Below are 72,089 nucleotides of genomic sequence, written 5' to 3'. Positions count from 1 at the left end.
TTCTCAACTTCTTCCACTTCCATTTCCCTATCATTATCACAACAAAAAGTAGAATCGTCATAGCGGGGGTTCGGGGAAGGGAAGGACACATAAGCACAATTAGCCCAATGACCATTTTGACCACCACATCTATCACATATGCTCCACTCATGGGTTCGAGATTGTGCGCACAATCCTCCCCCGGGAGACTTTAAACAATTTTGCCAAAAGTGAGGTCCTCCACAATAGGGACAAGGGTCATCAAAGTATGAACAACTTCCATCCGACCCATTTTCATTACAAGATGCCATTGTTTTTTTTTTTTTTTTAAATTTATTTTAGCAAAAGCAAAAACTGGACAGTTCTGCAAAAACTGGACAGATTTGCAGAAATAAAAACTGGACAGTTTTGCAAAAACTGATCAGTTTTTTTTTTTTTTTTAAAGATAAAATAAAGCAAAGAAAGTTTGGACCAAAGCAAATTAGCTTAAATCCCAAACTAAACCAAATACGCCAAATTGTTCCCCGACAACGGCGCCATTTTTGATAACGTCCAAATCCACCCTATTAATTAGAATGGGCACGGTCGTATGCAAATATAATTTACCCAACTATGAGTCGGGGTCGAATCCCACAGAGAACAATATATAGGCGATTAGGAAAAGTAGGAATTTTCACCAACTACGCTAAAGCCAAACAATGGATGATATTTTGGTTTTGTTTGAGAGAATTATAACTAATGCAAAAATGTAAACTAATCTAGAAAGCAAGTAAAATGATCAATGGCCACAAGCATGGATACAAGGGAAACTACGCTCAAGTAACGATCCAATGTACATCATGATTTACAAATAATGGTGAGCTTATATTACTTAGCCTTGGATAATGACTCTAAATTAGCTTCTTCCGAAGACTAACTAGACTACCTAATTGAATATCCCTAAAGCAATTAGGAGCATTAAGAACACCCGAATATGGCTACAAGTGGTGTCGCCTATTCCTAGGTCGATTTCCATTAGATGAGGGTTAACACCCCAAATTCTTGTTAATTAATCTTTCCCAATCCCGAGTTTGCCTCTTCCAAGTTTAAACCGAAATAAATGGGCAAGTCTTAGGGTTAGCTACTCCCTTAAGAATCATTCAAAATGAGATTAATTAAAGAAACAATAACTCACTTCATTAGGAATAAAATCATTCAACACATAAGCAAAACAAGAGATTCAATCCAAACTTAAACAAGGTATATTTCCATAAACGAAATTCAAGTATTGAAATGAAATACTACACACATAAATATTCAATACATAGCAAGAGTAGAAGAAATGGGTAAAAAATTTCTCATTGATGTCTCCAAATCTTCTCTTCCAAGGTGTTGGTGATGAACCCTAGCCTCCAAGAACTTGTGTGTTGTGCCAAAGATGATATGTTTTTGCCCCCTAGTCTTCCTTTTATGTTTCCCAATTTTTCCAAGTCCAAAAAAATGACAAAATATGCCCCAGATTTTCGTTTTTGCAGTTCTGCCCGTTTTTTGCGAATCTGTCCCATTTTTGCAAAACTGTCCAGTTTTGACAGTTTTGCAAATGTGTCCAATTTGACCTCTTTTTGACTTTATTTTCACTTGGTTTCTTCCGATCACTTATAAATCATATAAAACCTGTAAAATAGATGTAAATGATATTAAATGCACTATTTTCTCAAGCAAACATAGCAAAAATATAAGATTAAAGAAGAGATAAGTTGGTAAAATACTAACTTATCAAACCCCCAAACTTAAACTATTGCTTGTCCTCAAGCAATTCAAAACATACACTCTCTTTCGAAGAAATCGACTCAATAGTACACCAACATCATACCAAGTTAAAAAGTCTACTTTAAGCACAAAAACGTGACTTTGATCGGTACCAACAATTAATTCAAAACATATGAATCACCAACTTCTTCTTAAAAACTTCATTTTCCTTTCAAGTGCTCAAACACCAAGTTAATCAAAGTAGCAATCAAGTCATGACACTAAAGCTTCAAAATTTGCCTCCTTATCACAAAACAACTTTCTTTTGTTCATTCCTCTCAATTGGAAAATGAAACAATTTCACAACTTAAATTCTCATGTGCCCTCACACTCAAGAGAGAATCCCACACTTAGAAAATGTAATTCAAAACACAAATGGGATATTAAATAGAAAGAATTAACTCTCTTCTCTCACAAAGATGTTCAATTGCACAAGTAGTACCATAAGCTTGCCCTTCATGTATTTCTCCACTAATATAGACACACTTGGTTCAAAATCAATTAGGACTTAAAGGGTTGTAATGTAGGCTTTTAGTTAAGGTAGGGACATAATTTGGAAATGGTGACTCAAAAACCTCCCTAAGCACTACAATTTTCAACAATCAAAGCACACTTCCTTTCAAGCTTTTCCACCATTTTTTTTTTTCATTTTTCATTTCGCCAACTAGTCTTCCCTTTATTCACAACTCTTTATTATTCCTTCCTTTATTTTTATTTTTTTTCTTTTTCAAAATAACAAGGAAGTTTCCAAATTTTTTTTTTTTTTTTTACTACTTCATTTTTTTCTTTCACCTTAAAGTAACTCGCACATCACAACTTTTTCCAACTATCACCCTCAAACTTAGGCTTTTAGCCTACGTTTGCACTTTCAACGCACTTAAGGAGGTAGGGTACCAAAAGATGGATCAATGAAGAACAAAAGGTTAAAGCTTGTAACATGGTTGCCAAAGAAAAGGTTAAAGGCTCAAAAGGGGTTGACTAGGGAAAATATGCAAGGGTAGGAAATTTAAGGCAAAACGATCCAAAGAAGGCCTAACATCATTTTTCAAACCAAGTGTAACCTAGAATTTCGCCTTGAAACACATTCCGGGCAAGTTCTAGACCACAAGTAATGTAAAATAACTCACAAAAACCTCACCACACATGGCACATGATAATCCAAGTAGAATATGTATCCAAAACCCAATTGAAACAAATGAACTCAAAGAAAGTCACTTATAGCCTAAAGAGACTAATTAGTGAAAGTAAGAGCCAAAAATTGAGTCTAAAAGTCCCAACAAGAATCCTTCCTTCAATCATTTTTCTTTTTCAAAATTCAAGAATTCATATGCCAAGGTTTAAATATGTTGGTACCAAGCAAGCCAAAAATTAGCCAAGGGGTAAAAAATCACATCCCAACACCATTTTTACTCCTAAACTACCTAACTAAGAACGGAAATAAAATAACAAAAGTGACTAATCCACAACATGCAAAAAGAATAAAATTTTCAAAAATTTGAGCAAGTTCCATTTATAACAAAAACTATCCACAGCTAAACCAACAGTCACAAAATAAGCCCGGCAAGGGCACACAATGAAGCATAACCAAAATATAATGTGTTACCACATGCCACCCCCAACTAAAAATATTGCAGTGTCCTCATTGCACATAATCAAAACAAAACATAAAAATAGATTTATTTATTTTTGTGTGCAACTGGACAGTTTTGCAAAAAACTGGACAGTTCTGCAGAAACTGGACAGTTCTGCAGAAACTGGACAGTTCTGCAGAAACTGGACAGTTTTGCAACTGGACAGTTCTGCAGAAACTGTTCAATTTTGCAAAAAAATGGACAGTTTTGCAAAAACTGTGCAAAACAGTTCTATTAACAGTGCTGCAATTTTCAGGAGCTACTGGTTTGGGGCTGTCCGGAAAACCGACCTGCTCAAAACAACTCCAAAAATTCTTAAACTTTGCAGATTAGTCAAAAACCATAAACTAAACTATTCTAAAAAATAAAATTTCAAAAACGATTTAAATTTTTTAAAACGATGGGTTGCCTCCCACCAAGCGCTTAAGTTAACGTCGCGGCACGACGGTTACCTTTACCGCTTTTCTCGCCATTTGGAGCTTATGAATTGGGCACCCAACTTGGACTCAAGTTTGTGACCACGAGCGGTGGGGGGTGGTAAGTAGATGAACAAGCCAAACGTTAATTTCTTCATTCTGAACTTCTTGGCTTTCAAATGAGGAATGTCATTTTGCCTTCTTACTCTTTCGAATTGCAAGATGTAAGGCACTTGTCTTTCTTTTTCACCATCCAACATGGATGTATGTGGCTCAATTCCCATATCACCATACAAATCCAATGTTGAAAAATGCTTGGAGTGAGACTTCAACCTCCCGATTTGCAAACTTTTTCGGATTTTGACATTCTCATTTTCCCCCAAACTAGAGTCAACTTCCACCATTTTTCTCAAGACAACGGTTGACTCTAATTTCTTTTCTTCTTTGGCATCTCTAATGAAAATAGATTCGTTTGGAGGATTTTCAATTCTTGATTCCTCCTTTTCATGATTGGCCTCCAACATGGGCATTCTCTCCTCATATTGAGCATTTGAGAATTCTTCTTGATTTTGATCAAATGCCCACGGACAATTTTTGTATTCATTCATCAAGTCATTTTGGAGACTAGTTTCCAAGTACTCCTCCAAGGCTTTTTGCTTTTCATTTCCTTCTTTAAGTAGGCATTCCATCATGAGCTTGAACTCTCCATTTTGTCCATTCTCAACTTCTTCCACTTCCATTTCCCTATCATTATCACAACAAAAAGTAGAATCGTCATAGCGGGGGTTCGGGGAAGGGAAGGACACATAAGCACAATTAGCCCAATGACCATTTTGACCACCACATCTATCACATATGCTCCACTCATGGGTTCGAGATTGTGCGCACAATCCTCCCCCGGGAGACTTTAAACAATTTTGCCAAAAGTGAGGTCCTCCACAATAGGGACAAGGGTCATCAAAGTATGAACAACTTCCATCCGACCCATTTTCATTACAAGATGCCATTGTTTTTTTTTTTTTTTAAATTTATTTTAGCAAAAGCAAAAACTGGACAGTTCTGCAAAAACTGGACAGATTTGCAGAAATAAAAACTGGACAGTTTTGCAAAAACTGATCAGTTTTTTTTTTTTTTTTTAAAGATAAAATAAAGCAAAGAAAGTTTGGACCAAAGCAAATTAGCTTAAATCCCAAACTAAACCAAATACGCCAAATTGTTCCCCGACAACGGCGCCATTTTTGATAACGTCCAAATCCACCCTATTAATTAGAATGGGCACGGTCGTATGCAAATATAATTTACCCAACTATGAGTCGGGGTCGAATCCCACAGAGAACAATATATAGGCGATTAGGAAAAGTAGGAATTTTCACCAACTACGCTAAAGCCAAACAATGGATGATATTTTGGTTTTGTTTGAGAGAATTATAACTAATGCAAAAATGTAAACTAATCTAGAAAGCAAGTAAAATGATCAATGGCCACAAGCATGGATACAAGGGAAACTACGCTCAAGTAACGATCCAATGTACATCATGATTTACAAATAATGGTGAGCTTATATTACTTAGCCTTGGATAATGACTCTAAATTAGCTTCTTCCGAAGACTAACTAGACTACCTAATTGAATATCCCTAAAGCAATTAGGAGCATTAAGAACACCCGAATATGGCTACAAGTGGTGTCGCCTATTCCTAGGTCGATTTCCATTAGATGAGGGTTAACACCCCAAATTCTTGTTAATTAATCTTTCCCAATCCCGAGTTTGCCTCTTCCAAGTTTAAACCGAAATAAATGGGCAAGTCTTAGGGTTAGCTACTCCCTTAAGAATCATTCAAAATGAGATTAATTAAAGAAACAATAACTCACTTCATTAGGAATAAAATCATTCAACACATAAGCAAAACAAGAGATTCAATCCAAACTTAAACAAGGTATATTTCCATAAACGAAATTCAAGTATTGAAATGAAATACTACACACATAAATATTCAATACATAGCAAGAGTAGAAGAAATGGGTAAAAAATTTCTCATTGATGTCTCCAAATCTTCTCTTCCAAGGTGTTGGTGATGAACCCTAGCCTCCAAGAACTTGTGTGTTGTGCCAAAGATGATATGTTTTTGCCCCCTAGTCTTCCTTTTATGTTTCCCAATTTTTCCAAGTCCAAAAAAATGACAAAATATGCCCCAGATTTTCGTTTTTGCAGTTCTGCCCGTTTTTTGCGAATCTGTCCCATTTTTGCAAAACTGTCCAGTTTTGACAGTTTTGCAAATGTGTCCAATTTGACCTCTTTTTGACTTTATTTTCACTTGGTTTCTTCCGATCACTTATAAATCATATAAAACCTGTAAAATAGATGTAAATGATATTAAATGCACTATTTTCTCAAGCAAACATAGCAAAAATATAAGATTAAAGAAGAGATAAGTTGGTAAAATACTAACTTATCAGACATCCATCTTGGTTCACCTTCATTATCATCTAACAACATCATTGCTACGATACCACTATAAGTGGGATGCATAACGAAATGGATTGGGGCACGAGTATGTGGTAACATGGATAACATAATCATAGGGCTCAGGATCATTATCAGATTCGAAAAGCACTTAGATGCTAGAACATGGAGATGAGTATAAAAGCATGATAGATACGTGACACCTGAATACGGTTTTTAACTTTAGACATGAGCACACCTGATGTGCGAAACATGAAAGGACATTCCCTTGCATAGCTTACTATCGTATGAAGTCATAATTCTTGTATCTTAAACGTGGAGTGTCAATCTCTAACATGGGCATGATATGGGTACGAAAGGCATGAGTAGAGTACGTCTGGGCATTAGTACCACATAGTACATGAATTACTCTGGAATTGGAACCGTTATACCCTTAAAACCCGCTATTCGCTCTAGAACTTTATCTTATAACATGATTACCTAGTACATGATCTCAACAGCATGACAAAAATCACATTTTACGCATCTTATATTGGCTATATGAAACTGTGATCCTCTAACATAATCTCCTTAAAACCTATCAACTTACGAAACACATAATCTATATCGGCACCTTATCGCATGATCTCCCCCTTAGTTCAAAAGCTGACATTTAAAGCCTGTGGATCTCTCGAGATAGCGATAAGTGGTCATCTAGTGGCTCTGCTAATTTCCTCTAAAATACTGACGACTCATTTCTTCCGCTTACTTCAAGCAAGTCTTACTTACTAGGAAAACTGGATTACTTAAATGAACGGGTTTCTAATGTGCATAGCTGGCATACTAGCTTTGTCAGTCTTGGGAAAAACTCTTTTCTGATAACTCTTACAGACTCTTCTTCTGTAGCTTGCTCTCTTACTGCTTAGATGGTTTTCTTCTTTCACCAATTTTTATACCTCAACTTTAACTTAAACCCTTTGGGTTCTAACACGCCTTCGGTGTATTCAGACAGTTACCCACTTAGTAGTGCTAACTTGACTAAGTGACTCAAGTCGTACTTTTACTAACTCTGCTGAAAATTTCTAATTCACTGTATCTATTCAAACTTACTCACTATGCTTCTGTTAACCCCTTGCTAGTATCATATTCTCTAATTCTTCTCTGAGTACTAAAGTGAAACATAAGGTTATTTCTAACTTTTCCTCCTTATCTGACTCTATTCTGGGGTTGTATACTATCTTTCTGAATTATAGACATGGATCGCACTTAGGGAAATTTCATCTGTCTCAAACAAGGAATTGGAACAACTAACCCCAAAGTCCCTATACACTTTCAAATTCTATCATACTATTGTAACAACTAACCCTAAACTCCCTATACACTTTCAAAATTATATCATACTATACACATCAGGGATAAATACTTAATCACATAACCTAAGAGGGAATTGTCATATCTTTTATCTCATAGTAATATCTGTTTCTTGTAGTAACTTACTAACGTCATACTCTCTAGGTCTGATCTGAATAAGCTTAAATAATTTAAAACTAACCCTACAAAAATTCAATATCGTCTTCTCGTGGTTTTCTTATCTCATCAGTCCCTTCCTAGTCATGTGCATAGATCATATGACAAATATATATATATATATATATATCCTTGAAAAAGTCGAGACTTTCTAATATTACAAGTGGTTGGCTCTTAGGCTATTTACCTGCTCAAAACTACCATGGACAATTTATGCCTGTTGTGGTTAACTTCGTAACATGCTACCTCGTGGGGTCTTAAATATGAACCATCACCCTTATAATATAGCTTCATGGTCAAAGAGTCCAAATAACTTACTCTATGGGGTATATAACCTACGTGTGCTACCATACCGAAATTTGTCTTTCAAATGGTACTAACACCTGATAAGCACACCACACACTATTTGGCAAGTCTTGGGTTTCGAATTTCCTTCTTGCCGCTTACACATTTGATACGTTCAGAATTCGACGGAAAAAGAACGTTACTTACTGCTCTAAACTTCATGGCACGAATTAGAATAATTCCTGATGACTCCATCTGAAAGAAACACATCGATAATGATTAGATTTATATCTTTCTCATCCATTGAGACGTGGCGGATTCGGTAGAATGGGAACCAACACACGAGTCCGAGTGATTTATGAGAACATAGCTCTATTGCACGATCTAGAGTTAAAAGAAGTGAGACAATCCTGAATATCTTGGTGGTAAACTATTTATATGTATGGGGCCCTCACACGTATAAAAGTGACCACACTGGACACGGTTTCATAGACTCCCTAAAGACACTTGAACCTAGGCTCTGATACCAAGCATTGTCACGCCCCGAACCATGACCTGGGCGTAACACGGCACTCGGGCCTTGCTTGCATGTGTCCGAGCGAACCTCATGGATTTCTTGTCAACATGGGCATCAAAACAATATGATCTATATGATGCAATTTAAATGAATCATGAAAATGTAATTTGCAGAATAAAGTCTTGAAATTATCTCATAGCAGGGAATATCATGCAAACATAATAGTCTGCAAACAGGAAAGCATAACTGACTCTGTGAACTAACATCTGTCTATGAAACCTCTAAAACATGTCTGAATACTAACTATCAGGACATGGCCCTGGACTACCGTAAACTGAATACTAATGCAGACTCCATGTTGAACCCCGAGAGGAGTGGGGCTCACCAATAAGCTAATAACTGAAGTGATCCTACTGCGCAGGTATATGCTCCTGAAAATCGGTATCTGCACCGTGAAGTGCAGGCCCCGGGCAAAAGGGACGTTAGTACATGGTGAATAGTACTAGTATGTAAAACCTACTGAAATAAAGAACATGGCACAACATACATATAAGACATGAACTCAAACTGAATGTAACTTGAACATGAGCATGAAACGTGAGTAAAGTCTGAAAACAGTAAATCAATGGAAATACATGTATGTAAAACTGCTCGTAACGTGGGGAACGCTATAGTATAACCAACAAAATGATCTGGTACTTGCGTCCTACCAGCTGAACACTTACACCTTGCCAGTGATATGAGATTTAAGTAATAATAAGCATGTAAGGATCCAAACTGCATAATGAAGGTGTTGCCTCCTTGCTGACAACCCTTATCCTACGGTGGCAACGTAGTTTTAGGCTATCTGAGCCTTCTCGGTTAACTAAGCAATTCCCAAAAACATGACCATGATATAGTTGGCTAAGAAGCCCATGATTTTCGTGAAATAACTTGTAATCATGATTTCACGAAATAACTTGTAATATGATTTTATGAAATATCTTGTAATATGGTTTCATGGGATAACTTGTCATAGTCTTGCAAACATGTTCTTGATTCATGAGTAATAACAATAGTTCATAATTATATATATATAATTGACTTGAAAACATTCTTGTAACTTGCTACATAAAATCATAAAGTTTCATATAAACATAATGAGAACACATGAGGAAGAATTCATGATTCATGGATTAAGCTAGGGTTCCTAATAATCATAATGGAAGATTAGGTATACAATAACGAATATAGATACAAAATTTATGTACATAAATACATAAATACGGGCTACCAATATGCTGGGTTTAATGCCTTAGGATTTGAAGTTCATGGATATCAAGGAACGGAGCATGGGGAAGAATGTAGAGATTCCCACATGTGGATGGAAGTTATATATACCTTAATTGCTCCAAAACTTGAATTAGAGACTTGAGTTTTGGAGAAGATTTCCTAAATCTTGATTCTTGAACCTTCAGATGGGTTTTCTTGAAAGCCCTAGTTTAGGAACAATGATTTCTTGCTTAGATGATTAGAGTAAATATTAGAATTGAGTTGGAAGGGTTTGGATTGACTTACCTTGATGTTTTGGATTGTTTCTAGTGCTTGGAATTGTGAATAATGAAATAAAAAAACTCAAGGCTTGAATTTATATAAAAGTGAGGTGGAAGTTATATGGACGTATTATACGGTCCGTATAAAGTTATACGGTCCGTATAATATGACCATATTTCATCATGGATGAACAGAACGTCGATTTGGAGCGTCATGAAGTACGGACGACTTATACGGTCTGTATAAAATTATATGGGCCGTATAAGTAGTTCGTATAACATGACCAGTGAACGGACTGCTCTGTACCCCTTCAGTAAAATGGTCATAACCTTTTGTACAGATGTCCCCTTGACACCCATAATATACCGTTGAAAAGGTATTTCAAAGGGCTACAACTTTGAAGAAGGACATTTTCACAAATTCGTAACTCAAGTACCCGAAAATAGGACATAAGTACAGACTGTCCTAGACTTAGACGAATTTAGAAGGCCTTAAGAACTTCACTTTTTTGGTTTGACTTCAAAATGACTGTTTATCACCCGAGTTCATCCCAAATAGATTCGTATAGCTAAAATATCACCTTTATACTAGATTCATACATTTATACCTAATTCGGATTTACGGGATGTTACAATATATGTTACATACGTACTGAGTTCATGATATTCAAAGTGATCACCATGGACGAATTATGAAAACTATAACCCTAGAAGATAGTAGTTCTACAACTATTCAAGAAACTAGGGCTAAACTGTATTCTGAGTCAAATTACTAGTAAGCATTTAGAATGAGGCGTAGGGAGAATCACAAATGTTCCCTAATGTAGATAGTTGGCCTCACATACCTGTATATGCTCCAAACTTTGCAAGAAAGGTCTGAACTTTGAAAAGAATCCCAAAAGCCTAAGTCTTGACCCCTTATATGGGTTTTCTTGAAAACCCTAGGTTAAGAATAATGAATTCTTGCTTAATGTTCATAAATACATGTTAGAATCCATTTGAATTAGGTTAGGATTGCTTACCTTAATGTTCTTGGTGATGGAGGAGGAGAGCAGGTCGTTCTAGGGTTCAGGGATTTAAAAATAAGAAAATAAAGCTGAGTTTGCATATTTATACTGTTCACTAAAGTAAACGAAGTATGGGCGCCAAGTACGTCCATACTTTAAAGTACGGGCCGTATCTTGTGGCCTGTATCTAAAGTGTCAAATTCCAGTGAGTAATTAATTTCCCTGGTGAAGTACGGGCACCAGGTACGTCTCGTACATTGCAGTACGGGCCGCACCTTAGGGCTCGTACCTAGAATGTCAAATTTTAGTGAGTAACTATTTTTTCTGTCGAAGAACGGGACAGGAGTACATCCCGTCCTTCCAAGTGCGTCCAGCACTTGGAGTATGACCCGTACTTGACCTGAAATTTTCAGTTTCCAGCTCCAACACTTCTGTCTGATTTTCTAAGTCTAGAATCATGATCAAAGCTTAGTTAAAGGTCTGAGGTGTTACAATATCTCCTCCTTGGGATCATTCGTCCTCGAATGATGGGTTCTGGTAAGGAGTGACTGTTGAGACATATGTACACTAACTGACATGAACACATGAAAATTGAACCGAAAGGGATACTAAACTGGTTAGCTTGCTGAACCAGATAGCTACTAAACTGATTGCATACTGGAAACAGGGAAACCATGAAAGAAAATATGAATGGGAAGATAAATTACCTTCAATGCTTTGTGCTGACTCTTCAAAGAGATGGGGATATCTGGACTTCATGTCCTCTTCTGCTTCCCTCGTAGCCTCCTCAACTTTATGATTCCTCCAAAGGACTTTCACTGAAGCAACTTCTTTCATTCTCAACTTGCGAACCTGACGATCAAGGATCTCCACTGGAACTTCTTCATAGGTCAAACTCTCATTGACTATTATGCTATCAGTCGGGGCAACCACCGAGGGGTCTCCCACACACTTTCTCAACATGGACACATGAAATATTGGATGCAAAGAAATTAGGTCTTGTGGCAACTCAAGCTCATAAACCACTTGACTAACCCTTCGCAGGATTCTGTATGGTCCAATATAGCGGGGACTAAGCTTCCCCTTCTTACCAAACCTCATAACACCCTTTATAGGTGAAACCTTAAGAAATACCCAGCCATTAACTTGAAACTCTAAATCCCTTCGTCTCACATCTGTGTAAGACTTCTGGCGCCTCTGAGTTGTTTTCAACCGCTCCTGAATTAACTTGACTTTCTTCATAGCCTGATACACCAAGTCTGGTCCTAACAACTCTGCTTCACCAACCTCAACCCAACCAATTGGTGATCTACATCTGCGCCCATACAAAGCTTCATACGGTGCCATCCCAATACTAGCATGGTAAATGTTATTATAAGCAAACTCAATAAGAGGCAAGTGATCATCCCAATTACCATTGAAATCAACAACACATGCCCTCAACATATCCTTAAGGGTCTAAATGGTGCGCTCTGCCTGGCCATCTGTATGAGGGTGAAAAGTTGTGCTAAGATTAATCTTAGTACCCAACCCTTTCAGAAAGGATTTCTAAAAATTTGTTGTGAACTGGGCACCATGATCTGAAATAATGGACATCGGAGTACCATGAAGTCTGACAATTTCACGAATATACTACTTGGCATAGTCCTCTGCTGAATCCGTTATCTTAACTAGCAAGAAGTGCGCTGACTTTGTAAGTCTGTCCACAATCACCCAAATCGAATCATGCCTCGTAGCTAAACGAGGTAGACCTGTGATGAAATCCATGGTTATCATCTCCCACTTCCTAACGGGAGTATCAATATTCTGAGCCAAGCCACCAAGCCTCTGGTGTTCGGCTTTCACTTGCTGACAATTTGGACACTTAGCCACAAAATCTACTACATTCTTTTTCATATCGTTCCACCAATAAATATCCTTAAGATCATGATACATTTTCGTGGAACCTGGATGAATGAAATACCTGGAATGGTGAGCTTCTGACATAATCTGCTCTTTGAGCCCATCTACATCTGGAACACATAATCTGCCTCGGTATCTCAAGGTACTGTCATCTTCCCTTTGTTTAAAAGCCTTCGTCTTATGCTTGTGAATCCCCTCTTTAGCTACAACAAATAGGGATCCTTACACTGCTTCTCTTTAACTTCAATGACTAAGGAGAAAAAGGCTCTATTCTGAACAACCACACCACCATCCTCGGAGTCTAAAAGTTGAACTCCAAGACCGGACAAATGGTGAACTTCCTTGGTCATAACTCTCTTATCTGTATCAATGTGAGCTAAACTTCGCATGGAACGCTGACTAAGAGCATCAGCTATAACATTCGCCTTTCCTGGATGATAGAGAATATCCACATCATAGTCCTTAAGCAATTCGAGCCATCTTCTCTACCTAAGATTCAACTCTCTTTGCTTGAAAACATAATTCATGCTTTTATAATTCGTGAAAATATCCACATGCACTCCATACAAGTAGTGACGCCATATCTTAAGTGCAAAAACCACAGCTGACAATTCTAGATCATGAGCCGGATAATTCCTTTCATAAGCCTTAAGCTGTCTAGATGCATAAGCCACAACTTTACCATGATGCATTAGAACACATCCGAGACTAATTCCTAAAGCATCATAGTATACTACAAACCCTTCGGTTCCTTCTGGTAGCGTCAAAACTGGAGCAAAAGTCAATCTCTCCTTCAACTCTTCGAAACTCTGTTCACATGCATCTGACCATTGAAATTTGACCTTCTTCTAAGTCAACCTAGTGAACGGAGCTGAGATAGAGGAAAATACCTCCACGAACCTCCTGGGAACCTCCTATAATAACCTGCCAGACCCAAGAAACTTCTGATACATGATGCTGAGGTGGATCTGGGCCAATTTTTAACAGCGTCAATCTTCTAAAAATCATCTTTCACACCTTCACCTGAAATCACATGGCTTAAGAATGCCACTGACTTGAGCCAAAACTCGCACTTTGAGAATTTTGCATAAAGCTTGCGATCCATGAATGTCTGCAATACTATTTTGAGATGTTCTGCATGATCATCCTCATTACGGGAATACACTAATATGTCATCAATAAATACAATGACGAATAAATCAAGATACGGCTTGAAGACCCTGCTCATAAGGTCCATGAAATCCACTGGTGCATTCGTCAACCCAAACGACATGACAAGAAATTTGAAATGACCGTAGCGAGTTCTGAAAGAGGTCTTAGGAATATTAACCTCCTTAATCTTTATCTAATGGTAGCCTAATCTAAGGTCAATCTTGGAATAACACTGAGCACTATGAAGTTGATTAAATAAGTCGTTTATTCTGGGAAGAGGGTACTTGGTCTTAATGGTGACTTTATTTAATTGGTGATAATATATACACAGACATAAGGATCCCTCTCTCTTTCGGACAAACAAGACCGGTGCGTCCCAAGGTGAGACACTTGGCTTTATAAATCCCTTGTCAAGGAGATCTTGCAATTGAACTTTTAACTCTTTCAATTCTGCTGGGGCCATTCTATACGGTGGAATAGATATCGGCTTAGTGCCGAGAAGTAGACCAATCCTAAAGTTAATCTCTCTATCAGAAGGGACTTCGGGTAGATCCTTTGGAAACACTTCTAGGAAATCACTGACAACGGGTAATGACTGGAGGGTCAGAGGTTGGGCATCTGTATTCCTGACTCGAACTAAGTGGTAAATGTACCCCTTGAAAATCATCTTTTTGGCTCTAAGATAGGAAATAAATCCACCCCTAGGTACTGCTGAATTACCCTTCCATTCTATGAGTCCGTTGGGAAAATCGAAGGTTACTGTTTTGGTTCTACAGCCCACTGAGGAATAACAAGACTCTAACCAATCCATACCTATGATTACATCGAAGTCTACCATCTCTAATTCTATTAAATCTGCGATGGTTTTGCGATGATAGATTAACACTGGACAACCCCTATAAATATGTCTAACTATATTCCCCAACTGGTGTGGCTATTTCAAAGGGTTCATGCAACTTTTCAGGTTTTATCCCAAATTTCATAGGAACATAAGGGGTTCCATAAGATAGAGTGGATTCTGGATCTATAAAAGCAAAAACATCGAAGGTGAAGACTGTTAGCATACCTGTGACAACATCACCACGAGTCTCTGTATCTTGACGTCCTGACAGTGCATACAAACGTATCTGACCTGTAACACCTCGTAAAATCTGTACTAAACCATATTCATGACTTAGGAGGTTAGAAACCCAAGAAGGAAAGCGTTGGAATCGAAAATATGTTTCAGTTTAGAAAATCCAGCATTACGCTACAAGGGACGGACCGTAACATGTGTCACAGACCGTCGTTCAAACCATAACGGGTGTGGTTTGTAAAATCACCGTCTCGTAACTTGGACCAAAGGATGGTTTATCATTACGGACTGTAACACGTGTTACAGCCCGTAACGGGTGTCCGTAACCTAACCTCAAAACTTAAAAGCTCACTGAAATTCTGACAGGCGTTACGGTCTAGTGTTACGGACCGTAACACGATCCGTAACAGTGTCGCTACTGAGATAATTAAAAGACGGAAAATTCAGTTTTTATTTCATAAGTCTCATTCCTCTCAAGCTCTAACACGAAAGCTCTCTCCTCTAAACTTCTCCAAGCATCAAGGTAAGCTCCTTAAGACCATCCTAAGTGAATTCCATCAATTTTCCATGAATTCTAAGTGCGAATTTCATGTTCTTAACATAGGGTTTTCAAGAAAACCTAATTAAAAGGGATTCAAGACTAGGCTTTGGAATTCTTATTCAAAGTTCAGATTTTCATTACGAGTTTGAAGCGTTACTAGGTATGTAAAGTTTCTATCTACGTGTGGGAACATCATTGTTCTTCCCCACGCCATTCTTCCATAAATTATGAAGTTATACGAAAACTAGGGTTATGACCATGATCATGACAACCCTAGGCCCTTGTCCCATGATTATATTATGTATGAAATTTTTAGTAATTCTTCATTGAAGTTTTTGATAATTCTTTATGATTATTGAGAATCTGTCCGTAATCTATGAAAAACCCATGCTTTGCATCCTATGGGTTCCTACATGCAAGTTATGACTATTATGATATTTTCAAGAAATATACTACATGTTTTACAAGTTTCCATGCAATTATATTATATAATTACTCTCATGCCATGATACAAGATACATACATGCTAATACAAGTCATGCTTTCATAAAACCATGTTTACAAGTTATGTCACGAAAATCAAAGGCTTCTTAGCCAACTATATCATGTTCATGTTTTTGGGAGTTACACAAATTACCGAGAAGTCTCAGATAGCCTGAAACTACGTAGCCACCGTAGGATAAGGATCGCTCCGCCCAGTTAAGACGATTCCTTAATTTTCCACTGAATGGATCCATCAGGTACGTTACACCTTATACCCTAGAAAGGTATGGGGGCTCTGCTGGTACGACAACGTACCAGACTCCACGTACCCACGTGGTGATATCATGTTGTCGGTTTATGAAATTCTCTCCCTACTTACCATGTTATATATATATATATATCATGCTCATGACTAGGTTTTAGTTTTAGTTTCATTTCTTATCATGTTATTTCATGTCCCATGTTATTTCATTCAGTTGCTTTACATACCAGTACATTCAATGTGCTGACGTCCCCTTTTATTGCCCGGGGGCCTGCATTTCACGATGCAGGTATGAATTTACAGGACGTAGTATCTGCTCAATAGGACAACATTCATATCAGCTTATTGGTGAGCCCCGTCTCATTCGGGGTTTAGTCAACTCTTTATTTTATGATTAACTATGCATTTAAAGGTATGCTGGGAGCCTTGTTCTAGCACGTATGTTTTCCAGTCAGACTCATGATAGAGGTTTCATAGACTAGACCAGTCAGTTATGTTATGTCAAATATTCAGAGCTGCTTAGCCATCTTTGGCTGCATTTATGGTATTTCCGCATTCATGTTTTAAACAAGTATTTTATAAGTCACTATGACTTCATCTGTTTTCTTAAAGCCTATCATGTTTCATGTTACATTCCACTCATGTATGTCTCATGATAATTCAGCAAGCCATGTGGTTCGCTCGGTCACATACAGTCAGGCACCGACTGCCATGTTATGCCCAGGCCATGGTTCGGGGTGTGACATGACCACTGCTCATATTTCCAGACTTTGTTGCGGACACCCCTGCTGGGCTTGGGAATTCTGATGAGTTGTTGAATTAGTGGACTGAGCACCTCCGGTATTCTGTCTTGCTGATGGGACAATCCGGTAGAAAGTGACCTGGCTGACCATACCCAAAACAACCATCCATGCCCGAACGGTATACTCCCAAATGCTTCTTACTACAAGTGTTGCAAGTAGGGTGTTGGAAACCACAGTCGGTCACACTGGCCTGTGACTGTGAGCTTGTTATTCCAAAGTTTCGGCCCTTCTGATTAAAATTGGACCTCTGAGATGGAGCACTAGCTGTAGAGGAAGCAGGTCCTGATGACCTATTCTTAAAGAACTGATGGTTCCCACCTTCTTGAGATCCTCCCTGATTGAAATTACCAGCAGACTTAGCCCTCTTGTTGAATTCTCTATCTTTCTGCTTCTGCAGGGCTTCTTCTTCCTTCAACCTAGTCTCGTTACCTTGCACAAATACCAGTATTTTGAAAATAGTCATCTTGTCGTTATGAGCAACTGTATTGGCATCCCTATGCAATTCGGGTTTAAGTCCAAGTACAAAACTCCTAACCACGACCGTCATATCAGGAACCATGTGAGGAACATGTCTGGACACTGACACGAACTTGAGATAATAGTCCTGAACAGTCATGTCATTCTGCCTTAGGTTCTCAAACTCAGTAGCCTTTGCTTCCCTGACTTCGATTGGCATGAAATGCTTAATGAACGCGTCTGAAAATTCATCCCACGTAGCATAAGGTACATCCTACCCTCGGTACTGTTCCCATGTCTCATACCAAATATGGGCTATATCTTGCAGCTGGAAAGCTCCAAATTTCGCTGCCTCTGTATCAGTAGCATGCATCACACGAAATACTTTCTGGAGCCCATCAATGAAATTTTGCCCTTCCTCATCCTTCTTTGACCTTGTGAACATTGGTGCTTCATCCGTAGAAACTCCTGAGTCCTAGAACTGTTCGACCCATTACTAGCACCTGAGCTAGGGGTCGTTTCTTGTTGTTGGGCCTGGTTTGCCAAAATCTGAGTGAGCAGCTGAATAGCTCCCCTAACATCCGCGTCCGAAGCATTGGGAGGTGTAACGGTAGCATTAGCTGGGGCGGCTACCTGAGCCTGAGTGTTCTCTTCTGTAGCTGCATTAACGGTAGCTCTCTGGCTAGTAGCTGTATTTCTCTTGTTGTACTTTATTTTCGAAGCCATTTCTGAAATATGTAATTCGCATGAGTTAGAAGAATTCCTAAAGTACTGCTCTAACTGCACGATCTAGAGTATGAAAGAATTGAAACAAGTCCTGAATGTCTTGGTGGTCAACTGTTTATATGTGTAGGGTCCTCACACATATAAAGGCGACCCCACTAGACACGGCTTCATAGACTCCCTAAGACCCTTGAACCTAGTGCTCTGATACCAAGTTTTGTCACGCCCCGAACCATGGCCTGGGGGTAACACGACACTCAGTGCCTAACTGCATGTGACCGCGCGAACCCATAGGCTGGCTGAATCAACATGTGAGAAACATGCAATAATAAGGAAAGAAGATTAACACATGCTAATCTACTAAAAAGTCGGACTGAATTATATTAAACACAGAAATACTGGTTTAAGTCTGAAACATCTGAATAAATAGCCAACAAGGCTAATATATAAAAGACTACTAATATCACACTGACTGAATAATGTCTATGAAGCCTCTAAAAATACTGAAATATACTGTCTAAAACTGGAAATACTGAAAGCAAGATAACGCCCCGGAGGAACTAGGGCTCACCAAGCAGCTGATACGAGTAGTCCTAGCTAGCTAGATCGTCAACCTGTATATCGTTGCCTGCACCAAGCAATAAAAATAGACATCAACACATTTGAATTGTACTAGTATGTAAAGCAATTGAAAGAAGAAATACAAGCACTGAAATTGAAACTGAACTAAACAGGAAGGCAAGGATCTGAAGTACTCCCTGTTCTGAATGAAGAATCACCTGTATAACTGTAAATATAAACTGTGCCGAGGGCCGCAATGAATGTGCAAAAAAACTGTAGCCTCAGGCCCAAGCAATACGTATGCATAAACTGTGGCCTAGGGCACAAAAATACATATATAGGTGTTCAACATTAAACAATTTACAAGAATGAGACTGGCTATAGCTGATAGCATGATAACTGTTTCTAATTATGGAACTTAAGCCGATAACTGATTATACACTGAATGAGACTCATGTGATGTCAATACACAAGTCTATAATGATTACGTACTGAGTTCATAATATTCAAAATGATTACCATGAACGAATTATGAAACTATAACCCTAAGAGATAGCAGTTCTACAATTATTCAAGAAACTAGGGCTAAACTATATTCTGAGTCAAATTACTGATAAGTATGTAGAATGAGGCGTAGGGAGAATCATGAACATTCCCTAACGTATATAGTTGGCCTCACATATCTGTATATGCTTAAAACTTTGCAAGAAAGGTCTGAACTTTGAAAAGAATCCCAAAAGCCTAAGTCTTGAACCCTTATATGAGTTTTCTTGAAAACCCTAGGTTAAGAATAATGAATTCTTGCTTAATAATACATTTTAGAATCCATTTGAAATAGGTTAAGATTGCTTACCTTAGTGTTCTTGGTGATGGAGGAGGAGAGCAGGTCGTTCTAGGGTTCAGGGATTTGAAAATAAGAAAATAAAGCTGAGTCTGTGTATTTATACTGTTCACTGAAGCGAACAAAGTGCGGATGCCAAGCACGTCCCGTACTTTGAAGTACGGGCCGCACCTTGTGGCCCGTACCTGGAATGTCAAATTCCAAAGAGTAGTTAATTTCCCCGATGAAGTACGGGCAGCAGGTACGTCCCGTACTTTGAAGTACGGCCACACCTTGTGGCCTGTACCTGGAATGTCAAATTTCAGTGAGTAACTATTTTTCTCGTCGAAGAACGGGATAAGAGTACGACCCGTACTTGACCTGAAATTTTCAGTTTCTAGCTCCAACACTTCTGTCTGATTTTCTCAGTCTAGAATCATGCTCAAAGCTTAGTTAAAGGTTTGAGGTGTTACAGCAGGCTCCCAGGCAAATAAAAGGGGACGTCCGTACATTCGAATTGTACTGGTATGTAAAGCAACTTAATGAAATAAGCATGACACATGGAAATAATAGAACTGAAACTGTATCTATAAGCTGAACATGAACATAAGTATCATCTTGACATGAGTGTATGTATGTGTGTGTGTGTGTCTATATATATATATATATATATATATATATATATAACATGAGTAAAAACATTTTTAGTTAGGAGAGCGTTAATATAACCGAAAACATAAATCACCACGTGGGTACGTGGAGACTGCTACCAGGCCCGACCAGCAGAGCAATCTTATATCTTGCCAGGGGTATGAGACATAAACATGACATGAAAGGATCCAATCAATAAAACATGAAGGAATCATCCTAACTGGGCAGAGCAATCCTTATCCTACGATGGCAAGTGTAGTTTCAGGCTATCTGAGCCTTCTCGGTAATCTGTGCAACTCCCAAAAATACGAACGTGAAAATAGGTGGCATCTGAGCCTATGATTTTCTTAAACACGATTTGTAGACATGAATTGTGAGTATAATATTACGTGAATATAAAATTACATAATATATTTGTTTGAAAACATGGAGACATGTAGGATTTTCATGAAAATTAGCATAATAGTTTATATCTTGCATGTAAGAACCCATGGAATGCAAACTATGGGTTTTCATGGATTACGGACAGATTCTCAATAACCAAAATGGAATATCAAGAATACAATAACGAATTATCAATAGAAACATGGTATATCATGGCACATGAGCTTAGGGTTATCATAAACATGTCTAGAACCCTAATTTTGGTGAAATTTCGTATAATCATGGAAGAACATGACGTGGGGAAGAACAATGATGTTCACACACGTGGATAGAAACCCTAATACCTTAATCGCTCCAAATACTTGAGAAAAATCTGAATCTTTGAAGACGAATTCCAAAATCTTGAATCTTGAACCTTAAGATGGGTTTTTTTGAAAACCCTAGGTTGTTAACATAGGATTTGGCTTAGAATCAATGTATAATCATTAAAATTTACTTAGGAATATATGAGAGGGACTTACCTTAATATATAAGGATGAGGGGAAGAGAGAAAATTCGTGCTAGGGTTTGAAGAAGTGAAGAATGGAATGAAAAATCAAGAAAAGCACACTTAAAAAGGTTGTAGGGATCGCACGTCAAGGAGGACGTTTTGCGTGCATGTGCACGCATGGGCACGCGCACGCAATAGACCTCGCTTTGTTGCCCGTCTGCGCGAGACATGGCCTTGGGACATCAGTCTGCATGCGTTGCATGCCCGTGGATGAGCACCACTAATAGCTCTTTAGTAAAACGTATATAACTTTTTGTACATAGCTCTGATTGACCTGATCCTTATATGGATGGAAAGGTATTTCAAAACACTTCCTACACCTCCCATCTTGGTTCCGACTTTACTTTGCCCAAGAACTCTTCTTATGGCTTGATTGGGTTTCAAACACCCTTTCTACACTACTTATATTGGGTTCATTATACCCCGTCTTACGAGTCAAATCTTAGCTCGAATGCACGAGGTGTTACAGACCCGAAATATCCCCTAAGCCCAAAATAATGACAAGTCCTAGACAACTTTCTCCTTCTGTTCATTCACCTTTCACTTTCTCCAATATATTTCTTTGGCCAATGATAGGACTACGACGGAACGCAACCTCCTTCGCAAGTTTCGAGGTGACGGAAACTCCGCCGTGGTAGCCGGAGCATCTCTGTTATTCGCTAATGCCATCAACGAATAAGGCGACGTCGTATCTATTCAAACCACACAGATATGACCATGTTTATATTTTTTTTGGTGTTCCTCTAGCCTTTTTGCCGTGGAAGCAATGCCATGGTCTATTCTCCCTCCGGCTGGTTCATGTCGATCTTTGGTCGTTAGATACAGATCTAGCCAAAAAAAAAAAATCCGGCGGTCTTCATTTTTTCTCCACTAATTCTTGCCGGTGTAAATCTGCATAAATAGTGTATAATATGTGTATCATTAGTGTGTACATTATTACACTAATAATACGTTAATTATACATTTATTATACAACAATGATATTTTCTATACATATACGGTAGGGATATATATATATATATATATATATATATATATATATATATATTCTATACGATAATGATACAGTTTCTATACATATACAGTAATGATGCTCATTCTATACAATAATGATACAATTATACGTATGATGCATTCCTATGCATATACAGTAGTGATACATATACAACAATGATATTAGTTGAAAAATGACTAGAATATCTTGAAAATGCTAAAAAAAATGAATTTTAAGATTCTTGGACCACCGGGTGTCAATAGTTTCACTCGGATGGTGATTTATGTCCTTTTTCCCTTAAATTTATCAATCCGATTGTCAATTCTGGCACTTCTCTCTACGCCTGCAACATTACACTCTGTTGTAAGATTAAGATTTATCTACGATTTTATAGATAGTTTATGTTTGTAAGACCTTTTATTATTAAATAAAAGATTAGTTGTAAATTATTGCTTTTGTGAGCTGTGGTAGTTGAACTATCCATCCTAGAATTGGCTATTGCCTTCGTCATAAAACAGCTAGTATTACGTAATGATTTAAAAAAAAAGAGAAACCATTTATCAATTGGGAAGCAAACAATATAATGCGTCAAATCCAAACAGAACAACGCTAGTTATCTCAATTGAGTATGACGTAAATATAGTGATAGTGCATTGAAAAAAATCACACGGTCAGCTAACTCTTAAAAATAATTGCATAACCATCTAAATTGAAAGTTAGGCATGTTACTTGTTATTTACAAGTTAAAAATATAATAACTTGTTATTCCCACATTGCGGGGTTTGAAAAGTTTAAAATATTATAATAATATAATTATTCTCTACAATATCTTGAGCCGAGGGTCTATCGGAAACAACCTTTACACCTCCCAAGGTAGGGGTAAGATCTGCGTACACTCTACCCTCCCAAGACCCCATCATGTGAGAATATACTGGGTATGTTGTTGCTGTTGTCGTCATCGTCTAAAATATCTTTGTATATAAATTAAGCCAATCTCAATTATGTTATCCCCCTACTTGGAGCCTAAAGTTTGTACCAGACTCCCAGCCAATGTTAGGTACAATATAAAGGATGTACCGGACTCCCAGCCAATGTCAGGTACAATGTTTTTTCTAGCCTTTTTTCTCCTTAAGGATAAAAAAAAGTACTACTTCCAGCTATTCTTTTTAATAGAGATTAAGTGGTGCACCTCATTCTCAATGGTGCTAATATTAATTTTCAAAGAACAGAAACAGTTCAAGGGATCTCCTCCTGAATAATGAACAAGGAATCCTTCATTAATCCGAGGAATAGTATGATATTAACATCCAGAGTAGATATTCTAGTAAATACATCTCTGTTTACTTTCTCAGCACTCAAAGCCTTATATAAACAATGGAAATACGTTTAGACGACATCCACCTTCCTCACTTCCTGATACAAAAATCCAGCTACATCCATCTACTGCATCATGTAAGTGCTCCCCACATTTGACCTACAATGGCATTCTTGGATTTGCAAATCTGTTGCCAGGATACACCATAACAAGAAGTTAACATGTTAGCGAGAACATCAATGGAGAATAAAATCAGCTGACTATACAGGAACAGAATAGACTGATGGGGACAAAGACGAATTCAAAAGTTTTCCTACAGGCCCTGTAAAAGATTGAACTAAAGAATGAACAAAAATGCCTAAGATTAGCTTCGTGATGCGGTAGATGGATGTAGCTGGATTTTTCAATCTCCCAACTTAGGCGGCGAATTAACCAAAGAATCACTTGACTGCCAAAAGGAGAGAAAAAACAGATAATTGAGTACCATAACATATAATCATTGAATTCACATCCCAAATTAACAAATTCACCAAACATTTTTATTTATGGACTTAGCAAACGATAAAATAAGCTGACTTGAACATCAACATATTAAAAGAAAATAATACTAATAATCATAAGCCAAAAGGTTAAAAAAATACTCATGTACAAGGCTATTCATATAACAGATCATCTCGCATTTGTCCATAACCATAAGGGGTTCCAAACTAAAGCATAAAGAAGCCTAATTTCAAACCATTGTCAGAACTAGAGGGATATATTTAAACTTTTTTCCGAATTATCTTGGCATGTGAACTCCATCCGGTCCATGCTGGAGCTCTCTTAGGGTCGTTTGGTTCCAAACAGAATTATCCAGGGACTAAAAATCCTAGGAATCTAATACCTAATGGCAAGATTTTGGTTCAAAATTTATACCAGTATCAGCTAATACCCATAACCAAACATGGTAAATGTAATCCCAAATTTTATCCTGGATTACAATCCAAACATCCCCTTATTGGCAGTTAGGTTTAAGACCAGGATTCCCTACGATTATAATCCTGGGATTAAAACCAGAACTATAACTTTGGTAACTTATCACACCTTCTATATGCGATAAATTATTCAGATTATAGTCTTTAAATTGAATACCGATTTTAGCTAATACCTCAAACCAAACATGGGATAAATTTAATTCCAAATTTAGAACCGGAATAACTCACCTAATCCCTCTCCAAGAAAACGACCCCTAAAGTAAAAAACAACAAGAAGACAATTTGCTAATGGCAAAATGATTCCAAAATATAACAAAGGGTAAAATTAAGATACTTCCTAAGTTGCAAATTTGAAATTTGTGCGAAATAAATAAATCATTGAACTTACAACAACAACAACATACCCAGTGTAATCCGACAAGTGGGGTCCGGGAGAATAGAGTGTACGCAGACCTTACACCTACCTCAGCAGATAGAAAGGTTGTTTCCGATAAACCCTCGGCTCAAGTTAAGCAGAAAAAAAAATCATTGAACTTAAAGATCAAACATCCGAAAATAGAAGAAATACCTCTTGTCTAGAAAAGTTGAAGGATTTTGAGGAACCAGTAGTAGTAGGAGAACTAGATTCTGAAGCAAACGAATCCGAATGATTTACCACCGTAGGCGCGGGCGTCGGCACCGGAGAATGTGACAATATTTCAACAACATGAATATCCCAAAGTATCCAATCTTGAGTACTAGTCCTATGAGGAATATCACGTGTCACCGAATTTCTCCACGGTGGCAACCCCCCATTACCTCTCAAAAACTGCCCATATCGAGTCCTTAACTGCACTTGTTTCCCTGGAAAATAATTCAAAGTTGTAGAAAATCAAAATTGGTTAGAATTTGGTTACTTTAATTAGTAGGAATAAGTTTTGCCGTTTTGATAACTTTTCCTGTTTTGAGTTAAAAAGGTTTCGTACTACTCCCAATGTCCCAATTTAATGTGGCATGCTTTCCTTTATAGTTTGTCACGAAAAGAATGTCACATTTCTATATTTAGAAACAATTTTAACTTTATGAGATGATTTACCGCCTCACAAATATCTAAGGCTTGTTTTTTACCAGAAATTTCAAAAATATTCTTCTTCTTTTTTTCCGTAAATTTCATGTCATGTCAAATAGTGTCACATAAATTGGGACTGAGGGAGTATTATAATTTATAAATAGGGATGTTGCTAGCTATTTTCATATAATGGAAATTGTAGAGCAAAGTCACAGATTTACATCCTCTGTTTCAATTTATTTGTCACACGACGTTAACAAAAAGTAAGAAGACTTTTGAATCTTGTGTTTTAGACTAAAGATATGTGGGATGTACAAAAATATACTTTGATCTTGTGATCTTAAAGATAAACATGGAAAGTTAATACTAAACAGCTGCCAAAAAAGGAAAAAGGAAAGAGATATTGTTTTTGAAAGAAATTAAAAAGGAAAGTAATACAAACAAATTTAACAGAGGGAGTATTAGAGTTAATGAATAAAATATAGTCATTTACCTTCTCTAATGGGGTTCCCATTCGATTGAAGAATCAAGTCTTTTAGGCAAAATTTCTGACCAGTCATATTTCTGACCATTCGATTGAAGAATCAAGTCTTTTAGGCAAAATTTCTGACCAGTCATACCAAGAAGAAAAGGCTGATTTGAAGCAGTAAGATACTTCCCATAACAACTTTTTATTTTTTCCACAAATTCGACAACCCATTTCGCGTTTTTTGACGCCCCGTTACGATCTAGTGTTACTGATTCTTCATCTTCATCAGCTGTTAAGTATTTATCATGGTGACTTTGTAAACATATGACTTTTGCTTTGTGAAATAGCTCCATTGCTGGTCTGTTTGTAAACGTGTTCGCAAGCGCTCATTACGTAGATAAGTTAACCACTTAAAATATGTCATTTCCTTTAATTACTCGTCTTTTAACCACCCCCACCCCCCCCCCCCCCCCCTCCGTTGCTCAACATTAGCAGATACCACCACTCCATCTATTGTCATATGCAAATGTCTTGTTCTTCTCATTAATTACATCACATTTATAACTTTCTAACTATCATTGTGTGTCTCGATTATGATTTATATCAACTTTGTGTCTTTGTCTAATGTTACTGTAAAAAAAGACTATTAGCGAAAACATTGGAACATCTAAGCTAATGAGATGTCACCATAGACAAAATGACTGAACTGTTGCTAGGGTAACACTTGTTATATTCTGTGAAAGTGGATCCAGATGGAAAATTTGATTGGTTGATGGCTCGCCTATTGCCAAAGGTACACTCAAATTTATGACCTCGATTAGAGTGAAATATTCTCTTCAGTTGCTAACAATTAACAACATGCATCATTGACCGCTTGGTCAGCTCGATATTAACAGAGTTTGTGTATGGTGAACTAGCTGAGGAGGTAAATATGGAGCAACATTAGAGTTTGTTTCTCAGGGCCAGGCTTGGTATGCCATCTAAAATGGTTATTATATGGTAAATAATCCTTCTTGGCATAGTTTCGAAGGTTCAGTTGTTTGGTCCAGTCCAACAGTTTGGGATGACTTGAAGTGAAGCTGATCATTCAGTTTCTTTCATCATGGTTTTCATGACAAATGTATTAAACTCAACTCAAACAGTATTTGTTTAACCACCTTGAGGCCAAAGATTGGGGGAAAAAACAAAGTACCTTATGGGAATTGAGGTAGCATAGTCCAAGAAAAACAATGTCAGCTTACAATGCAACTACACATTGGACATATTAGAAGAAAGAAATCCAGGGGAACCAACAGGAAAACCCTGAATCCTGATAGATTTCAAAAACTGGTTGCAGAACGGAATTATTTCACGATTACATGACCAGATAATTCATTCACGGTAAATGCAATCAGTCAGTTTCTTCAAACTCCATTTAGTGGTTACTGAGACACAGTAATCCACATTCTCAGATATATCGGAAGAGCTCCAGGATAAGAATTGTTGTATGAGGACCAAGATCAGTCACAAATTGTTGGATATTCTCTGGGTATGATCTACTTCTGTATACTGTGTTAGATCTAGTGTAGAAGTAGAACATTGTGCTATGGTCCTACGATATGTGACAGGATTAAAACTACTTCTCCAAGAGCTAACATGCATTGAATTAAAACAGATAAAGTTGATGTGTTACAACTGACAATAAAGTTGTGCTTCATATTACCGCAATTCATTAACCAAATTCAGAAGGAAGCAAGTGAATCGCTTGGGCAATTCAAAGACGTCAGAGCAGATATAACGGTAAGTGTGATTCTTAGAACATATACAATTGACTGAAGCTTGCTATGCCATTTAATTCAGCACAAAATTTTCTTTTACTGATTCCAATAGCTGCAGAAAATTTTGAAAATTTACCTTTCACGCTGCCTGAATCAGAATAGGACCGAGAATTGTTCAGCCTAGATATGAGGTCTACTGCAGCAGTCTGCTTGGCATCCTTCTGTTCGACATATGCTTCTTTCTGGATTTCCTTCATCTACCACGATAGAAGGTTTTATATTCTACAAAATTCACACAAAACAGAAAACAAAACATTAGTAATACTATTGAAGCAGAACAAGGAAAAAGCGTTGTGCGATGGTATGCACTCTTTTAATTAGTTCCACAGGCAACATAGCACGGCGAATCTCTTCTGCTTCCTTCATATACCTTTCAACTGAATTTCAAACATCACGATTCCATATCAGTCATTCTATTACCAAAATTAGATTAGGTGATCTAGTGACAGTTATTTGACTAGATATGCTAGAACAACTTTTTAAGAGCAAAACTGGCTATCTACACCTCCAACTTTTTATTTTGGTACACGGGGATGGAAATGAGAAAGTCCTCCACTTTTTGATGGCTTTTGCCATCAAGACACCCCACTTGGGAGCAACTGAATGGTAGAAACCAGCCAAGTACACTACATCGTGTTCATTCATAAGGCGTCCTACTATTCATGTTGCAGGCAACAATTACTACTGCCTTAACAGATTCTGCAAAAAGTGGATATCTTTTGTTTCCATTGAATCGCAAGACGGTGCAAGCAGAAGCTATTGAAACTTTTGACCGGGCTAATTCACCCAATTTTACCTCCAAAAGAACTGATAAAATTAGGATCATTTCCATGGGTACTTCCGAAGGGAATTACAGAAACTCAAAAAGGGTCATATCAAAACTTACAAGAAAGCTTATTTTGTTCTATTTAAACAAGAAATCTCACTAAATAGTTTTACATTAGAGGGAATATAAAAGAAAGGCAGTAACTTTTTAACCTAAGTATACTCTTAGTTATGCTTTCCCTTTCTGAACTTTCAACTTCCATGCTCAACTTGATACAAAAATGGTCCTAAAGTGAAAATTTAGCTCACCAAATGCAACAACTCAAAATCAAAGTAACCATTTTTACATTTCTCGATCAAATAGCAAAACATCTAATCCTAAAAGAACTTTCATAATTTATTTTTTCTTTTGCTACCCTCAACACAAACCCAGAATGAAGCACAATTTTAAAAACCCCAAGAACTGTTTGACCTGAAAAAGAAGCAAATTAAAGGAAAAAGTAAACCTGAAGATGGTAGAAAAAGGGCACCAATCATATTGAACAAAGTGACGATAATTGTAGCATTTCAAGAACAGCTGAAAAAGGAAGGTTCGTGATTCAATAGTGGCGTTTTCTGATTGAAAGTTTCTACTAAATTGGAAATACTAACTGATTTGGGATCTTAAACTTCGTGAAAGAAAATTAGTCAGAGAAAATAAACCTCTCGGAGTTCTCTAAAAGGGAATTATCGTATTGTCTGTCTTATGGAAGTTTTGTTCAATTTTGTTCTTTTACCGTTAGCAAATGTTTTGTATTTGGCCTTGCCATTAAACATCTTTAGTGGAAAATTGATGGTCTAGTTGTCCAAAATCTTAAAAAATGAAGGTCCAAATTTATCTCTCAAATCTTTGATTATTTCAATATTTTCATGTTTGGTTGGTCAATATTTTTTTAAAACAAGCTTGTAAAAATGACCTTTTCTAGTAAGTACGAACAACAAGTTGCATATGTAACATTTTACATTATACGTAACATTCTACATTAATTGGTTCTTCATCACCCTCTAACATATTCCACTCTTATTCATGTCCTCCACAAGAGAGTGCAACACGCACACTCTGCCACGTAAGCATTTAAGAAAATTCTACTCAGATATAGTCTAGACAGTAATAGGATCCAACAAAAATAAAGTGTGTAGTTGAAAATCAACCATAATCTAGGATATTTAGGCTTCATTGGCTTGCGCTTCATGAAGATCTTAATTTTAATCAATATGTCAGTTGTTTTGTAGGTCTGAATCTTAACTTATTGAGATCTTGACATTTTCTCTATTTTCAGAAAGGTTGTTAGGTTAGTTTCTAGATGTTAGCATTAGATCACATTTACACCTTGGGGTGGGGGGACAATCGCATTTCTTAAAGTATTACAAAAATTAATCATTGTGTCCAGACAAGTTTTCTCGTCCCAACACTCAAAAAATCAAAAGCATCATCACAATCCACAACTAAAATAATTTGAAACAAGAAATCAGAGCCTTTTATCCCCCAAATTGGGGAGTCAACTTGCAAGCTGGCTTCTGAGTTATTATCATTCGAAGTTGCGAGTTTTTTTGTCTTGAATTAAAAATTCTGGATCCCTATTTTATGATTACCATGGAAAGAAAAAAAAAAGAACTTTAAGAGAAAGGGAAGTAAACATCCAGAAAAGTGCTCTGGATTCTGAAGTCTACCTGATAAAATTGTCGGTTTTGGAAATCATAAAAGGTAAATCTACAATATAATTTTGTAAAATATAAACCATCATCTTATTTATGCAGAGATGGACAAAATTCACTGACACAAGGAAAGAAACAAGGAAGTGGAAAGGGATCTGTAGATATTCTCCACCTAAAAGAACAGAATAGGGTTAGCTCAATTTTGTCCCATGAGAAAAAATGAGACCACAATTTTACCTGCTACCAACTTGAGCAATAGGTCTCAACCGTCTCTGCAACTTGTTCCTAACTCAATCCAGTTCGAGTAGAGGAACAATGATGTAAAGAAACTTGTTCAAATTATTTAGGAACAATGTTTACAATCTTTAGCCAATTTTCATGTATTTTGGAACTCCAATGAAGTATGACCGATGCCCTGGTCAAGTAATTAATAAAAATTTCTCCAAATAAAGATACTACTTACTGATAGGATAACAAATACCAACAGCAGCTAGAACAACTCTCATGCCTCGGCCGTCCAGCCAAAAATAGCCGAGCGTTAGATGGTCTGTTTATTTGTTGTGCTCAAAGAGGAGAAAGAAGGGAAATATTATGCAGGAAGAAGAAGAAGATCCCATACTTGACTTAAAAGATGACCAAAGAACACTTTCATAAATCAGTATATATTTTCTAATGGTTATCTTGTGCTAAATCAGTAAATATTCTGATTTAACCACACTTTATAAATATAAAAGGTTAAAACGCTCCAAAAGTAAATCATGTATTAAGATCAACCACTTGCTTCAAGTAAGATCAGAAAGGGAAAAACAAAAAATATTGTTTTGTTCGTATTAAAAGCAATGTGTTTTCCAGCCAATAAGTTTATTACGTACAGCATTTGAGATGCTGATTCAGAACCAAACAACATCTTATCTTTGCTTCTGTGATAATAGTTAACAAATAGGTAACCTTTATATAACGACATGACTCATTAATTCTCAATAGCTCTTTTTGCATCAAGGAACTTACTACCAGACAGGTTTGCACCCCCTGCCCTGCAGCAAATTGAGCCCATAAAAGACAGATAAGCTGATACTGATTATTTTCCTGAAGAAAAAACAGATAAGAACTTGACCACTACGAAAACACATTTGAACCTCAGTAGGTAAAGATATGCAAAATCCAAGAATAGCAATAAAAAATTTAAAATACATCTCCAATGTCTAAATGAGAGATAATTACCTTTGGCCTTAGAATATCCTAAGCGGATTTTTGATGATGAAAATAGCACCACAAACCTTTGGAGACACAAGCCTAAGGTCAGGGTGATCAAGGCTTGAGCCAATAACACAACTTCTTTAGCCTAGCAGTTATTAAAAGGGACTCTGCATGACATGTCTTGTTTTTACTGAGGTATATTGTTTTTACTGTGATCCAAAATTTCACATTAAACTCAGGATCCAGGCAAACAGGCCATAAATCAGAACATGCATGTGTAAATTTGGGTAATGATAGCAGCAGACAACTCACAGCAAACAAAATTGTGTCGTGTACTTTTCATTACCTTTTTTTATCTTTGGTCGAGCGTTAGATGATCTGTTTTACACTTAGTTGCAAGTGAAAACTTTGAAATTTTCAGAAGGGGACCTTTTACTAGGAAGGACATCAACGATTAATGCACCATATCAGAAATAACAGGGATTTGAATGCCAGGAAACTAATCTATGACTTTGTAAAGCTTGCCCAAATTTGTTTACTCAAACATTGTATGTATGCCCAACAATGTCTGTGAACTCATCTCCATTTGTATATATGGAGGTGCTAGAACCATGTATGTCTTCAAAGGGAGTGACCAAAATTAACAATCAAATTTCTCTTAAGCAAATAGTTGCTTGAGTGCAAAGGAGAAGTTTTCCTAATCCGTACCTTAAGACATATAAACCATCTTGTAGATTTTTACCATAATCTAATAGCATAAGTTTGGGGTGTTTCCTTCAGTATATTCTTTACTCGCTAAATCATTTTATCTCTAATTCTCTTTCCGATTAGGTATTTCATTAAACATTTTATCACAGAAGCGATGTATTTTCAATAGCAAAGAAGGAAAAAGATAATTAAGTTTAACTTAACCAATCAAAATAGATTTGTAGCCAACAATTAAAATTCATGCACCACTAATGAGCAAATCAAAAAAACTTGTGACATGCAGGTACAAAATAAACAGGATCTACTCAAAAGAACAGGAAAAAACTAACGAACCCTACCCAAAGAATATCACACTATGATATGCTAATATAGACCTAGCAAATTGTGATAACTAAAAATAAAGTCCAGTAAATGCAGAAGGCTTGCCATAAAAGTCAATACAAAAACTCGTACTTTGAAAGAGATAAAACCATTGGGAAAAAAAAAATTAGAAAAAAATTAATTGTATATGTGAGAAAATATGGGAGAAAATATTATTATTGAATTAGGTATCTACATTATTACATTGAGCCCTATTTATAGACACTACATCCTAATCCTTTTCCATGTAGGATACTATATACAAATCCTATTCCTATTCCTATTCTAACACTCCCCTCAAACTGGTGCATACAAGTCATACGTACTGAGCTTGTTACAGATGTATCTAATACGAGGACGACCGAGTGACTTGGTGAAAATATCAGCAAGCTAATAACTCGACTTCACAAATTTAGTAACAATATCTCTGGAGAGTATCTTTTCCCTGACAAAGTGACAGTCAATCTCAATGTGCTTAGTCCTCTCATGAAATACTGGACTTGATGCGATATGAAGGGCGCTTTGTTATCACACACAAGTTCCATTTGACTGATTTCTCCAAATTTTAATTCTCTGAGCAACTGCTTAATCCAAACTAGCTCACAAGTTGCTACAGCCATTGCTCGATATTCTGATTCAGCACTAGATCGAGCAACGACACTCTGTTTCTTACTCTTCCAGGACACCAAATTACCTCTTATTAACACACAATATCCGGATGTAGAACGTCTATCAGCGGGTGATCCTGCATAATCAGCATCTATATATCCAATGATCTGCTCATGGCCTCGGTCTTCGAAAAGCAATCGTTTACCTGGAGCTGATTTAATATATCGCAGAATGCAGATAACTGCATCCCAGTAACTATCACAAGGAGAATCCATAAACTGACTCACAACACTCATAGGAAACGAAATGTCAAGTCAAGTCACTGTGAGATAATTCAACTTACCTAACCAACCGCCTATATCTTCCGGGATCACAGAGTGGCTCCCCCTGTCCTGGCAGGAGTTTAGCAATCGGATCCATAGGAGTGTCAATGGGTCTACATCCCATCATTCCTATCTCCTCAAGAATGTCTAAGACATACTTGCGTTGCGAAATAACAATACCTGACGTGGATTGGGCAACCTCAGTACCTAGAAAATACTTCAATCTGCCAAGATCTTTAGTCTGGAAGAGATGTTTTAAATTAGTGATGCCATCTTGATCATTGCCAGTTATAACGATATCGTCAACATATACCACCAAATAAATACTCAAATCTGGAGCAGAATGTTGATAAAACACAGAATGATCTCCTTCACAGCAAGTCATGCCAAACTCCTGAATTACTGTGCTGAATTTACAAAACCAGGCTCGAGGAGACTGTTTCACACCATAAAGTGACCGACGCAATCTACACACCAGATTAGACTCCCCCTGCGCAACAAAACCAGCTGTTTGCTCCATATAAACTTCCTCCTCAAGATCACCCAGTAGAAAAGCATTCTTCATGTCCAACTGATAAAGAGGCCAATGGCGGACAGCAACCATGGATAGAAAAAGACGGCCAGATGTTATTTTAGCGACGGGAGAGAAAGTATCACTGTAATCAAGCCCAAATATCTGTGCATACCCCTTCGCAACAAAGCGAGCCTTAAGCCGATCAACTTGGCCGTCCATACCATTGACTGCATAAACCCAACGACAACCAACAGGGAGGAAGAGGAACAAGCTCCCAAAATACCACTCGTGTGTAAAGCAGATATCTCGTCAATCATAGCCTATCACCATCTGGGATGAGAAAGGGCTTCACCTATAGACTCAGAAATGGGGCCAGAGGACAATAATGATACATAGGCATAATGGGATGAAGATAGACCGTGATAACTTAAAAGGGTATAATGTGGGTTAGTATTACGAGTGAACTGTTTACCTTTCTGAAGTGTTGGCTGATCAGAAGGAGACAAGTCCGCAGTAAGTGTCGGGTCCGACGCATGACATGAATCATTTGGACCTGATGTTGGGTCTGATGTTGGACACCGACGATGATGATAAGTCAGAAGTGGTGGCACTGTGACTGGAGATGTAGAAGTAACTGTAGATTCCTCACAGGTCGGTGTAGATAAAACCTGAGGTATAGGTAAGACCTCATAGATATCAGGATGATTAGAAGGAGACCTAAAAAAAGGTTGAGACTCAAAAAATGTGACATCGGCAGACATAAGATATCGACGGAGATCAGGTGAGAAGAAACAATATCCCTTTTGAACCCGAGAATAACCAAGAAAGACACATTTAAGAGAGCGAGGAGCTAATTTATCTTTACCCGGAGCTAGGGACTGATTATATTCAACTTCAGATAAAAGCCTCGGATTTCCTATAGTGTCAGTCTGAGCAACATGAGCATTGTTAGGTGGTTGACCATGCAGAGCACGACATACGTTACCAGTGTGTCCAAACTTATGAAAATAACGACACTGAACATCATTGGGTAGTGGACCATGTAGAGCACGGCATACGTCGCGAGTGTGTCCAAACTTATGACAATGACTACACTTTGTTCGAGATTTTCCAAAACGACCTCCTCCTCGTCGATTATCCATAGAGTGAGATGTTTGATTCTCTATGGTTTGAGATGCGAGAATAGAGGAGTCAACAATTGGTGATGAAACCACTGTGTGATTAGGAGGCGCAGCAAGACAAAGCAAACGAGAAAATAGTTCATCAATTGTAGGAACCGTAGGAGTAGCCAAAATCTGATCACGCACCGAATCAAGGTCAGTAGGAAGTCCAGTAAGTGTAATAACTAGAAACAACATCTGTCTTTGCTCCTGTTGTTTTTCATGTTCGTAGTGACTGGCAGCAACTGCTCAAATTTCTCCATGACTGCCTGTACCTGTCCCAAGACATATCTGATTCCTGTTTCTTTAAGTTGGTCATCTGAGATATCACATCATAAAATCGAGATATGTCATTAGTGTATAAAGCACAAGTCTTTTCCTAAACTGAATAACATGTCTGGAAGCAATGGAACAAGGGCATCAAGTTGGGATCAATAGATCACCACAGAAGACGACATAATTAAGCGACAACATTCTCCCACTGTGCTTTGGCCTTTCCATCTGTCTCACTAGCCTTTTCCTTTTCGTCAACCACAATAGCCTTTTGCGTTAAGTGTCTTGAACACCTTGACCCTTGCACCACAACTCAACCGAGGAAGCCCAAGTTAAATAGTTTGAACTTACCATTAACGGTTTGAAAGTAATCATAGGGCTTGAAGTTCCGATTCCCGTGTTTTTGGAGCCAAAAATATCATATCCAAGAGACATGGCTCAAAACTTCAAGAAAGACATACAAAACAGGGACAAAACTTAGCTGATGGTGCTAAGAAAACAGATATCCAGAAGCTGCCAGAAACCAGCTGCCGGAAAATTTCGCCGGAAAACTAAAAGTGAATGGAAGTCAGAAATAACTGCTGGGGTAGGTGCGGAATTGCAGACACACCAGGCTAGGAAAACAAATTGTCAAAAAAGTGGCCGAAAAAATGCAAATCTGCCAGAAACAGTGCAGCAGTCGCCGGAACCCTAATTCCGGCCATCGGAATCTTCTGCAAACTGATATAAAGTGCTCAGAAGACCTGAGCGACCTCAACTGAAGAGAAACAGATTGGAAAACAGTGCTAGTGTTTCACACTTACAGTTCACGTCCGAAAAATTGTTCCGGTGATAATATTCTATTATGGCTCTGATAACATGTCAGAATATATGGGAGAAAATATTATTATTGAATTAAGTATCTACATTATTACATTGAGCCCTATTTATAGACACTACATCCTAATCCTTTTCCATTTAGGATACTATATACAAATCCTATTGCTATTCCTATTCTAACAGGACACCTTGCCGAATCACTCAACCCGAGTTCACTGAGCTATGGAGGAAATTGCTTTGAAATACTTAGCACACAGATTATTGCGCCGTCTAAGACCCAATGGTTCGCAGGTGCCATTTCAGTAAGAAGAATCAAGCAACATAATGTAAACGACAGAGAGAGGGAAAAAATCCATTTTCCACATTCAACAGCAATAATTAACATCCAAAACTTGTTTCAAAATTTGACCAAAACAGTAGTAAATCTTGACCAATAAAACCTTGCAAAAGTAATTCACCCTATATATCAAACAAACAAGAAAAGAACATGGATCAAAAAAACCAAAAGTATCTTAGGATTAACCACTGAGTCAACCCAAGAAAAGCTTTCTGAAAACAGAGAGAGGCTTCAAGAGAAGAAGCGAGGGATCAAAGTGAGTAGGATTAGTGATTTATGCGTCGGCGAAAGACAATATACACGTGTCAGCAATCAGGAACAAACAGAGACGTGTCAGCAATCAGGAACAAACAGAGACTTACATTTACTGAAATAGCTTTCGTCATACCTTAGACCCACGTTTGTTATGAAGTTAAAATTCTGCTTCTCAAGTTTTGCCAAAAAAAATGGGTTCACTTGTCCCATTTCAAGACCTCAATCTTCAGCTTGAAACCACCAATTTCACATCTACTCCAACCCCAACTCCAAGAATCATCCCCAAGATTGAACCAAACTTGAACCCCTTGATGAGTATATACAAGCGATTCTTCGAACCACCCCTTTTTTTCCAACCCTAGTCCCAATTTCAACAACTCTGGTTCTAGTTCAGCTTTCACCCTACTCCGCAATTACCCACTTCTGATTCAATTCCAACGGAGATTCCACCTGGGTTTGAAGAAACCTATGTTTATTCTGAATTTAAATGAATTTCAGACCAATATAAAGAAGCTTTTGCCGGAAGAATGCAGCATTTCGGAGATGTTGAGGTCGTCGAACACCAGCATTCTCGTGTTGAGGTTGTGGAAGACGCCGATTCTCATGCCATTGTTCCTGTTAACGACGACACCCAAGCTTCAGAAATTGTGATTGCTAGAAAAAGATATCCACAAAGATCATCCGAATTAGTTAGAGTGACAGATCTTGAGCCCGACGATCAACGTTATCTCCGAGACGCTGTTCGGAGAACCCGAATGTTGTTTGATTCTCTGCGTATTCTCTCAAACAACCAGCATTGGGGTCCTCATAGAAGGAGAAGAGGTGATCTGAAGGCTTGTGAAATATTGAGATGTTGAGGTTGTCGAACACCGGGAATCTCGTCTCGAGGTTGCTTTGACATTGTATTTTTGTATAGTCTTTCACTAGCATCTAATACATAGAGAAAATATACATTGTTATCTTGCAAAAAATTATCGATTTTCTGCAGAATCTGGATACATGATAATATACGCATATGCTATAATAACACACACACATATCAACTGACAGACCTGTTATTACCAGCCGGTTAAAAGAGCCCTTGTTGAGCTGTTGTTAACCCCCTCAAAGATTTGGGACTGCCAGATGGTGGACACTTTTCAAGTTCACGCTGCCTGACTCTTTCCATCTTTCCCTTACACCATTCCTCCAGAACTGTAAAGTTCCAGTGTAAAATGAAGGAAAATGTCATTATTGAAGGAACGTGTTTAAAAAACAATCGTACAGAATCATGCTTTTAATTATGCATTGCATTTGACCTAAAAAGGGGGACTATGTTTTCCATCATGGACCTAAATGCATACAATTAACAGAGCAGTACTTCACAGGCAAAGTCTAATATGACAGCAGAAAACGCTGGCAAGAAGTAGATGAGTAAATCTATACTAGATGCATTGCTAGCTCAGAATTCTATTTGCCATTCAAAACACTTATTTTTTAAGTCGATTTCATGTGGGCCATGCTTGTTTCTCAGAATTATTGGTTCTCATCCACACGATGGATGATTCATGCATGCAAGGAGAATATACGAGGTGACTAGTTGACACCCATTAGTCCTGAGTCTTAATGAGAATTAACAGGAGCTAACACCAGAGACAGAATGCAGTCCTAGCACTTCAGACTTGTTACACTCAATTGCAGCGTGTGAACTACTATACAGGTTTAAACACTGTTACATCAATGCTGCATCTCAGATTATGCAAGTACTAATGAACAGGGTAGCCAAACAAAGTTTTCTAGCATCTGTATATATATTTCATGCTGCACAATAAGAAGGATTGCATATATTTTACACCTAAGAGAAGAAAGGGGGAAATGGCCGATGTCTTACCGAAAAAAAAAAAAAACGTAAATGGACTGATGCTGTGATGCTATGAGGGCGGATTCACTAGGAACAGTTGTTTTCTGTTGAATATTATACATGATTTGTGTTGATTTAGAAGAAGTTTGATTTGATTGCTGTAATTTTACCTAGATTAGGTGATGTAAATTTGCCAAAAACGTCCAAATTACCAAAGCAATAATCTATGTACTTAGTATAAATGCCCAGTCAACCTTGAGGATATAATCAAACTTAATAATTCTCTCAATCATTCTTTCCTTATTCTTCCTAGTGTGTCTTGATAGGATACTGGATAAGACAAAGTACTAATTCTTGTATTACCTATATCACAAGTGAATTCTCCTCTTCAGGTCTCCTAGCGCCACTCTCATATTCCTTCTGACACCGACGATAATTATTCACATGATACACCTATCTTTTCGTTAAAACCCCTAATCACAAGTCTAGCCTTATATTTATCAATTGTACCATTAGGTCTCAATTTCTTAAATATCCACTTGCTACTTATAGATTTACAACCTTTAGGCAAATCATACAAGTCCCAAGTGTGATTAGAAACTATAGAGTCTAATTCACTTTTAATGGCCTCTTTCCAAAGTATCGCATCTATTGATCTCATTGCTCCATCATAAGTCTTAGGGTCTTCTATCATTAAGTAGATAGACACCAATTCATCATTTAGAGCATCAATGTAAAAATTCTCAGCCAAGAAGGTAGTGATAAAATCAGGACTAAAGCTACTCTCAAATTCTACGTCTTCTACTCCTTCTAAGTTCATTTTCATGCTCATGGGCAATAACACCAAAAGAAGGTACAATATGAGAATTAACAGACATAGATGTCGAAGCATTATTTGCCCATCACTAGGCACATCATTCAAAGACATAAATCTATATGCAACACTTCTTTTAGCATAACCAATAAACACAGTGTCAAAAGTCTTAGAACCAATATATACCCGTTTAAAATCAAGTTTTTGAATGTAGTAGAGTTCAAACTCGAGGGATGCGCCTATTCTACACATCACATTTTGCGCTCTTACCACGAAGCGAAAGCTCCAGGAGCTTGTCTATTACTAATACATAAGCAAATATATCCAATTCCCAGATACATTACAATTTATCCATAATCTACCGCTTACATGAGCTTCCTACAAATGGAATTTTCAACTAATGGAAGATTAACTTACTACTCCCTCCGTCTCAAAATAGTTGTCGTGTTTTTCATTTACGCATCCCTTAGGAAAGCATTAATAAGGATAGCGTTTTGACTATTTTACCCTCTTAAAGCATTATAAGGGTAGCATTTTGACTATTTTATCCTCTTAAAATATTTCACCATGTGATATCTCCTCAATAAATATTTATTCTATTTGCGCCAACTCCATCATGATGTACTCCCTCTTAAATGATACTAATCTCAAACGGTTATATACAAAAGGCAATCTAGACAAGTTGTATTAAGAAATGCAAAGGAGAAGGACTAAAAGATTAGAAGCAATTAATTACACTTGTTATTTGAATTTTTCAAGCATCACTAAATGTTTAAAAGCACATCGCAGAACTAATTGTTTTGGTATGTGAACTCATAAAATCAACGCATTGATGTAATTAATACAATGAGTAAAATGGGAAAAACTACTTAATTTTATCTTTATTTTTTAAGACGACAAGGATTTTGAGACGGATATTTTTAGTAAGGATGACAAGTTTTTTTAGACGGAGGGAGTACTTATCAACATGTAATGTCAACTCCTATTAGAGCATGTCTTATGAAAAAATTGAATATCATGTACATTCCAAATATGCAATGGGTGTCAATTGCATGGTACTTCTGGACCTTATCTTCCAAGGGGCAATTGAACTAGCGACTCATTAATGTTGTCACGTTGAACAAGTCAATAAAAAAAATTAATAAGGTAATGGAAATTTTATTAATATCGCTACCAAGAAGGTCAAGATGGAGTACAAAAAAGGCAGAATTTACTATTTTAGCTATTGTCTCGACGAGTCCAGAAAACCCAAAAACTATATCAAGTTATCCAGTATATTTCCCCTGCAAAAAAATTATAGATTTTGTAGACATTTAAATTTAATGAAAGATTAGGGTGTGGAGGTAGAGGATTAAGGCAGCAGGCCAGTAGTGAGTAGATTCGCTTATTGCTTTTCCTTACCGGTAGGATTAGTATCAGTTTCGTCATTTTCTTATTTTAGTATTCTAGTATTCCTTATTCTTTTATTACTACTTGTTACAAATCTTTTTCATGCCTTCATAATGCTTATCTATAGTATTTTGCCATGCCTTCTTTTTTTATGACAAATTTTGCCATGCCTTCTTTACTTTCATTGATTTTTGTCTTACCTTTTTTGTCATGCTTTCTCTTGAGCTGAGGGTCTTTCGGAAAGAACCTCTCTACCTCGCAAGGTAGAGGTAAGGTTTGCGTAAACTGGGTATGTTGTTGTTTGTTGTTGTTAAATTTAATGAAAGAAATGTAAACTTATTTTAAGATGGTGGTGTCCGCACGGCTAGCTTGAATGCACCAAAACTTTTTCATTAAATACCTGCTACCTTCCACCATTGAATAAACTATCTACTAAGGTAAGGTTTAGGCAGACGGGAGAAGTCACCTAGTGATATTTTCCTCGGCTGGAAATTGAACCTAAGACCACATGTTTCTTCTCCCACTACAGTCACCACTAGGCCACACCCTTAGATGGCTACTAACTAAATATAACTTGAAAGCATTTGGTCTATTTTTTGAGTAAAATCTTTTTGAAATGGAATAAAAAGAAAGAGGATAATATAAAACAAAACGGAAAGAATGGTATTTAGCAATTATATACAAGTGCATACTCATCACTCATCAAGCAAAGAATCATATACCATCTTTGTTCTAAAAAAGGAAAACCTGAATAATATATCCAAGTCTATGGATGGAAACAGGGAAGGGCATAGTCGAACTCTTAGTTGAGACCCAACAAGGTGGAAGAGCAATTCATTATCGCCAAAGTGGAGCAAATAGGTAGGTGTAATGGTGCACCACCTTAAACTTTTCAATCTTTAAAGTTTACTTCTGGTATGTCATTTATTTTTTAGCAAGGCATCGCGTTATAAATTCGATTATTCTCTTAGTGTCTTCTATTCATTTGTTCATATACAATAATTGATGTTTCTTCCTTTGATTGTTAAGTTAAACATCTAAAGAGAGAAATGTACGTGAAATAAAAACCAAATTTGGAAAATACAATAAACAACTGAAAATGATGAAAAAAGAATATCTTGTACGGGGCAAATTTGGGCCAGATAGAGTGGGGTGTTAGTAGGGGAAAGCATCCCACCCGGCCCCCCTGCCATTGCCATACCTATCCTCCTCTACTGGTGAGGAATACATTTAATCTTTAAACTTGACCTTGTTTGTAAAGGTGATACCTGCGGAACTGTTATTTTTTCTTTCACAAAGATTGATATGAGTCTCAAGACTAGTTCTTTCCCCCAACCACCTTCTCTTCTCGTACGTGACCACTAACCACTAAAGGAAGCAAAGTCCCATGTAATTAAGCCACTAAAAACCCACCATGTAACTTGTCCAATATTTTCAAGGTACTTCGAGTTAAGAAGGATTCTTTGAGCATTTCTTTAAATGAGAAAATTAACAATCAGAACATGCAAAATACCCAACAGCAGAGCTCATGTTGCAACTGACACTTGGACACAAAGAAACTAATAAAATATAGTAATTCGAGGGTATTCTTTCCTCCAGTTGATCCTGTTAGTATTTACCTTAATTATATTACTACCTTCGTCTCAAAACATATTTGTATAGCTGCCTCCACTGGGTGCATATCTAACCTACTTCACTTTTATGTCCATTTCCAAAATAAAACCTCCCCTTGAACGAGGTTGATATTTGTATAAATTAACAATTATATCAAGCTTCTTGACATCTTCTCAACAGAATATTAAATTTTTTCACATTTCAAAACCTCAGTTTTAACCCTTTTTACAACTCGAAAATATTTATTATATTCTAGGGCGTTTGGTAAGCTTATAAGTTGGTTTGACCACTTTATAAGCACTAGCACTTTTCAGCTTATACACTCTTCTAATTTAGAGAAGACTTTTACTACTTTATCACGATGTTTTTGGTAATCACCTAAGTTACCCATCCCAAAAGAAAACCCCTATCCAATTCCATTTCTGTCATTCACCCTTTCCATGTAAAACTTACTTTTAATTTACATTTTTTGTAAATATATTTAAGGACATTTTCAGTCATTTTGATGGATAAAATGCTTATTATCAGTGTCAGCACTTTTAATCAACCACATAACCGCTTATCTATAAAGTTGCTAAACAGTGCTGGGAACTTATATTGAACCTGTGTCGTGTAGCTTGGGTAATGCCTTCAGATGTTAGAAGTCTATTGGAGAGCTGGCAAGGGCAGCAAGTAACAAAGACCCAGAAGCAACTTAGGAGGACCATTCCCTTGTGTATTTTCTGGACTATTTGGAGAGAAAGGAACAGTGCTTGCTTTGAGAATAAAAAGAATCATATTTCTAGAATTAAGAATCTCTGTTTGCTCAATCTGTTTGTATGGTGTAAGAAGAATACTTTAGAGAGCATGGATCAGTATATGGACTTTTTGGATTCTCTTCAAAACTTTTAATCTGTTACTCTTGTAGGGTCTGCTTGTTTCTGATGTAATTTGGTGTACCTTCTTGGTACCTTTCTTTTAATAATACTTTTACCTTATCAAAAAAATTTTTGATCGACAAAACCAAACGAACTCTAAATCTAATAGCTTGTCAAAGTAGTTTATGGCGGTGTCAACTGGCAAACTTCAACTATTTCACCAGATACCAGTACTGTTACTGGGTAACTCTGTACACCAACACTTAGGTGGATAGAAACAAAATCATCTAAAATTTTGTCCCCGCTCTCCTATGGTTTTTATCCACTTTATTGAGCGGGCCACAACCTTGGGTGCCAAAAAAAGCTGTACAACTATTGTGGGACAAGGGAGTACTTCTCAGCAACTGTGCAAAGAGCTCTTTAGACGTGAAACTAAAAAGGAGGGGATCTATCAGGGGAAGAGCACAACTAATTAGAAACAAAATCATGCTCTAAACCATTAAAAAGACAACCATGGAGGGAAAAGGGAATTCTTATCAACCAGCAAGAAAAGAAGTTCAAAACTTCAAATACATTCAACAAATCAGTTAAGATGCATTCAAACTGCATATGTATATTGAGAAAAAACTCAGCAAAGCAATTGGAGTTCCGACCAGCATGTTAGAATTCACAATAGAAAGAGAATGGCACATCCAAAAGTCACCAGAGCTAGATAAATTTAAGACTGCCACAATATTTTAATGACATCAGTCCCAGGGAGATAAAGAATAAAAGCCAAAGGTGGCTAGAGAGAGAAGACTACCAATACCAGTAGCCTGATATTAGCAGAGTCAGCCCTCTTAAAAACATATTGTTGAATGCCATTACATTTTGGAGTTCAACAGGAATAATTGAATTGAATATTTTAATTACCTCAGCAAATGATGTGGCAGAAATGGCTGTACCGCCTCATTTTTAAAATTGGATCAACTACTATATAAGTTAGTCAATCGCAGATGGCCAAGCTTCCCTATCCATTCATCTGCTACACCATAATCAATACCGATCTCCTTTAGAGGGGGAATATTCTCCATCGCAAAGAGCATCAGGTGGGGGAAAGATGCATGGCTGTGATCATAAAGCACAGGCTGTACCATAGCATTGGGGCTTGAACTGTGACTGATATAACATGCCACATTCCTCATTCTAGAAACATCCATCGCAAAATCCAGCGGAGGAATGGAGGGGTATGCTGGTCGCACATAGTTAGGGTATATTAGCGACAAATCTCCCCATTCTGCCCATCTCTCAGGAAAGCGACTTGGATAGACTAAACTATCACCATTCATTGTAAAAATTTGGGCTTGCTCTCGTGTGAGTACAACCCCAGTAAATTCACAGATAAAAGACCCAGCTTGGATCAGCTCCAGTGACCTAACTCCCCAACCAGTCTCTCTAGACCGAAACACTTCACATCTGTTCCTCAAACCTTTCTGGCTCACTCGATTCCGACAAGTTAGAGGACATTGACAGAGTGGTCCACATTCAAACACTAACGGTTTGCCTCTCAACAATATACCATTATAATCATAGGCAAATTGGCCACCATTTCTCATTGCACAAAAACAATTATCCCCACACCCATCAATGCACTCACATCCATTACCACTGCCACATTCTGATAGACATATGGAGGATAAACAGTCTTCACCAGATAATCAAAATAAACCGGATCACGATTATCATCAATATCATTGAAAAGAAACACTGGTACATTTTCTTTTTTCCTTGATATATCAAGACTAACATAACCAGTAGGCCTTGCCACTAAAGGTCTGATCCTAAGATTCTGTGCAAAACGAAGAATAGCACTTCCCATTTCTTCCTGATTCTCTATCCTAACAAGCTTGAATTTATAGACTCCAAATCCAGACTTTCCAGTATTAAAGCAGTATTCAACAATTTTATATAGTCCATCATACACATAAACGTCACCACTAGCATTTCCACTTCCTTCATATTTAAAGCCGCGAATTACCCTTACCTCAACTCCATAGTGCATACTTCTTTCCAACGCCAAATTCCCGTATTCCAGTGTCTGATGCACACATTGCCTTGAATACTTATCTTGTCCACCATGTCCGGCATATATAATCACATCTCCTCCATCTTGATTATCCTCGTATCCACCCGAAACAATTACACTAGTAGCAATTGGCTCCCCGATCGAACTTTGACTCGCAGGTACGTAATCAATACCAGCTTGAGACTGCCCATGTAATCCAACAACACAAAGCTTCATCCTAAAGAAGAACACATCACCAATAAGCACTCCGGGGATCGCCCCCACAATGCGCTTATCGCGATGCATCCACAACCCATGTTCTCTCAATATTTTACAAGCCTTCAGATCACCTCTTCTCCTTCTACGAGGACCCAAATGCTGGTTGTTTGAGAGAATACGCAGAGAATCAAACAGCATTCGGGTTCTCCGAACAACGTCTCGGAGATAACATTGATCTTCAGGCTTAAGATCTGTCACTCTAACTAATTCGGATGATCTTTGTGGATATCTTTTTCTAGCAATCATAATTTCTGAAGCTTGGGTGTCGTTGTTAACAGAAACAATGGCATGTCTCCCACAACCTCAACATGAGAATGCTGGTGTTCGACGACCTTAACATCTCCGAAATGTTGCATTCTTCCGACAAAAGCTTCTTTATATTGGTCAGAAATTCGTTTAAATTCAGAATAAACATAGGTTTCTTCAAACCCAGGCGGAATCTCCGGTGGAATTGAATCAGAAGTGGGTAATTGTGGAGTAGGGGTGAAGGCTGAACTAGAACCGGAGTTCTTGAAATTCGGACTAGGGTTGGAAAAAAAACAGGTGGTTTGAAGATCAGCTTGTGTATACTCATCAAGGGGTTCAAGTTTTGGTTCAATCAGGGGGATGATTCTTGGGGTTGGATTTGGAGAAGATGTGAAATTGGTGGCTTCAAGCTGAAGATTGAGGTCTTGAAATGGCACAAGTGAACCCATTTCTTTTCGCAAAACTGGAGGAAGAATTTTGTAAATGCAAAGAGGTTTTTGTTTGTTGAGAGAGGTGTAAATGCAAAAAGAAGGGACTGAGGTGTGAAGTATAAAGGTTGAAAAAGAAGAAGGAAGGAGAATTCAAAGTAGATTACAATAATCTAATTATGCACCAAATTCTTGGGAAGAAATTTATTAGGGACAAAATTTATTTGTGTTATAAATGAATAAATAAATTTATATTTGTGGACAAAAATGTCCTCGACTCCTTTTTCCCGGCGGAATAAATTGACAACCCCTTAAATTTGCGTAAATTTCATCTAAACACTCAAACTATGCGTTATTTCGATTGAGCACATGAACGCGTGATAAAATATTCTAATGAGTCACTTTCGGCTCAAAATTTGGAAATTATTTTATGCGTGTTCTCAAGCGCTCATTACGTAGATAAGTTAACCACTTGAAATATGTCATTACCTTAACCCCCTGTTTGGATGGTGGTTTCCCGTGGTTCATTAATGTGTGGTTCTCTATGAAACCATGTTTGTTTTCATTGTTCTTAAAATTATGTGGTATGGTGTTATAAACCCGTGGTTCATCCCATGGTTATATAACCATGAAAAGTCCCAATTTTTGTAACCACGAATATGGTGATTTTTCCGTGGTTACATATTTCATTTCTCCATTACACCCCACCCTCCACCATCCACCCCACCCCACTCCCACGCTACCACTCACCCCCGCCCCACCCTCCACCATCCACCCCACCCTACCACTCACCCCCACCTCACCCGCGCCACTCACTCCCACCACACCTTCACCCTACCACCCACCCCACCCACCCCAACCACCACACACTACCCCTCACCACCCCCTAACCCCACCCCACAACCACTCACCCCCACCTACCACCCACTATCCCCACCCTCATCCCCCAACCACCCACTCCTCCACCACCGCCACCCAGTACCCCTCACCACCGCCCACCCCCACCCCCACCTTACCACCCACTACCCCACCTTCATCCCACAACCACCCACCTAACACCACCCACACCTCCACCACTCCCACTCACTACCTACTTATTTTTTAAAGTTCCTGTTTTGTTCTTTACCTGAGTTTTATTGATATATATAAACTAATTTCTAATTAAGAGTTAAGGGTATTTTAGTAAACTTACAAGTTATTATATAGTATCATACAGTCAAAACAAACAATACAAATGTTATTAAACCACAACAAACGATACAGTCTATCCAAACATTGTGTTCATTAATACAGTACAATACAATACAATACCATACTGTACCATACCATATTGTACATTAATGAACCACGTGAAACAACCATCCAAACAGAGGGTAAATTACTCGTCTTTTAACCCCCACTTGTTCAACATTAGCACATACCACCACTCCATCTATTGTCACACGCAAATGTATTGTTCTTCTCATCAATTACATCACATTTATGAATGGTCACTAAACTATCACTTTTTTTCACCAAAGTCACTTAACTATATTTTCTAACACAAAAGTCACATAACTATCACTTTTTTTTTTTTTTTTTACAAAAGTCACTTAACTGTGTTTTTTAACACAAAAGTCACATAACTATCACTTTTTTTCACCAAAGTCATTTAACTATGTTTTCTAACACAAAAGTCACACCTACAGAAAAATTCTACTTCCGATGAGTAATATTTTTATATTCTTTTTTATTTTTAATCTAATAAATACAATCTCAATTAAAAAGAATCGACCCGATCCAAAACTCATATGCAGATATTAAATTACCAAAAGGGTGAATAGAGTTGAAAAAAAATTATCACAAGATTATTAATTCCCATGCAAATAATAATAACTATTACTCCGCATAATTCAATTTCCTACTATCCAATAACATGTAACACTTCTCAATATATATTGGAAAAAAGGGCCAATAAAATTCACACATTTTGGGCTTGAGAGCCCCTAGAGAGAAGGACTGTATATTTAGTGAAGGATTGATTTTGTTTCCTGAATATTTTAATATTTGCATGAGTTTTGCATCGGGTCGATTCTTTTTTAATTGAGTTTGTATCTATTAGATTAAAAAATTTAAAAAAAGTATAACAATATTACCCATCGGAAGTTCAATTTTTCTGTAGGTGCGATTTTTGTGGTAGGAAGCTAAAAGTTGTGTGACTTTTGTGTTAAAAACATAGTTAAGTAACTCTAGTGAAAAAAAGTGATAGTTATGTGACTTTTGTGTTAGAAGACATAGTTAAGAAACTTTGGTGAAACAAAGTGATAATTATGTGACTTTTGTGTTAGAAAATATAGTTAAGTGACTTTGGTGAAAAAAAGTGATAGTTTAGTGACCATTCATGAAATTTACCCTGTCTTCGTCTAATGTTACTGTAAAAAAGACTATTAGTGAAAACATTGGAACATCTAAGATAACGAGGTGTCACCATAGAGAAAATGACTGCTCCCGTACCAGTATCACTTAGAAATTGATTTCATCGCCGAAGGGAAAATCTGTTGCTAGGTGCCACTTGTTATATTCTGTGAAAATGGATCCAGATGGAAAATTTGATTGGATGATGGCTCGACTATTGCCAAAGGTACACTCAAATTTATGACCTTGATTAGAGTGAAAGATTCTCTTCGGTTGCTGACAATTAACAACAGGCATCATTGACCGCTTGGTCAGCTCGATATAAACAGAGCTTATGTGTATGATGAACTTGCCGAGGAGGTATACATGGAGCAACAATTAGAGTTTGTTTCTCAGGGCAAGCTTGGTATGCCATCTAAAATGGTTACCATATGGTAAATAATCCTCGTTGGCATAGTTTCGGAGGTTCAGCTGTTTGGTCCAGTCCAACAGTTTAGGATGACTTGAAGTGAAGCAGATCGTTCAGTTTCTTTCATAATGGTTTTCATGATAAATGTACTAAACTCAACTCAAGCAGTATTTGTTTAACCACCTTGAGGCCAAAGAATGGGGGAAAAAACAAAGTACCTTATTGGAATTGAGGTAGCATAGTCCAAGATAAACAATGTCATCTTACAGTGGAAGTACACATTGGACATATTAGAGGAAACAAATCCAGGGGAACCCATAGGAAAACCCTGAATCCTGATAGATTTCAAAAGCGTTGTGCGTACTCTTTTTATTAGCTCCATAGGCAACATAGCATAGCACTGTGAATCTCTTCTGCTTCCTTCATATATACCTTTCAAATGCAGTTCAAACATCACGATTCCATATTAGCAATTCTATTACCAGAATTAGATTAGGTGATCTAGTGACAGTTATTTGACTGGAAAGAAAGTCTAATATCCTAGAACAACTTTTTAAGAACAAACCTGGTTATCTACACCTCCAACTTTTTATTTTGGTACACGGGATGGAAATGAGAAAGTCCTCCACTTTGATTGCCTTTTGCCATCAAGCCACCCCACTTGGGAGAAACTGAATGTTTTACCCCATTGCTTAGCTCCACCACCTAAGTACACTACATCATATTCATTCATAAGGCATCCTACTATTCATGTTGCAGGCAACAATTACTACTGCCTTAACAGATTCTGCAAAAAGTGGATATCTGTTGTTTTCATTGAATCGCAAGACGGTGCAAAGCTAATGCAATTTTTTTTTTTTTTTTGGATGAAGTAAGTGGTATTAATCAAAGGCATCAAGAAGATGCAATAATTACAAGATATAGCATTTGAGCTTACAAAAAGAAGACTGGCTGGTTGTACAACAAATATCTAAGCCAGAACTAATGAGCTAGTAAAATCCAAAAGTTGATCTGCATTACCTACAGGGACCAATTTGGTCCAACTAAACAAATTGGCAATACACCTTGCTTTCAAAAGACCTAAAGGTGTTGACACCCCCTGAAAACATCTCCTATTCCTTTCTAACCAGATACACCAAAATATACAAGCTGATACCATGTTCCAGATTTTCTTGATGGCTTTGTCAACTTTCCATAGATTCCAGCTCTCATAAGCTTCCTTTATTGAGAGAGGAATGGTCCAATTAAGACCAAAGAGGCACAAAAACAGATTCCAGATTTCTGAGGCCACTTCACAGTGGAGGAAAAGATGCCTGGTAGTTTCAACCTCCTTTCTGCACATATGGCATCTGCTTGGAAGCTGAGTGTTCCTTTTCATCAGGTTGCCTTGAGTAAGACAAGCCTCATATAGAGCTGTCCAAGTGAAACATATGACTTTAAGAGGTAGTTTTGTTCTCCAAATGAGTTTCCAGGGCCAATTGTCTATGAATGGATTTCTAGAGCACATTTGATGGTATCCTTCCTTGACTGTGTAGATTCCCCCACTCTGTTGTCCCCATTTGAGTTTGTCAGCTGCCTGGGGATTGATGAAACATTGTTGAAGTCTCGAAAAAAGATCTAGCAACTCATTCACTTCCCAATCATACATGTTTCTTCTGAAAGACAGGTCTCAAATGTTCCCTTCTCTGTTAGCAGCGATTACAGAGTTGGGATCTTGAGCTATTCTGAACAAATTTGGAAAGTCATCCTGAAGGATGGTACTTCCAACCCATTTGTCCTTCCAGAATCTTAAGAGTGAGCCATTGCCCACTTCAAAATGAGTCTGTTGAACAAAGGTGTCCCACAATCTTCTAATACCCTTCCAGACACCCACTCCATAAGGAAGAGTAGAGGCCTTTGTGCACCAGTGATCCAATATTCCATGTTTAGCTATCACAACATCTTTCCATAACCCTGCATCCTCCAGATTGAATCTCCAAAGCCACTTCATCATCATGCTTTTGTTATGAGCTGCAAGGTCCTTGATACCAAGACCTCCTTGAAATTTTGGTAGACTCTCCTTCTCCCACTTGACGAGATGGTATTTGTGGTCCTCACTGTTGCCTTCCCAAAGAAAATCTCTCCTTAACTTGTCAATTTGCTCCAGAACACCAGTTGGGATTTGAAACAGTGCCATATAGTAAGTAGGTAAGCTGTCGAGAACACTGTTGATTAGTGTCAGCCTGCCACCAAATGAAAGATATTGCATTTGCCATGTTGCCAATTTCTTTTCGAACTTTTCAATGATTCCTGTCCAGATTTCAGTAGATTTGTATTTAGCACCCAAAGGAAGACCCAAGTAAGTGGAAGGAAATGATCCAATCTTGCAGCCCATGATATCTGCTAGCTCTTCCATATTTGGTACCTCATTGACAGGATAAATGGTGCTCTTAAGCATGTTCATATGCAGACCTGAAATAGCTTCAAAAATAAATAAGGTTCGGTTAAGCTTTGTCACTTGTGATCTCTCAGCACCACAAAAGATCAAAGTATCATCTGCATATAACAGGTGAGAGACATCAATTTGAGGTCCTGGGTTCCTTCCTATCTTAAATGGCACAATCCATTGCAAATGGCTAGCTGTCTGCAACATTTTGCTAAGTCCTTCCATTGCCAAAATGTACAAAAAGGGTGCGATCGGATCACCTTGCCTGATGCCTCTCTGAGGGAAAAGAACCCCACAGGTCCCCTGTTAACCAAAATGGAATATTTGACAGTAGAGATGCTATACTTTATCCACCTTATCCACCTGTTTCCAAAGCCCATATGACTCAGAATGTTAAGCACATATGACCAGCTCACTTTGTCGAAAGCCTTCTCTATGTCTAGCCTGAATAGCAACCCTGGTTCTCCACTCTTTAATCTCCAACCTCATTAGCAATGAGTGATGCATCTGTGATTTGCCTTCCCCTAACAAAAGCATTCTGACTCCCCGACACCAATTTCCCGATCACTGTTTTGAGTCTTTCTGCAAGTAACTTTGAAGCAATTTTGTAGACACTACTAATTAGACTGATTGGTCTGTAATCCTTGAGTTCGATTGCCCCTTTCTTCTTAGGAATCAAGGAAATGAAGGAAGCATTGATGCATTTGACCATGTGACAGTGGTGATGGAAGTGCTTCAAGGCATTGATAATCTCATTTTTGATGACCTCCCAAGCATGTTGAAAAAAGGCCATAGTAAAGCCATCCAGCCCTGGTGCCTTATCTAGAACACAATTTTTAATGACTGAATGAATCTCATCTTCTTCAAACTCCCTTTCCAGCCAGATCTTTTCTTCTTGAGAGATTCTAGCTAGATTATCAAATCTAACCGACGGTCTCCAAGGTTCATTCTCTGTATACAACTATTGATAGAAGCTCAAAATCTCCTCTTTGATTTCTTCTTTGTCTTCAGTAGTGGACCCCCTTACTTGTAGCTTATCAATGCAGTTATACCTTCTATGTGCATCAGCCATGTTTTGGAAAAACTTTGTGTTTCTATCCCCATCCCTGAGCCATAGACATCTTGACTTTTGTCTCCAAGATATCTCTTCAATCCTTGCTACTTCTTCTATCTGGGCCTGCAAATTAAGCAATTGAATCTTTTCATCTTGCATAAGGATTTTGCCTTCAGTAGATTGCTCCAGTCTTGAAAGTTCATTTAGAGCCTTGCTTCTTTGGTCTTCCAACTTCCCAAATACCTCTGTGTTCCAATTGGAGATATCCTTTTTCAAAAGTTTAAGCTTCTGTGTTAGAATGAAATCAGGACTACCCACAACCTCATAACTATTCCACCAAGCTTTTACACAATCAAGAAACCCCTCTGTCTGCAGCCACATATTTTCAAACTTGAAGTAAGATGTGCTAGAGTCCCAGTCCCCACACTCCAACATCAAAGGCTTATGATCAGATTCCACTCTAGGGAGAGCTTTCTGTTTTATAGCCTTAAAACAGTCATTCCAATCAGGAGAAATCAAGAATCTGTCTAATCGTGATGCCTGCAATTGTTCAGTTCCCCTAGACCAAGTGTATTGAGCTCCCAGAAGAGGCAAATCCATGAGACCCAAATCTAGTATAGTATCTGAGAAAGTTTTCATGGCACTTGTCCTTCTGTGACAATTAAATTTCTCATAATCAAATTTACACACATTAAAGTCTCCTCCCAACACCCAATAACCATCCCAGGTGCCCCTTATAGAAGCTAGTTTTGACTGGGCTAACCAAGTATTCACCCAATTTTACCTCCAAAAGAACAGATAAAATTCGGATTATTTCCATGAGTACCTCCAAAGGGAATTGCAGAAACTCAAAAGGGGTCATATGGAAACTTACAAGAAAGGGAAAGCTTATTTTGTTCAATTTAAACAAGAAATCTCACTAAATAGTTTACATTAGAAGGAATACAAAAGAAAGGCAGTAACTTTTTAACCTACTCTTAGTTATGTTTTGCCTTTCTGAACTTTTCCCCTTGTTTGGATGGTTGTTTCCCGTGGTTCTTTATTCTATTGTTATCTATGAAACCATGTTTGTTGCCATTGTTTCCTAAAATTATGTTGTATGGTGTTGTAAACCCGTTGTAATTCCGTGGTTATATAACCATGAAAAAGACCAATTTTTGATAACTACATATTTGGTGATTTTTGCGTGGTTACGTATTTTACTTCCCCAGTATACCCCCACCCCACCCACCCACCTCCCTCACACCCAAACCCACCCACCGCCACCCACCCCACCACCATCAGCCTGCCACCTACCACCCACCCCCACCCCCACCCCCACCAACCCACCCTCCGTCACCTACCCTCACCATACTACCCACTAGCCCTCACCACCACCCCCACAACCACCCACCCCCTCCATCACACCCAAACTCACCCATCCCACCTCACCAACCCCCAGCCTTTGCCACCCACCCCCACCACCCCCACCCTCACGGCCACCCACCCCTCCACCACCCCCATCACCCACCTACTTATTTTTTTAAAGTTCCTATTTTATCCTTTACCTTAGTTTTATTAATATATATAACTAGTTTGAAATTAAGAGTTAAGAGTATTTTAGTAAACTTACATGTTATTATGCAATATATAGTCAAACCAAACAATAAAAATGTAATTAAACCACAACAAACGATACAGTCTATCCAAACATTGTATTCATTAATACAGTACAGTACAATACAATACTATACATTATGAAACCATGGGTAAGCACCATCCAAACAGAGTTAACTTCCATGCTCAAATTTAGATCACCAAATGCAACAACTCAAAATCAAAGTAACCATTTTTACATTTCTTGATCAAATAGCAAAACATCTAATCCTAAAAGAACTTTCATAAATTTGAGCATTGTAAAAACCCAGAAAGAAGCACAGTTATAAAACCCCCAAGACTGAAAATGAAGCAAATTTAAAGGAAAAAGCAAACCTGAAGATGGTAGAAAATCATATTGAACAAACTGACAATAATTGTAGCATTCTTGAAAAAGGAAGGTTCTTGATTCAATAGTGCTGTTTTCTGAATCAAAGTTTCTATAATTAACTCATTTGGGATCTTAAACTTTGTCAAAGAAAATTAGTTTAGAGAAAATAATTCTTTACCGTATTGTCTGTCCTATGTTTCCATTACCGTTAGCAAATGTTTTGTATTTGGCCTTGTCATTAAAGATCTTTAGTGGAAACCTGATGGTCAAGTTGCTCAAAATCTTTTAAAAAAAAGGTCCAAAATTATCTCTCAAATATTTTATAATTTCAATATTTTCACATTTGATTGGTCAATATTTTTAAAAAAATAAGCTTGTAAAATGAGGAAAGGTTATCTCTAGTGTAAGTACGAACAAGAAGTTGCATAGGTAACATTTTATTATTTTATATATATATATATATATATATATATATATATATATATATATATATATATATATATATATATATATATATATATAGCACTCTACATTAATTTTCATCACCCTCCAACACATTTCACTCTTATCGTTGTCCTTCACAAGAAAGTGAAACACGCACTTTGTCACGTACGCATTTAAGGAAATTCTACGTATTGAGATCTTTATGTGCATTTGTTTTTTTAATGTTTCAACCACTTAATAGGTCTAAATACATCTAAATGATTAAGATCTGAAATTAAGATGTTCATTTAAAAGATTTCTACAAAGATGGTAGTTCCTCAAATTCATTCATTCACCGCTAACATCATCGTCTACCATTATTAATTACAATTGTCGTCACCCACCACTCACAATCACCATCCCCAGCTATAACCACCACTAACCACCATTTACAATCATCAGTACCAACCACCATTACCACAACAAACACCAATCACTATCGACAATCATCACCATTAATCACTTTTGTATATCGCCACCCACCGTCATAATCCACCACCGCCATTATATATCACTATCATCCACTACAATATTAGCCGCTAGCACCAACCACCGCCATTAATCACTACTTCCAGTCACCATCAACACCAACTTACACAACACCACCATTAGCTAACGCCATCATAATTGACACTCACAACAAACAACCTATCTAACCATCACCACCACGAACTAACATATAATTTATTTATTTTATTTTATGATCTAGTGGTAGATTAATTTAATATTTTATTAAATTTTACATATATTAATTTTAAGATAAAGGCAAATCTTATACATTCAGATGTTCAGAAAACAAACAATCTAAATTATTTTGCATTCATATTTTAATACATCATCTTAATATTCAGATGTGTATTCAAATTCAGGCATTTAATCTTAAGATACATCTTAATATTTAGGCCTGTTTGGACATAATATGAAATTAGATTGATTTGAAGTGGATGTCTCTTTTTGGACATGCAATTTGAATTTCTCAAGATGCATTTTTTCTCATTAACATGAAAACCTCGCAAGTTGTGAAAACTATCAAAACTTCCCCAATTGCTATACGATCTTACCAAATGAGCAAATCACAATTCATAACAAAGCTAATACACTACTAGAAGGCATTTCTAAAAAGTACAACATCTATTGATGAAATTTTAGTTCAATAAAAAAGAAAGTTGAACATGAGTTGTAGTGTAGCTACTCTTTAATCTAACCCTCCCATATGATATGGACAATCTCTTCACGTCGAGCATACACTTTTGATCAGATGACTGAGAAGACGAACCAACATTGTTACTTTGAGTCAAATATTTTGAAAAAACTATTGTTATGTTGGATAATTAGTTACAACTTACAACTATGTACAAAAATAATAATTAAGGGGTTCTATTACGTCATATGGTGTAGAAATCTCTAATTTGAGATTTAGGCTTAGTGGACTTGTAACAGAAAAGGGGAAACTTTGTTCAAATAGCCGATTGGTAATAGTCTCTTACTGTGGTCAAATCATAAACTTTACCGTCGCTGGGAACTCCTATACACATTTTCAAGAGTTTGCGTATCTGCCATGACAGCCACAATGTAACCAAATTAATTTCGGAAGCTTTTGATGTGGAAATTATTGTTAGAGATCGTGTTAGGTCAGGGGCAGAGTCGCGGTGCCATACGTTACGGGTTCGGAAGAGTTCAATAACTTTAGGCTATGTATTTGTAGTAAGAAGTTCACTCAACATGTATAAATAATTTATCCATTATTCAAAAATAAAAAGAGTGTGATTCGAAACTCATAAAGTTAAAATCTTGAATTCTTATCTATATTAGATTCCATTACTTCAATAATGGGTCCTGTACCTGCAAAAGATTACTAGTGAAAATAATGTACACTTATATTTATCAATCCAATTGTCAATTTCAGGCACTTCTCTCTGCGCCTCCAGCATTACACTTTGCTGTAAGATTTTTTATCTACTATGTATACATGGTTTATGTTTGTAAGACGTTTTTATTAAATAAAAGATTAGTTGTAAGTTATTGCTTTTGTGAGCTGTGGTAGTTGAACTATCCATCCTGGAATTGGCTATTACCTTCGTCATAAAACGGCTAGTATTACGTAATCTATATATAATATAAAGCTAGGAATAGACAATCCTATGTGGCACATCTCAATGGTCTCCATTGACATTTATCTTTTTTCTCCCTTTTTTGATATTTTCTCCATCATTTTTATCATTAACTATATTTAAAAGCCCATATAAAGACAATTAAAAAAAAAGGAATTGTAGCAATAAATTAAGAAGATGAAGAGACAACAGCATGAGCATTACATACGAAATGAATATTAACTTGTAAAAGCAATAAACATATGTATTAAATGTTTAATCAATGACCTCATTTTTCTGATATTTTTTATAATTAATGATCAACATTCACAATGTTAATATAGCAGAATACGTTCAACATGATATAATGCAACCATAAAGAAATTACTTTTCCAATAATAGTTTTCAACCTCTCATATTCCTTCTTTATGGAAATGCCTGGAGTCTTCCTTTATTTTTTAGTATTAACTCCGTTATTTGCTCCCTCACTTGTAACTTATATCGCATTTAAATTCATTAAACCTCTTTAATTATCAAATACTACATTTAAATATGAAGATAAAGAACAAGTGTAGACAACTCTATGTTGATTAGGAACTGCCTTGCGTTTTTCTCCCTACACATATTTTATACTTTAATGTCATTATACTATGTTCATCCTTTTTAACTTTTTCTTATTTTCAGACATCAAATTTTCCCCAGTCTAATGAATATGAAGGTTGGATGTTTCTGAGATGAGAATGTAAGCAAAGAATTATTTTCTATGAAAATACTAATTATTTTTATTTAACTTTGTAAGCTTTTTCTAGCGAGGCTATTCAACTCTTAGTCTCTTCACCTTATGATATTCTAATATTTTGTTGCTATTTTGGATTTGGTATACTATAACTCCCGTTTGTTCATAGAATTTTCACTCTTTTTTTTAAGTAATTCAAAATAATGTTTAGTATATAATATTAGGTTCATTGTTTAAAATTTTCTTTGAAGGCAAAGAGCAATTAAAAAAAAAATCAAGCAATGCTTCGAGTAAATCCTGAGGTCATGGAGACAAACCTTTTCTAAAGTCGGCTGAAGAATATAATCAAACGGATGAATATAGTAATCAAGCCGCTAAATCATGTAGAAGAAAATTATGTAGAGATGGACTCCATTTTCTTTGTAAGATATTTTTTCAAGTCTTTTTTTAATTTGATTTTTCCCTGTTTAGGTTTTTACTATAAGAACATAAACCACATTGGTTATTCTCCTATCCTTTGTAAGTTTGTACAGTTTCTCAAAGCAGTAGTTTCCTTTGATTAATCCTGAAAGCTAACATTAGTACAAAACTATATAGAATATTATTTTCCAAAGCTATTATGTATAATATTGTTGTTTCTTAACTTATAGTATGTATTTGAATGTGATAAACATGTCATAAAACTAAAAAAATATAAGATAAACATGTCACAAAACTAAAAAAATATAAGATAAACATGTCACAAAACTATATAGAATATTATTTTCCAAAGCTATTATGTATAATATTGTTGATTCTTAATTAATAGTATAATATGTAGATTGTAGTCTGTCAGCTATTATATATGAATGTGATAAACAGGTCATAAAACTAAAAAAATAAAAAATAAAAAAATTTATGATCTTAAATATGCGATGAATTTTTTATTGGGTTAAAATCATGTCATTAAAAGTAAAATAAAAAATTTAAACTAAATCATATTTATCTCAAACGTTTTTAATGACATCCAATATTACAAAAGAAAAAAAACGAAGCATTGACACCAATATGAATTTAAAGTAAAAATCCTATTTAATTGGATCGAAACACTAAAAAGAATCTTTAGAATATTTTTAGAGCTAAAATATTTAAAAATTTGTTTTGTGAATTTAACGAGATATTTTTATGACTGCGCGAAGCGCGGACAAATGCACTAGTGATTTAAGAAAAGAGACATCATTTATCAATTGGGAAGCAAACATATAATGTGTCAAATCCAAACAGAACAACGTTACTTATCTCAATTAGGGGTGTACAAACTAAACCGACAAACCGCACCAAACTGATAAATCGAGTCAAATCGAGAAAAAAACCCGACTAGTGGTTTGGTTTGACTTGGTTTGGTGTTGAAAAAAAAAACCCGACCATAATTGGTTTGGTTTGGTTTTAGCTAAAAAAAGTCAAACCGAACCAAACGAACCCGACATTACATTTATTCAATTTTTAAAATATTTATTTGTAATGTAATTTATAAATATTTCTTAAATTTTTTCGTAGTTTTTAATCTATTATCATATTATTAAAGCTTGAACTTAGAATTTTGAATGCGAATAATTTTTATATCCTATGGATGTTAGTAACTCATATAAAGTCTAAACCAAAACCAAGTCAACACTAATACTAACAAAAGAAATTCAATTTACCACTAGGAATGACAATAATGTTGGATATCTATTCTTTAGTTTTGCATAATTGGTTTAGAGAGTAAAAATACATAACTTAAGTTTTTTTTTTCGTGTCATGTAAATAATACTTATTAGCCGTACTTATTTTAGTATGACTTAGTATTTTTAGATTATGGTCATTTTCTTTATGGTTTATTAATTAGCAATATTTATTTTAACCGATTTTATTATCTTTTGTTGAATATTTTAATACAACGTCATCACTCTTCTCACATTTTGTGTTATTTTCTTATGAAACACCTTAATTACATAGTTGTATCTTACTAGGACTAAAGAAATATTTGAAGTAAAAGTTATATGTTTTGTATCAAGAATATTCCGGAAAAAAAAAAACCCGAATAACCCGAGAAAACCGAATAACCCGAGACAACCCGAGATTGAAAAACCTGAATCTTATTGGTTTGGTTTGGTGTATAAATTTAAAAACCCGACGCAATGGGGCAATTCGCAGAATTGCCCTTCTTTTGGGGTGGTCTTTAAATTTTGCCCCTCATATTTAAAATCTTTAAATTTTGCCCTTCGCTAAATCTCATGTGTTTCAGGTTCGAACCCCCACACAGTCAAAATTTAAAAAAAAAAATCGCAAGGCAGAGTTTAAATTTCGCTATGCCCTATCGGCATACACTTGTGAAGGAATTAGCAAAGTTATGCCGGACCCGGCATACTTATGCCTTATGGGCAGACTTGGCATCAATATGCCGGTTCCTGATAATTCCTTCACAAGTTTATGTCGGATCCGGCATAAAAGTTTGCCCATTAAAAGTATGCCCCCATCGGCATAAACTTGTTAAGGAATTACCAAACTTATGCCGATGGGGCATACTTATGCCTTATGGGCAAACTTTGCCTTGAAGCATATATATGTATTTTTTTTTTAACTTCTCAAGGTAAACCTTTAGTAATGCCTTAACTAAGAGTGTGCCCATAAAACATAACTAAAAGTATGCCGCATAAGGCATAAGTTTTCCTTAAGGCATAACTAAAAGTTTGCCTTATAAGGCAAAGTTTAAATTTTGTATGCCCCCTCCGGCAGACTTTTAGTTATGTTTAACTAAAAGTCTGCTGGAAGGGGCAGACTTTGCCTTGAGGGGCAAACTTTTAGTTATGCCGGATCCGGCATAACTTTAACTTTTTCTTAAAGATTGTATGTTGGATCCGGCATACACTCCCCCAGTCCTGCCTTGCGAAATTATTTTTTTATTTTATGCCTGAGCGAGGGTTCGAACCCAGAACTTCATCTATTCGCCCATCTTTCCAAGCAAAGAGCAAAATTTAAAGACCACAAATATGAATGGCAAAATTTAAAAACCACAAATTTGAGGGGCAAAATTTAAAGACCACCCCAAACGAAGGGCAATCCGCGCAAAAAAATGATTTGATTTGGTGTTTAAAAAATCTAAACCAACCCAGTCCATGTACACCCCTAATCTCAATTGAGTTTGACGTTAATACACTGATAGTGTATAAAAAAAATCACACGGTCAGCTAACTCTTAAAAATAATTGCATGAACCATCTAAAGTGAAATATAGGCATGTTACTTGTTATTTACAAGTTTAAAATATTATAAGATAACACACCAGTAAATAGTAATCCACAAGTGACATTTAGGAAGTTTAAAATATTATGATAATGTAAAAATTCTTTACTATATCTCTGTATTTAAATGAAGTCAATCTCAATTATGCTAGGTCCGTTGGTGAAGTTGTTGTGGAACTATTTATTCATGTTGGGTAACACGTTGAGCCTAAAGTATGTACCAGACTAGCAATCAACGTTAGGTGATTTCTTTTTTTTTTTGGCGGGGGGGGGGGGGGCTTTTTTCTCCTTTAGAATAAAAAATAAGCACAACTTCCAGCTTATCCTTTTTAATAGAAAAATTGGAGCACCTCATTCTCAATGGTGCTCAATTTAATTTTCAAAATAACACAACAGAAAACTTCTTGCCACAAAATTAGTTCAAGAAATGTCCTCTGAATAATGAACAAGGAATTCTTCATTTTTCATCATTCCGTGGGATAGTGTATGATATTAACATCCAGAACAGATATTCTAGTAGCTATCATCTTCATTTACTCTCTCAGAACACTCAACCTTATGTACAAATGCTTCATAAACAATGGAGATACTTTTAGATGACGTTCATCTTACTAATACAAAAATCCAGCTACATCCATCTACTGCATCAATCCGTGTACGTGCTCCCCACGTTGGCCTACAATAGCATTCTTGGTGTAGCAAAATCTTTTGCCTCTGATACACCACGAGAACAACTTTAACACATTAGCAAGAACAATGGGAATGCAATCAGCTGAATATACAGAAACAGAATAGATTGATGGGGTCAAAGATGAATTCAACAGTAATTTGCAAAAAATATTCAATCGAACGGTGAAAAAAGAAGGGCCTGACAACACCAATAAGATTAACTTCATTGTGTATGGGATTCAACACAATTCCAATTATGTAGCGGAAGGAATGATGAAGTCGGGCTTAATAAAAAAAAAACAATATCAGTTGGCCACAGAACACAAGCAATACTCTCATCCTAATACTGAAACCACGGATTAATCTTATCATAACCTTCGTAGTAAGTTCCTTAATTGCCTATGGAACATATGTTGCTTGGACTCTTCAAAAATGATGTAGCAACCTGTGTTGCATCCTCAAAAAATGCACTATTTTTGGAGGATCCAACACGCACCCAGTTGCCTTTTGAAGAGTCTGAGCAACATAGGGCTCATTCACATTTGTTAGAGCTTAGAAGGAAATCAAGGGCTGGAAATTGTTGATGCTTTAATCAAGAACAGAGGCATGAATGACTCAACGAGACATTAGTGATTTGGCTAATCCCCCAAAAAAGCTTAAGGATCAATAGCATCAGTGAGTGATAATGCATATTCACAATAATGCTTCTTCATTTCGCTACAGTCTCCATGTAAAAGAACCTCAAGTTATTTTGATAGCTATAAACATGCTGAAACTGAATCATGGACCTAAAGATTCAAACTTCCATGAAATGAAACCAAATTCAAGACAAGTAGAACAGTAGAAGTCTCACCTTTAGATGATGATGGCAAAATAATAACATTCATATTTGCATTGTTGGGAGGAAGCTGCAAACGGAGAGGATAAAGCTTCCCATTCAAAGGACTCCGAGTACACACAGTAATTTCCTCAAGCCCCGTTTCCTCCTCCAATCTCTTCTTTAGATCCTCAACACTATTTCCCTTGAAAGTTATGCAAAGTCCCTCCATTCCCTCTTCAACTTCTCCAAATTCATCTGTGATGTGGTAGTATATAAGCCTTCCATCTCCCAACTTAGGCGGCGAATTAACCAAAGAATCACTTGACTGCCAAAAGAGGAAAAAGGAAAAGAGAGATAATTGAGTACCATGATATAATAATCATTAAATCCACATCAAAATTAACAGGTTCACCCGACACTTCTATATATAGACAATAGCAGATGACAAAATAAGCTTAACTCGTCACTTGAACACCACATGTTAAAAGACTAATACTAATAATCATAAGCCACAAGGGTAAAAAAAATACTCATGTACTATACAAGACTGTTTATGTAACAAATCATCTAGCATTTGTCCATAACCATAAAATGCTCCAAACTAAAGTGCAATGGGGTCTTATTTTAAACCATAGTCAGAAGTTGAGGGATAACTTTTTTCCCAAAATATTTTGGCACATGAACTCCATCCGGTTCACACTGGAGCTCTCTTAGGTGTGGTTTGATTCCCAACAGAGTTATACAGGGATTAATAATCCCTGGATTATTATCCCACAGCCAATATGGGATAGACTTTGGTTAAAAAACTTTATACCAGTATCAGCTACTACACATAACCAAACATCATATAAATGCAATCCCAAACTTTATCCCGGATTACGATCCAAACAATCCCTAACAACCATTCAAAAAATTTATACCAGTATCAGCTAATACTTATCAGGGATTCCAAACAACCCCTTAAAGTCAATAAACAAGTACTGGAAACAATTTGCTAATTCGCAAAATGGTTCCAAAACATAACGGAGACGTAAAATTAAGATACTTCCTAAGTTGCAAATTTGAACCTTTTCTTGCAAAACAAACAAACCATTAAACATAAAGATAAAAAAATTGGACAAATTACGTAGTACCTCTTGTCTAGAAAAGCCGAAAGATTTCGACGAACCAGTAGTACTAGGAGAACTAGATTCCGAAGCAAATGAATCCGAATGATTCACCACCGCAGGCGTTGGCATCGGCACGGGAGAATGTGCCAAGATTTCAACAACATGAACATCCCAAAGTATCCAATCTTGAGTACTAGTCCTATGTGGAATATCATGTGTCACTGAATTTCTCCATGGTGGCAATCCCCCATTACCCCTCAAAAACTGCCCATATCTAGTCCTTAACTTCACTTGTTTACCTGAAAAGTAAATCGAAGTTGTAGAAAATCAAAATTAGTTAGAACTTGGTATTTTTAATTAATGTCTAGCTAGAATTCATAGTCAAACAGGAATGTTGCTGGCTATTTTTATACCGTGGAAATTATATAGCACTTTCAAAGATTTACTCCCTCCAGTTCAAAATGTTTGTCTGGTTTTGACTCGACGCGAAGTTTAAGAAAGCAAATACTCCCTCCGTTCCAAAAAAATTGTCTTGATTTGACTTGACACAGAGTTTAAAAAATAAAAGAAGACTTTTAAAATGTGTGGTCTAAAACAAGACTTAAATATTTGTGTGACCGTAAATCATCTCATAAAATTAAATTATTTATAAATATAGAAATGTGCCAATTTTTTTGGGACAAACTAATAAGGAAAGTAAGATAATTTTTTTGGGACGGAGGGAGTAACACTTAGGCAGGGAAAGGGGTCAAAAATAAAGTTTGCCCTCCGTTACAAGTTGGGGTTATTTATAACCCGCCATTACCGAAGTTAACAAAATTGCATCTCAATTGGATGAAATCCCGCAAATCAACCTCGATTTTCCGATTTCCCTTTTTAACCCGACCGACCGAAATCGGATAATTTTAAATGAAACTGGGGACTTGAGGTCATTTGGGGATCCATCCAATTGAGGGTAATTTTGTTAACTTTTGATAACGGCCGCCGTATAAATAGTAATAAAGTACAAACTTAGTTAATAAAAGAAAGTAAACGGTATTTTTAACTCTTTTCTCTGGTAGAATATACCAAAATGTCATCTTAAAGAGACATTTTTTTTAAAACGGACTAAAAATAAAAGTACCACAAACAAATTGAAATAGAAAGAATAGTCATTTACCTTCTCTAATAGGTTCCCATTCGATAGAAGAATCAAGTCTGTTAGGCAAAGTTTGCAAGACTTTTCTACCGGTCATACCAAGAAGAAAAGGCTGATTTGAAGCAGTAAGATACTTCCCATAACAACTTTTTAAACGTATAACATTGTCTGTCTTTTCAACGAATTCAACGACCCATTTTGCATTCTTTGAAGCACCGTTACGATCTTGTGTTACTGATTCTTCATCTTCATCAGCTGTTAAATATTTATCACGATGACTTTGTAAACGTACTGCTTTTGCTTTGTGAAATAACTCCATTGCTGGTCTTTTTGTTAATGGACTCTGTTCAAACAAAGAAAAAAAAAACAACAAAGATGAAGAATCGGTTTTGACCAAAAACCAAACCCAAACAATTATGTATTAAATCGATTTGGTTCGGTTTGCGGTTTGAATCGATTTTTAATCAAAATGGTAAACACCCTAATGAAAATTATGGGGGAAAAAATAATTTTTTAAGTATTTTTATATTAGGAAGTGATGAAGACTGGTGTGTTAGAAAATTTTCTTGTTGTAATGATGATACACAGTGGGTGACAGCAATGTTTGATGGGTGACACGCTTTAATAAAACAACCGCGTTTATTGTTGACACGTAAGAAAATATAGGATTTTTTGTTTAACCGATTGAAGTTTTTTTCTATATTTAGACATGGTCAAAATTGGACTCATTAAGGAAGAGAAAAAGATGGATTTTATACTTTTCAATTTTCATGTTCGGTTAAATTACTTAAAAGATAATTATAGTTAAATTTTTATGATTATATTGATTGGTGAGAGGAAAAATAGTAAATTTGGCTAACAAAAAATCTACTATAATAGATTGAACTGTATTGGTAGTGTATAACTGTATATATAACTTTAGTTTTTTGTTCTAAAAATAAAATAGCTTCTAGCTACTAGGTTACTTCCTCCTTATGAGTGATAGGGAGTTTGGTTGGGTTCGAGCCCCCGGATCAGGAAATCAATTCGTTGGGCAACACATGATCCGAATTTAATCGAACTCTATGTGGATATCAGCCACCAGACCAGAAATTAAAATTTTAAAAAAATTGATATGGAGTTTAAAAAAAAAAACTTTTCAAATTAGTGGCTTCGAATGATATTGTTATGTATAAATAAAAAATTTAAATTAACCTATTTTTAATATATTTCTTTTAATGAAATAATAAAAAAATAGTATCTAGAGGAAGTATAATTTTCTTTGGATCAACTTTGTCGACATCCATATTTATTTTGTGGACTTGTTGGTCGGTAGTTTGACTTTTTAATACTTGAAAATCTTTCTGGTTTGAAGTGTATGGATCTAGAAATTGAGCCATATCACACGTTTACAATCTAGCATTACGTGAAGAAAAAGTTAAAATTCAGCAAGTGTTATGAAGATACCTACATGATACTTATCTTTTTGGTTATTCTAGTAGAAAGAATCATTGGAATAAAGATTGGTTTATGGAACAAGAATAGGAAAGGGAAAAAAGAGGGTAATCAATTATCAAAAAGGTACGTAGTGTCTTGCTATGAATATTCTTTATTCCAGCCTAAGGCTTCTCAGATAGATCAGAAATGATAGGGCAATAGCAAAAAGGAGGTCAATTTTTTTATCCTTCTCCACAAATTTTTCTTTCCAATATATTTTCAAAAAATTCTTACCTACCCCCAAATTACTTCAAAAGGTTTACTAAAACAAGGGTTAATAGCATTTTTGGTCCCTCAAAATTTTAATTTTTATGATATCCGATTAAGCACATTTGACTTTCAATTTCATTCATTTGCTTGGGAATATTTACAAATTTATCATGATTATTGAATTTTTTTTTACCACTTAATTATCCATGTATTATGTTAAGCTTGTATTATTACTCTATATTTAATAGTAATTTTTTTAAAATAATTTAAATATAACATGTTTCCTACGTAAAGGAACCAAAAACACACATTTCCATCACTTGAAGGTTAAATATACGATCAGATAATATCATGACTAAAATAAAATTTATTAGTAATTAAGGGACCAAAAGTGTGATTCTCGCATAAAACAAGCTATAGCCAATTTCTATCAACAAAATTGCAGGAATCGCCAATCAAGCTAAAATCTTGAAGGGTGAAGTAATATAACATCTTTATAACACCATTTGTAGGCTCTTATATAAAAAGCGCAACTATCTGTATTAACTTCACAACTTTACCTTAAAAGAGTAGAGTACTGGGACGAAAGAAATTTCTTCACTTCTAATTAAAGGTTTCGAATTCGAACACTAAAGATGAAAAAGGTCCTAATAAGAAGGCTTTCGTTTTAAAGAATCCTTCGCCATACGATTACTCGGGCAACTCACTCTCAGATGATTATACAAGAAAATGGTGAATTATTAGAAACATGCCCTGTTCAAGAGGTACTACTCTCAAAAAGTATCATGACTTCAAGGATATAAATAACACCTTGTAGTTGAGTGAAAACGATTGTCGCTCAATTGCAATAGTGACCTAGTAGTTATATGTCAATTAATGGATTTAGTTACCAGTATATGTCAAAAAGAAATTGTTTCTATAGAAGTAAGAATCCCCGTACCAGATGAAAAAGTGTGTTTAATTAGAGCCTCTTTGGCCTAGCGGTTTTGAGGTCAAAAGTGCTTCTTTTTTTTTTTTTTTTTTTTTTTTATGTATGAGGTGTTTGGCCAATTATAAAAACTGCTTTTAAGTAGAAGCAGAAACAGTTTTTCTGTGGTTGCGGAGAAGCAGAAAATTTCTACTTCTTGAAAAAAGCAGAAGCAGAAAATTATTTTTTTCAAGATAAAAATATCCATACCATTAATAAGTATTTACCAGGTATACCCCTCACTAATCCATTTATTTCTAATTAATGATGCTTTATTCTATTTTGAATATTATTTTGGTTGTAGTTTTTTAGTATATTTAAATCATCGTGTTGATATTATATCAATATTTAATATTTTTATTTATCTATGTGTTATTGAAAATTTTAATATGTATTTTTAAATTTTACTTAAATAAAAGTAATAACTAAACTAAACTCTTTCATAATAGATGTTTAAAATAATTTCTCTCTGTAAAATAATTTTGATAGTAAAGTTCATTGATACATGTCCAATTTTGTAATTTAACACTCAAAAGCACTTTTTTTAGAGGAATAACCAAACACAATCTGCTTATTAAAAGTAGTCAAAAACACTTTTCAAATGAATTAACCAAACACAAATTGTTTCTTACCAAAAGTGTTTTTTTAAAAAGCAGTTTTCAACGCTAGGCCAAACAGGTCCTAAGAGACGGAAAAATGGTGAGAGGCTTTTTAATTTCATTTTTTTTCCTCAAAGCTGATTAAAATTGATAGAAAATACAGAGAATTATTAGTATTTTCTTAATTTATTTATTTTAGTCTTGTATATTACTAGCCTGAAATGAATTTTTATTAATTAGAAATATTGTCAATAAAAATTATATATCAGATCCCACATATTTCGAATTAAAGTATAGTTATTATATCATATGTCAGATCCATAATTTTTCACACTATGACTACGTGCCCCAGATACACGTAAGGAAATAAAAAGGACATTTTTCCTACCAGGCAATAAACAATGTATGTATCAAAGTTAGCTAATTCTATAACAATACGTAATATATCTGTTAAATTCTAATCATAATAATGAGTGTAAAAACATTGAATTTTCCCCCAATTTTAAGGAATATTATATAAAACAAAACAATCTGTAGTTGACATGATTAAGAAACATACCTTAGCCATCCTAGGTGAGAAAGAAAAACTTGAATGTATAGACATCGGAGATCCCAAATCCAAACCTGAAAGTTCATCAGAAACCGATGAAAAACTCGAAACCAACTTTAAATAATCCGTCAATGATTCATTTTCAGGTACATCTACAGGTTCAACATTCCACAAAATCCAATTTTTTGTGCTACTACTATAAGGATTATCATATGTCACTTTATTTCTCCATGGTGGTGTCCCTCCATTTGCACGTAAAAAATTTCCTCCAAAAGCCTTTAATTTTACTTGAAATCCATCTCTTATTGGTTCCCACTTAATTCTCACATCCTCTATCTTTTCCGGCAAAGTTTGAAGTACCTGATAAAAGCATAATTAAGTAAATAAAAATAGATTTTATCTAAGTAATAATTTAACGAGAGCAAGCAAAATTCCCGAGTCTAATTTTACAACTACTTGTTATTATAAGAAATAATCTCGTGCTTGGCCCAAAAAAAATTATCGTCACATGTGAGCAGTAGCGAAATCCGAACTTAAAAAAAAAAAAAAGGAAAGGAATCCACGGCTAGAATAACAATATTTTCTCCTATATCGAGAGTATTCAATTATTTATATATAATAATAAAAATTATTTCCGTTCTATTTTCACAGTCAGAACTCACAACTTTAGATTAGAGGCCGAAGTTATTTATCATCTGAGCAACCTTTTTATCATTTTTGCCCTAATTAAGTAGTATAATCTTTTGACAAACGGATTCAATTAAAACCCTTGCCACAACTCCATTCGAGGAGCGTATTGAAAAAATAATTTTTGAAGTAAATAAAAGTATTTAAAATTAAAGAATATAATGATTACCCTAATTTTAACATAGAGTACCTTTTTTCCTGTCATGCCAAGAAGAAACGGCTCATCAGAAGCCGTTAAATACTTGCCGGAAGTAGTTTTCAGTCGTATAAAGTGGCTGTTTCCGTCATCGACAAGTTCAACCAGCCACCGTGCTTTTCTTGATTTTCCGTTTCCACTTTGTCGTATGTTTTCTTGATCATCATCTGCTACTAAGTATTTGTCTAAATGACTTTTTAATCTTACAGCCTTAGCTTTGTAGAAATATTCCATTCAGTGAATGACTATGGAAGTACTAAAGTTGAAGAGGAATAATAATGGATTTAAGCAAAGGGGTTGATCAAATATGGAAGGATTAAATAATTGTTGTGATTGTTACTTATAATATAAGAGGAGAAGAAAAGATGGCTTTTGTTCCATGGTATTTGTATTCTTGCTAAAGTGATGAAGGAAGAGACCAGAGGGACAAGAAGTCCATTTTTTTTATATTATTTTCTTGGGTCTGTGAAGTTAATATGGTCGACTCCTATTCGTTTTAGACTTTTGTATCCATGGCAATTTGTGAATGGTCAAACTTAAATATTATGTTAATTGTCAAATAATACATATAGTATAATATTTAATAAAACGAATCATAATATATTAAGCCATTAATTCCCTCCGGAATTTTAACTTGTAACTTTTAACTTATTGGTGAGGGTTTGATACCCTACCTTGAATCCTCTCCTCGCTTCCCCTTCCCCTCCACCAATTTTTTTTTTTTTGGCTATATATATATATATATTTCCTCTGGTAAAAGAATTACATTGTGGATAGAGATTAACGCAATAAAAGCAAAAATAATAATTTGAGATAAAAAATAAATATGAAAAATTTAGTCAAATTACTGTTTCAATTAATATTTTGTCAAAGGACAAGCAAAAATCAAACATGACAAATAGAGTAATAGGAAGGGAAGTACTTACATTGTGGTGAAATTTTGAAAAACGCCATTGACCAAAATCTAATGTGTTTTGAAAGCCCAACCAGATAACGGAAAAAAAAAATACTAACTGACAGTTTACATTGTAAATTGATTGATTTTCAGGAGGTTACTATTCATTTTTTTCAAATTAATAACTCGTGCTTAATATAAATAGCTACTTATAGTTATATTTTTTGTGATCTGAATGGAAAAAAATATTTTTCACACATCAATTGATATGCTTTACTTGAGCTGGGGTCTTTAGGAATAACATTTCTACCTCCCGAGATAGGGATAAGGTCTGCTTACACTTTACCCTCTCCATATCCCACTTATAAAATTACACAGAGTATGTTGTTGTTGTTGTTACATCAGTTGATAAAATTTGAACTCGAAATTAAAGTATCAATTTACTTATTCAATTAGGTAATTACATTTTTTATGAAGATGGTGGGTAATGCTTAAGCTCCACAAATGGAAAATGATGAAAATGTGAAAAGTGTTATGAAATATTAAATGTGGATGTCCACCACTCTAGAAATAAATTCTCACTTTCACTACACAAATATAATACCTCTTCCATTATCTTCCACCATTTTAATGGTTCTTCCATTATCTCATATTTTGAATGACATGTTTATTGTTACCCTTTTGTATGTCTCTATGCACCACTATAAATAGAGGCATAGGGATTCATATTGTAGATACTTGAACAACACTTGAAATATATTGGATGAATAAGAAAGCTCTCATCTCTTGTCTCTCTTTATTGTTCTTGCTTCATCTTTTAATATATTGTACTAACTCTTTAGAATGATTTTATAACATGTTATCAGCACGAGACTCTACTATTATGAATTATATTCAACAATTTAGAATCAAATGACTCAACTACTGGCATTACGAAAGGTGAGTTGCAATGAGGTATGTATCCCATTTTTCCATATTGATGTATTTGTTTGGCAGTTATTTTGTCAATTATGGTAACTGCTTTGAAAAAAAAAAAAGATCCTCCTTGTACATAGAGGACAACGGTTCTGGGTACGCTTTATGCAATTACTTTGAGAAAATGAATATGTAAAGATTCATTTTACATGGCTTTAGCCATTTTAAATTTCACACGGCTTAAACATATTTTTGTTGAAACTTTTCCCATAAAGATTTTGATCTTAAAGATTCATAATCATTTTGTTGTTTTCAAGGATTACAGCAGTGTTTATATCTTATGTCCTGAGTTACTTTAAAAGGATCGTTTGACTATAGTGTTTATAATAATGACCACCGGAAGTGATGAT

At 36.2% G+C, this 72,089-nt stretch overlaps 4 protein-coding genes and 1 pseudogene across 5 annotated transcripts; 1 reads left to right on the top strand and 4 right to left on the bottom strand.

Annotated features, from left to right (window-relative positions):
* Window positions 1-23,656: 23,656 nt before the first annotated feature.
* On the bottom strand, window positions 23,657-47,296 carry LOC132641491 (histone-lysine N-methyltransferase family member SUVH9-like; annotated as a pseudogene).
* On the top strand, window positions 37,310-37,975 carry LOC132639771 (histone-lysine N-methyltransferase family member SUVH9-like). The gene is made up of 2 exons (XM_060356193.1): window positions 37,310-37,433; window positions 37,617-37,975. Exons 1-2 carry the CDS (start codon window positions 37,310-37,312, stop codon window positions 37,973-37,975), a joined length of 483 nt encoding a protein of 160 aa, XP_060212176.1.
* Window positions 47,297-51,101: 3,805 nt separating the features above from the next.
* LOC132639770 (uncharacterized) lies at window positions 51,102-52,650 on the bottom strand. Its single transcript, XM_060356192.1, has 3 exons — window positions 52,342-52,650; window positions 52,203-52,220; window positions 51,102-52,160 (listed from the first exon to the last, which is right to left on the bottom strand). The coding sequence occupies exons 1-3, from the start codon at window positions 52,648-52,650 to the stop codon at window positions 51,102-51,104; spliced, it is 1,386 nt and encodes a 461-aa protein (XP_060212175.1).
* Window positions 52,651-52,818: 168 nt separating this feature from the next.
* LOC132639769 (uncharacterized) lies at window positions 52,819-55,775 on the bottom strand. The gene is made up of 3 exons (XM_060356191.1): window positions 55,712-55,775; window positions 54,747-54,882; window positions 52,819-53,563 (listed from the first exon to the last, which is right to left on the bottom strand). Exons 1-3 carry the CDS (start codon window positions 55,773-55,775, stop codon window positions 52,819-52,821), a joined length of 945 nt encoding a protein of 314 aa, XP_060212174.1.
* A 6,112-nt stretch (window positions 55,776-61,887) lies between these two features.
* LOC132641490 (uncharacterized) lies at window positions 61,888-70,333 on the bottom strand. 2 transcript variants are annotated; one of them, XM_060358505.1, is made up of 6 exons: window positions 69,864-70,333; window positions 68,996-69,346; window positions 65,206-65,527; window positions 64,071-64,345; window positions 62,971-63,262; window positions 61,888-62,162 (listed from the first exon to the last, which is right to left on the bottom strand). In XM_060358505.1, exons 1-6 carry the CDS (start codon window positions 70,101-70,103, stop codon window positions 62,125-62,127), a joined length of 1,518 nt encoding a protein of 505 aa, XP_060214488.1. In that variant the 5' UTR covers window positions 70,104-70,333; the 3' UTR covers window positions 61,888-62,124. The 2 variants fall into 2 exon arrangements, with proteins under 2 accessions (XP_060214488.1, XP_060214489.1); XM_060358506.1 differs by having other exon boundaries at window positions 68,996-69,060; window positions 69,864-69,990.
* Window positions 70,334-72,089: the final 1,756 nt, after the last annotated feature.

Source organism: Lycium barbarum, chromosome 5 (genome assembly GCF_019175385.1).
Source record: "Lycium barbarum isolate Lr01 chromosome 5, ASM1917538v2, whole genome shotgun sequence".
NCBI lineage: Eukaryota > Viridiplantae > Streptophyta > Magnoliopsida > Solanales > Solanaceae > Lycium > Lycium barbarum.
The sequence above is the reverse complement of the archived record's forward strand: the minus strand, read 5'-3'. Positions and strand labels throughout refer to the sequence as shown.

Excerpts from the sequence above, each read along its gene's own strand:
- LOC132639771 (XM_060356193.1), top strand. The coding sequence starts at position 37,310 with ATGGGTTCACTTGTCCCATTTCAAGACCTCAATCTTCAGCTTGAAACC. Across the intron at positions 37,434-37,616 it reads AAACTTGAACCCCTTGATGA|ACCAATATAAAGAAGCTTTT; the intron begins GTATATACAAGC and ends AATGAATTTCAG.
- LOC132639770 (XM_060356192.1), bottom strand. The coding sequence starts at position 52,650 with ATGGCCTTTTTTCAACATGCTTGGGAGGTCATCAAAAATGAGATTATC.
- LOC132639769 (XM_060356191.1), bottom strand. The coding sequence starts at position 55,775 with ATGGTGGTTGGTACTGATGATTGTAAATGGTGGTTAGTGGTGGTTATA. Across the intron at positions 54,883-55,711 it reads TATAGCTGGGGATGGTGATT|GTTTGCTTTTTCCTTTAAAT; the intron begins GTGAGTGGTGGG and ends TACCATCTTCAG. Across the intron at positions 53,564-54,746 it reads TTGCTATTTGATCAAGAAAT|AAGGACAAGTGCCATGAAAA; the intron begins GTAAAAATGGTT and ends TAATTGTCACAG.
- LOC132641490 (XM_060358505.1), bottom strand. The coding sequence starts at position 70,103 with ATGGAATATTTCTACAAAGCTAAGGCTGTAAGATTAAAAAGTCATTTA. Across the intron at positions 69,347-69,863 it reads TTGGCATGACAGGAAAAAAG|GTACTTCAAACTTTGCCGGA; the intron begins GTACTCTATGTT and ends TGCTTTTATCAG. Across the intron at positions 64,346-65,205 it reads ATGGGAACCTATTAGAGAAG|GTAAACAAGTGAAGTTAAGG; the intron begins GTAAATGACTAT and ends TTTACTTTTCAG.